This window comes from Daucus carota, chromosome 7 (assembly GCF_001625215.2).
Source record: "Daucus carota subsp. sativus chromosome 7, DH1 v3.0, whole genome shotgun sequence".
Classification (NCBI taxonomy): domain Eukaryota; kingdom Viridiplantae; phylum Streptophyta; class Magnoliopsida; order Apiales; family Apiaceae; genus Daucus; species Daucus carota.
In genome coordinates, this window is record NC_030387.2 from 11,976,415 (window position 1) to 12,047,852 (window position 71,438).

Sequence of the window (71,438 nt, forward strand, 5' to 3'; positions counted from 1 at the left end):
ATTTTTAAATCTACGTGTACTAAATTCGGATTAAATCTACTAAAATCCTGACACACACACACACACATATATATAGGGTCTTACTCCAGTACAAACTTCTTACTGTACAAACGTACAAACCAGTGATTATGGCAATAATATTTAGTGATTAGCAGATTTTAATATAATAAATACATATATACATCCATCACCACCGCCACCACAATCACCACCACCAACCACCACTGCGCCTCTCTCTCTCTCTCCACGAGTCACCACCAACCACCACTGCCCAGCGCCTCTTTCTCTTACCACCAACCACCACCACCACTGCCAGCGGCTCTCTCTCTCTGGTTGTTCGCTCACCGATCTGTGCTACACACACACATATTCACCATTGCTTTTTTCATCCCCCTCAATCGTGTCTCTCTGTCTCAATCGTGTTTCTAGCACTGCCCTCGCGCCGGCGTCGCGGCTGCTGACGGCCGCGCTGCACCACCACTCGGCTATGCTGCCCCGTAAATGCTCCCCTCCCTTTATCTCTCCATCAGACCCCCTGGTAGATTTAGTGATTTTGTTCAAGCATTTAGTGATTCTGTTTAAGTCATTTAGTGATTGTTTGTACGTTTGCACACTAAGGAGTTTGTATTTGAGCACTTGCCTATATATATATATATATATATATATATATATATATATATATATATATATATATATATATATATATATATATATATATATATTTATATTAGGGTTTGTCCATTTTTAAGTAATCGGAAGAAAATATAGGCAATTGAATAATATAATTTAATTAAAATTCAATCCATTAATACTAAAATACTAATAAAAATGATGTTAAAATTTAAATTATAAATAATAAATTATGAACTATATACCCGCCCATGCTTCGCACGGGTTAAAGGCTAGTATATAATTATATTCGAGAATACATCTTGAAGACTTGAACATATATGAACACATAAAATTCTTGTTTAATGTCTTCTAAAATAACCAGAAAAACTAAATAACCCTTGCATTCGAGTCATCCAGAATTCAAATCAAATTCAAAAAAAATTGTGAATAATCAATGGAGATAGAGTTCTATACAAATCATAAATCAATGTAGAGTACCCTCATTCATTATTAATTATTTCCATGCAAGTTTTCTTAATAGCTGTTACAACTTATTGTTTGTTACTGACAAAGATTACAAACTACTGAAATTTATATACGGAATTTAACTATAAATTAAGATTTATGTTTTCGATGTTCTAAATTCAATAGGAGTATGTTTTATAAATAATTTTTTTTTAATTTTTTAGTGTTTAAATATTACTAAATCTTATTACTTTCACTGAAATGAAAATTTTGACATTTATCATTTATAAATTTGTAAAACTATTTTAATTATATATATATATATTATATAAATTATATACACATATTTCAAGATGAGTCTTTCTTTTTATACATTAAAATTTTATTGTGTAAATGTCCTATTTTGTTTTTTGAAACGCGGAAACATATATTAATAAAGCCATAATTTGTCCTTAGAGCTTACACCAACCCGCTCCAAGGACCTTCCTTCCACATTAGATCAATGCATAATTAAGACATACTCTAGCGCATGAACTAGATGAATCTAACCCAATCAAAAGCTTAATACCTAAACAACTAAATTAAACTTAATATACTTAACAGGATCTAGATAATTAGACTGAAATAAAACCCTCCTCAACAAGATGAAGGGGCGTTCCTTTCCTCCCACATGCAGACTGAGCAAGATCAGTGGCGACCTCTCATTCCTGGATGATCCGCCCCAGCTACCAACCTTGAAGCATCCGCCACATCTTCATCTTCATCATCATCCGTGATCTCGATCACCCCTTCCCCCTGCACTTCTTCCTCATCAACTTGCCTATAGCCAGTCTTCATACTCATCTTCAGAAAGGTTCAAACTCCCCTTTAGTGGTTCCCAGTCCCATGTCCAAACTCTAGAGCTCTTTCACTTCCCAAAACAGCCTTCTGATCACCACCAGCCGGTACCTCTGCAGTGGCCCTATCTCAGCTAAGTAGCGAGCCAGTGCATTCTGAGATGCTTCCACTGGACGCAATATCAAAGTGAGATTAGGGTCGCTCTTCCTTTGGTTGAGTTGTTGTATCATGATTTGGATCGTGGAACCACATCCACTCATCCCATTCTTTGACAGCCTCATGGTTGTCAGTTTCCAGCTCCACAAAATACTCATTTTCCAGAAACGCACATGTTGTGCCATAAAATCTCCCTGGGCTTATTTTATAGCCCATCATAGTATTTGGGCTTTACTTGGGCTTACTAGAGTTATTTGGTGAATGGTATTGGGCTTCACCATGGCTGGGTGGACCACTGAAGGTGTACAAGAAGGTATACGGGCTTGCATTGGAAGCACGATGAAGGCTGCCATCAGAATGGGGTTGCACCTGAAGGCGCTTTAGGGGTTACTTCTGGTAGGGGTTACCGCTAAGTGCATCCTGGCTTGCAGCTGCAGGGCTGCAGTTAGGGGATGCCGCTGGCAGGGCTTCCGCCGCCTGGGCAGAACAGCAGGCAGACTCCAAGCAGGACTCTTCTTCCTTGTTTTTAGGAGGACGAATTGGAATTATATTGGGAGTATATCAGTTGTCATTTATTTGCAAATTAAGGGATAAATACGTGTATTATGGAGATAATTACAATCGGTGGAGATAATTCATGAATAGCTCGGATAATCATGCAAGATGAAGGCTTCAAGTGACCTACTTGGAGTGGGATACCGCTAGATAACTACAAGAGGAAGTTGTTTTATCCTAAACTAGAGGGGATAAGAACTTATCTCTTCGGAGTCCTAAATCGAGAACTACATGGGCTTGATCCCTATAAATAGGGTATATAGGCACCTTGCAAAGGGGATTCAGATTCATAAACTCACGAGTTCTAGACTCTAAAGAGAGGCACGTGTAACCTTTGTGACGTACATTTCCGGGCAATTGCAGGACGGAATTCCACAATTCCGGCCTCGTTGTTTGGTTCTTTGCAAGCTCAGCCCTTTAACACATTTGTTTTTCTTTAGTTTATGTTAGCGGTAGCACCTAAAAGCTAGCCGTATTTTACGTAGTTGTAATAGATATCCCTAGAATTGTGCTATACAGTTCTGGGGGTGTTGTATCAATTCCTCTCACAACACTTTTTGGCGCGAGAAGGAGGGGATTACTGATCTTAGAGAGGAGAGATGTTAGAAATTCCCGAAAACACTGAAAATCCCAAGACGCCGGAAGGCGCTCCGCAAGATAAAAGCGACGTTCCGAGCGGGAAATTAACACGCGAGGAGATGAAGGCAAAAATGAAGAAAATGAGTAGGAGGATTGCCTCCTTGGAAAGAAAGTCAGCAAGGTCGAAAAAGGCTAGCAAGGTGACTCCCACCAAGCTGGATTTTGATGGAGAAGGCGGCAGGAGGGAAGGTGGCAACCCTGAGAAAGAAGCTAACCCCGAGATGAATGATGGAGAACACTCACAGGCTGCTAGAGTGTTCGATCGCCTTGGAAGGAAACTGACTGAGCAGGACTTGTGGCACAGGCTTGGCAACAAGGCCCCTAACGGGGATCAACCTGAAGGCTCGCAACACAGGGCTCCTCCCAGCCAAAGACAGGAGAAGCCCGTGTCTGAAGCTCGGTCAAAGGATAAAAACCAAAGGCCATCAAAAGTTATCTCCATTCATGACGATGAGGAAAGCTCAGGGTCGCACTATGATGAGGAAGTAAGCAAGAAGAAAGATCAGCCCCTGGATGGTGACTATGAGGTTGCACTTGGTGATGGGGATGATAAGTGTAAGATGGAAGAGCTGCTGGAAGCCGTAAAGAAGGTGAAGGCCTATAAGAAGTCGAAAGCTGAGCTTACCGTCAAGTCACCATTTACTAAGAGGGTTAGGGAGTCACCCCTACCGCGTATCTATAGGGGGTTGGCGACCTGCGATTTAACGGAACCACGGATCCCGTGGAGTATCTTAGCCAGTTTGACACTGAGATGGAGGTCTACCAGATTCCAGACCTCACAAAATGTCACTTATTGGCCGCAACCCTTAGGGATGACGCTCACCATTGGTTCAAGAGGCTTCCCGCTAATTCTATCAGCTCTTGGAGGAAAATGAGCGAGCTGTTTATGGGACAATTCAGGGCTTCCGTTACTTATGCCCACCTGCCAACACTCTAGCTAATATTAAGCAGAAGGAACATGAGACATTAAGAGAATATTTCAAACGCTTCAACTCAGAGGTACCCCGAGTTAGGCCAACATCAAAGGAAACCCTGGAGAATTTCTTGATAGCGGGGGTAAGGCCTGGAACAGACTTTTGGAAGGAGTTTCAAGGGAGGGAGCCCGAAACTCTGGCTGACTTCTTTGCTAGGGCAGAACCCCATAAAGTGATTGAGGAATCTCTAGCTAAGTTGAAGAAGGAGTCGAAGTCTGAAAGCCGTAGCAGTTGCAAAAACAAGTGAGACAGGTCTTACAGCCCAGATAGGAGGAACACCTATAAGAGGAACCCCTACATAAGGCCTACTGGTGAGAAATCCTTGAGACGGCAAAACCTCACCCATTACTGTGAATACAACCAGCACACAGGGTTTTGACAAGTCAAGGCTGACGATGAGGAAGACAAGAGAGGGAAGGTACCATGAATACACGCCTCTGACAGCTCCCATAGATCATATTTTCGAGGTTGGAAACAAGGCGAGACTCTTCCAGAAGCCCTTTCGAAATGGACCCCCTGGAAAGAAAGACCAGGGGAAATATTGTTCTTTCCACGACTTGAATGGGTATGACACGGCGAAATGTGTGCATCTCAAGGACCACATAGAGGATCTCATTAGAACCGGATACTTGACAAAGTTTGTAGCCCAAGAGGCTAAAAAGTATAAGGAAAAAAAAGTTGAAAGGCCAAGTAACCAGGAAGCCAACCGTAGCACTCGGGCTGGCAGTGTCCGAATGATCATCGGGGGACCCTTCGTGGGAGGCCAGGGACGCAGTGCTATGAAGAGATATGTACGGGAAGCCCGAGGGCCGCCTTTAACCAATGTGTGCCATCTGTCTAAAAGGCCTCCCAAAATGTTCAAAGGGGAGACCATGGACATTACCTTTACTGAGGGAGATGCGCGCACGGTACACCATCCTCATAGCGATGCCCTGGTGGTAACAGCCGTGATTGGAAATGTTAATGTGCACAGGCTTCTCGTCGACAACGGAAGCTCTGTCAACATCCTGGCCTACAGTGCATACCAGAGAATGAAAATGGCCGACAAAGACACGATGGCTTGCTACAATGAATTGTATGGTTTCACAGGAAATGCTGTCCAAATTGTTGGAAGGGTAAGGCTCCCAATCACCCTTGGAGTAGAACCCCGGGCTACCACTCAAGTCTCAGAGTTCATGATAGTGAATGAGAACATCTCTTATAACGAGATCCTAGGCAGACCCATCCTAAGGGACATGCAGATCGTAACCTCAATCTACCACTTATCGATGAAGTTCCCGACCCCCAACGGGGTGAGCTGTGTGCGAGGATGTCAGGACGATTCCCGAGAATGCTATAGCAAGGCTTTGAGATCAGCAGTAAAGGCCTGTAAAGAGATCCAACTAATGGACGGAGACTTCCCGGAAAGCTGTTATAAGCAAGTGGACATAGAGGAGGAACCCGAAACTAAGGCTCAGGGAAAAGTCCTGATAAAGTTTGTGAAAGAAACCTGCAACATGGTGGTCATTGTACAGCACCCAGGGGAAGACCCATATCTGGAAGCCTCACATGCCGTGCATGGAGGGCTTACTATCATGGACACACCCCTGACGAAAAATATTGATACAGCTGAAACCCTGGTTGAGGGGATTATGGAAGATGTGACTGACAGTGATTCTGAGGGGGCTAGTCGAAAGCAGCCCCAAAATAAAAAGCAAGAAAATAAGTGCGAGGCACCTTGTGACTTCAACAGTGCTATGGTAACCTATCAACTTGGAGACCGGACACGACTTCCCGTTCATGAAATCCTGGGTACGCAACCCCAAGAGGGTGGCAACAAAGAGGTTACCCGTTGAGATCGACCTCGACCCAAGGATGCCGGAAACTCAGGTGAAGACTGAAGCAGCTAGGGATACCCTGTCCATCTTGGTGGATGAGTCTGACCCCTCTAAAGAATTAAAGATTGGGGAGCAATTGAGGCCGGACCTAAGGGAAACCCTGGCCGCATTCTTAAAGAATAATCTAGACGTCTTCGCTTGGAACCATTCGGATATGATCAGGATTGACCCAGAAGTCATGTGCCACCACCTCAATATTGACTCGGACAGAAAGGGAGTCAGACAGAAGAGAAGGCCACTTAGTGGGGAAAGGGCTACCGCTTTTCGGGAAGAGGTAGACCGACTACTGAAGGCATGCCTAGTGAAAGAAGCCTTCTACCCTACATGGCTAGCAAACCCGGTATTGGTGAAGAAACCCAATGGAAAGTGGATAACATGCATAGACTTCACTGATCTGAACAAGGCTTGCCCTAAGGACAGCTTCCCGCTTCTTCGAATTGACCAATTGGTGGATTCCACTGTGGGGCATGCACTGTTAAGCTTCATGGACGCTTACTTGGGCTACAATCAAATGCCCATGTTCGAGCCAGATCAGGAACACACCTCCTTCATCACTAACAGGGGGCTTTATTGCTATATCGGCATGTCGTTCGATTTGCTAAATGATGGGGCTCCATACCGAAGGCTGGTCAACAAGATGTTTAAGAACCAGATGGGAAAACAATGGAAGGTATATGTGGATGACATGCTGGTCAAATCAAAGGAAGTCTATGATCATGTGACACACTTATCAGAGATGTTCGACATACTAAGGGATTACAAGATGAAGTTGAATCCCCAAAAATGCGTATTCGGGGTTGAATCTGGCAAGTTCCTGGGCTTCATTGTCAATCACAGGGGAATCGAAGCTAACCCTACGAAGATCAAGGTCTTAATTGAAATGAGGTCGCCTAGAAATGTAAAAGAGGTGCAATGCCTTACAGGCCGGGTTGCCGCCCTAAACCGGTTCATCTCGAAGTCCTCAGACAAATGTAGAGAATTCTTTGCAGCCATAAAAAAGGGGCAAAAATTTGAATGGACGACAGAATGCGAGGCTGCCTTCCTAAAGCTAAAGGATCAACTTGGGAGCCCGCCACTGTTGGCAAAACCAAGGGAGGGTGAAGCCTTAATCCTTTACCTAGGGGTTTCTGAGTTCTCAATTAGCGTTGTCCTGATCAAGGAGGAAGAGCAAGCCCAGCAGCCAGTATATTATGTGAGCAAAAGACTACTCGATGCTGAAACCCGATACTCGAACATGGAGAAGTTAGCCTACGCATTAATCTTGGCTTCCCGTAAACTAAGGCCTTACTTCCAGGCTCACAAGATTGAAGTGCGAACATCCTTCCCTCTCAGACAAGTCTTACACAAGCCGAAAGCCTCAGGAAGGATCATGAAATGGGCAGTCGAGCTAGGCCAATTTGACATAGAGTACAAGCCAAGAACCGCCATCAAGGGGCAAGCGCTAGCTGACTTCATCTTGGAATTTCCACCCACTTTTGAAGTTGAAGGGATGGAATGCGTACCTGAACCTTAGTCTCCAATAGCCATACCCGTGGTGAAACTTGTACGTCGATGGGGTTATCAACGGAAATGGGGCCGGGGCTGGCATTGTCTTAGTCAGTCCAGAAGGCCATAAGCTGCAAAGCTCCATTCACTTCTATTTTAAAGCCACCAACAATGACGCGGAGTATGAAGCCCTAATGGCGGGGCTAAAGCTAGCCTTGGAGATGAGGGTGGAAAATATGAATGTTTACAGTGACTCAATGTTGGTAGTCTGGCACATTCGGGGAGGCTTCCAAGCTAGAGGTCCCCGTACCGATCTTTACATGCGGTATGCCCAAGAACTAATTGGGAAATTCAGGGAGATCAAGCTGGAGCAAATACCAAGGTCTGAGAACGCAGATGCAGATGCCCTTGCCAAGTTAGGCTCTCAGAGGGATGCACATATGCTTGGGGTGATCCCCCTCGAAATCAAATATTAGCCCAGCATCCCTAAAATTGAGATCCTGGATGTTGAGGTTGAAGAGTCTGACTTTTGGACAACCCCTATTCAGGAATATATAGCCAACGGAACCCTGCCTACAAACAAGGATGAGGCCAGAAAATTGCGATACAAGGCAGCCCAGTATGTGATTAATGATGGAATTCTTTACAAAAAAGGGTTCAACCGCCCCTCCTTAGGTGTGTTGCTGGGATAAGATGTGAGTACATTATGCGCGAGGTGCATAAGGGAATTTGTGGGAATTACTCGGAAGGTGCCTCCCTCGCCCACAAAATTCTTCGCCAGGGCTACTACTGGCCTACCCTCCACAAGGATGCTCATGCCTTCGCCAAGGCCTGTGACAGTTGCCAGAGGTTCTCTAATACAAATAAGAACCCAGCGGTACCCCTAAAGACCTTGACAAGCCTCTGGCCGTTTGTTGTTTGGGGTATAGATCTGATTGGAGAGTTACCCAAGGGAAAAGGAGGTGTGAAATATGCGGGTGTGGCTGTAGATTACTTCACTAAATGGGCTGAAGCTGAACCCCTGGCTTCCATCACTGCAAGGAAGCTGGTAGACTTCGTTTATCGAGCAATCGTCTGTCGATACGGGGTTCCCTACAAGATCATATTGGACAATGGGAAGCAGTTTGACAGCAATGAGATGATAAATTTTTGTGAACATCTTGGCATAGAGAAAGGGTTTTCCGCGGTGTGCCATCCCCAGAGTAACGGTCATACGGAGGCCGTAAACAAAATCATCAAGCACACCCTGAAAGCCAAACTAGAAGAGAAAAAGGGTTGTTGGCCAGAAGAACTTCCAATGGTGTTGTGGTCTTACAACACCACTCCAAGGTCTACCACCGGTGAAACCCCGTTCACCCTAACATACGGGTGTGAAGCCATGGTTCCCGTGGAAGTTGGAGCAGGGTCCTTTCGAAGGGATAACTATGACCTTGAGAATAACGAAGTCAACCACAGGCTCTACCTAGACCTGATTGAAGAAGTAAGGGATACGGCCCAGTTGAGGCTTGCTGCATATCAACAGAGGACCCCTAAATATTTGATAAGAAGGTGAGGGCTCGACCCCTCAAAACGGGAGACCTAGTTCTAAGGAAAATGATGCCTAACATGAGGGTTCCCGCTCATGGGGCCTTCGGTGCAAAATGGGAAGGCCCATATATCATCAAGACAGTGCTTTGGGAAGGTACTTACCACCTTACAGACATGGATAAGAGACTCATACCAAGGGCTTGGAACGCCCAACACTTAAAGAGGTATTATCAGTAGCTTCACCCGGGTAGTATTTCTGTAGGCTTCGGCTTTGGGGTCAAGACAATAAAGGCGGGTTTATTAGTTGTAATCGCTATGCTTTTAGGAAAATTATCAGGCTACTATTTGCTTTGTTTGCTAGGATGCTCGGGGGGTAGTGTCTTTACACCCCCCAAAATTATGCTATGTCAACTTGTTACCATGTGATTCAATAAAATTTCGCAGTTTTCCGTTATGAAGTTTTGTATATGCTTGCTCGCTTGCCATAATTGTTAATTGAATGCTTTATATATATATGCTTTAAAAAAGTATTTAGGGCTTCAATTGCATCTAGTTCTCCACCATAATTGTAATTATGCTAAAGAACTCGGGGGGGTAGTAGGCATATCATTAACATTACTTGGCTTAAAATTCAAAAATTGGAAATCGAAAACATTAAAACTCGGGAAACACAACTCAACAACTTGGCTGCACTGATTGGAAGGAAATCTTATCAAAGCTCTCAAGGTTTCAAGCTTTTAAAGCTTGCAAGGTTTTGGGCTCACAGTAGCCCTTCAAGGTTTAAAGCCTATCAAGGCTTTCAAGGCTAAAGCTTATCAAAGCTTTCAAGGTTTCAAGCTTTTAAAGCTTGCAAGGTTTTGGGCTTACAGTAGCCCTTCAAGGCTAAAGCTTATCAAAGCTTTCAAGGTTTCAAGCTTTTAAAGCTTGCAAGGTTTTGGGCTTACAGTAGCCGTTCAAGGCTAAAGCTTATCAAAGCTTTCAATGTTTCAAGCTTTTAAAGCTTGCAAGGTTTTGGGCTTACAGTAGCCCTTCAAGGCTAAAGCTTATCAAAGCTTTCAAGGTTTCAAGCTTTTAAAGCTTGCAAGGTTTTGGGCTTACAGTAGCCCTTCGAGGCTAAAGCTTATCAAAGCTTTTAAGGTTTCAAGCTTTTAAAGCTTACAAGGTTTTGGGCTTACAGTAGCCCTTCAAGGTTAAAAGCCTATCAAGGCTTCCAAGGATAAAGCTTATCAAAGCTTTCAAAGTTTCAAGCTTTTCAAGCTTACAAGGTTTTGGGCTTACAGTAGCCCTTCAAGGTTAAAAGCCTATCAAGGCTTTCAAGGCTAAAGCCTATCAAGGCTTTCAAGGCTAAAGCCTATCAAGGCTTTCAAGGCTAAAGCTTATCAAAGCTTTCAAGGTTTCAAGCTTTTCAAGCTTGCAAGGTTTTGGGCTTACCGTAGCCCTTCAAGGTTTACAGCCTATCAAGGCTTTCAAGGCTAAAGCTTATCAAAGCTTTCAAGGTTTCAAGCTTTTCAAGCTCGCAAGGCTGCTTTTGTTGGAGGTAGGGCTTATCAAAGCCCTCCAAGGTTGAAGGCCTATCAAGGCTTTCGGGTTCAAAGCCTATCAAGGCTCTCGAGGTTCATATTTGCAGAATCACTTCAAGGCTTACTTTGTGGAATCATCTGGAGGCTTGCACTCGGAGATCACTTTAAGGCTTACGCCCGAGGGTATCCTTCGAAGCTCACATTTGGGGCTCACATGTGGAGCCCCGAAGCCAAGCTTGCGCGTAAGATCGAGGTTACTTGTGCTTGGATGGATTATTACAAGGAAAGATTAAGTGTTTTTACGCTATCGGGGAGTTAACATAATTACATCTATATATACTCTCAAGGAAGGAAATGACCCCGAAGAATAAGGTCCCAAGGGTCGCAGCCCCCCAGAAATTGGACAATGTATACATTTTCAATACAAGGGTTACCCCCTCTATTCATTCTTTCTACCTGCATGGAAGGATTAGATGACAAATATAGCTATATGGGAAGAAGTACAAGCAGTGCACACGAAAAATATGAAGGAGTGAAAGCAGTTACATAAAATAAAGACATACTGCAAAGGAAATTCCTCCCCACACCAACAGGGGGAGGCCCTTACAGTATTAAAATATTTTGCAGAGCATTCCGAGGTGCCCGCACCCTCATCCAAAAATATTCAATTTGTGATGACAAGCGCCACGCATAATCTCATGATTAACAAAAAAAATAAAAGTTTGATTAAAGGACTGGGAGGGAAGGATCAAGAAACAGCTGGAGAGGAGGAGGCCTTGGGGACTTCATCGGTTGCCGGGGCGTCCGAAGAGATTGCGTTTGGGGAAGGAGCCACAGCTAGGGCTTCCACTTGGGCCACCACATGAGATTCCGAAAGGGGTGCCTCCTCAACCTTCTGTCGGTTCGCAGCCACAGCTTCTCCCTCAGAGGTACCCCCAAGAACTTCCTTGGCGCCGGTTTCGCTTTTCTCGGGGCTGGTGGCATCCTCGGCTTTTGCTCCTTCCAAGGAAAGGGTAGCGTCAGCTCCCAGTTTGGCCCAATCATTATCGGGGAAGAAGCGGTAGGCCGATTTCACGCAATCCTTTACCCCGGCGGCAACCCCCGCCTCAAAAATGGCGGCTTCCCGCTTCTTCCTCTTCTCCCGAGAGGAGGCCTCCGCGCCCTGCAAGGCCTTCACCTGATCCTCTAGCCTTTTTACCTGCTTCCCAAGGCCATCCACCTCTTCCTCTAAGGAGCGCCTCACCGCTCCCTCCTTCCTCCTCTCCTCAGCAATCCTTGCCTCCGCCTCCTTGAACTCCTGATTGGCCTTCCACAAGGCGTCTCGGTCCTTGGTGACGGTAGCAAGGCTCCCCTTAACTTGCTTCAGCTCCGCCCAAACTCCCTCATCGATCCGAGCAGCATCAGCAACCTGCTCGCTAATCTTAAGGTCCAGGAAAAGGCTCTTCGCCTTGGCCACCGCTTTGTCGTGGGCGGCCTCAGCTAAGGACAGCCTGTCCTATTCCCTGATAGCAGCCTTAGGAATCTGATCGCTGACCAGACGCTGAAAGAGTTGGGATTTCTGGGAAGAAGCAAGAGAAGGGCACCCCGAGCGGAAGCCAATTTGGTCCTCTTGGCAGAGCGGGAGTCAGAAGGAGTCCCGGTGTCCGAGACCTTGGCCTCCCTCCTTCGACCGCCTGAGGAGGCCTTCTTTTGTTCCAGGGAGGCAGCAGGTAGCTGTGAGATAGAAGGAGTGGAAACGGGAACCTTGGAGCCGGAGGCCTCCCCAAAGAGGTCCTCGTATTACTTTAGTCAGCATATTAAATTACTGTTAATGCTCTTTACATATATACTTAAGATACAAATGGAAAGGCTGTTGGGTATCAACCCAATAGGAATAGGATTCTGATTTGAGTTAGAAATTAGAATTGGATTAGGATTATGATTAGGTATATTAGAGTTAAATTCTGATTTGTCTAAGTTTGATGGCTATATATACATAGTCATATTGTTTGATAGGTATGCTTGAGTATTGGTAGGCTTGAGTATCCTAGCTTGGTGGATTGTATTATTGATAACGGTTTTGATTAATAATACAAGTTGGGACGTGGATTTTCTGCGTCATATAATTTTGTGTGTGTGCTTTGTATTAGAAGATTGATCTCGTATATTATTCCTAACAAGTGGTATCAGAGCCAGGTTCATGATGGATAAGATGGGAGGAAAATTCGAGATTGAATTGTTTGATGGCAGAAACAATTTTACTTTATGGCAGAGCACAGTGAAAGATTTGTTAATTCAACGAGGATTATATGCAACTCTCGAGGATAAGAAGCCCGCTGATGTGGATAATACAAAGTGGGAAGATATGAAATTGCGTGCTGCGTCGACTATCCGGTTGGCTCTTGCACCGGAAATCAAGTATGATGTTCTTGAGGAGAATAACCCTAAAAATTTGTGGGAGAAGTTGACAAAGACATATCACTCAAAGTCTTTGGCCAACAAGTTGTTTCTCAAGAAAGATTTGTTCGGACTTAGGATGGAAGAAAACGGAGATTTGAGAGATCATCTAAATCGTTTTAATGGGTTGATCAACCAGCTGAATAATTTGGATGAAAAATTACAGGATGAGGACAAAGCCATTCTTTTACTTGTTTCCCTACCAAATAAGTATAATAATGTGATTACCTCTTTAATGGTTGGAAAAACGAAGTTAACTTTGGATGAGACTACTGTTGTTATTCTTGAAGCTGAAAGATTGATGAAGCAAGGATCGGGTGATACATCGGACGGAAGTGCACTTATGATGGATGCATATAACAAGAAAAAGAAGTTTGATAAGAAACATAACCCTAATATCAAGTGCTTTTATTGTGAAGAATTGGGCCACCATCAATTCATATGTCCAAAAGCAAGAGAAGACTTAAAGGAGTTAAAGAAAATTCGAGAGAAGGGTAGTGCTTCGCTTGTTGAGACGGTTGATGATGCTCTTTTGGTTCAAGAAGACAAGGGATCAAAAGAAGAATGGGTACTTGACTCGGGATGTTCTCATCACATATGTGCTAGGAGGGAGTGGTTCTCGTCCTATAAGGATTGTGAGGGAAAGATGATAGCTTTACCAAATGGTAAAACGATAAAAGTTACCGGCGTTGGTGAGATAACGATGAAACTTCATAATGGTCGTATTCGAAAATTAGCTCAAGTAAGGTATGTACCGGAGCTAAATCGAAATCTAATTTCATTGGGTAAATTAGTTGATTTGGGATGTACTGTCATGATGAAGAACGGTTGTTTGGAGGTCACCAAACAAGAATTGGTGATACTCTAAGGTTGGAAGGATAAGAGAAATCTTTTTATGCTAGATGGAGAGGTTGTTACTCAAGGGGAGGCTTTGGCGGATGGACGTCAACGTCTTCATGGTGATCGTTAAAAAAAAAAAATAAAATTTGAAACCGTATTGGGTTGAAGGGGAGGATTGTTGGGTATCAACCCAATAGGAATAGGATTCTGATTTGAGTTAGAAATTAGAATTGGATTAGGATTATGATTAGGTATATTAGAGTTAGATTCTGATTTGTCTAAGTTTGATGGCTATATATACATAGTCATATTGTTTGATAGGTATGCTTGAGTATTGGTAGGCTTGAGTATCCTAGCTTGGTGGATTGTATTATTGATAACGGTTTTGATTAATAATACAAGTTGGGACGTGGATTTTCTGCGTCATATAATTTTGTGTGTGTGCTTTGTATTAGAAGATTGATCTCGTATATTATTCCTAACAAAGGCGCATGCAAGAGAGTTAATGCAGTATCAACCTTGCTCAATCTGTTCCATAATTTGTAAATGTTTTAAACTTTAACGTATGGACATGCCTTCGTTGCATTGTCAATCACATAATTCAAAATTCAAATAATGCAAGAGGTCCTGTGTTTGCTTGATCACACCTTTCCACTGCTCAATTGAAGATTCGTTTTGGTGAAAAGAAGTCGCTATGAATTCAGGCCAAGCTTCGCAACATCAGACACGAGTAGGCGATGGTATGAAAGTTTTTCCATTCTTTTCATTCTATTTCGAGTTTTGTTAAATTTTGTGGATGATGGGATAATTTTTGTCAAAAATACTATAATAAAGGGCGGAAACGACCTCTTAGTCCATCTTCGTCGACCTTCGGTGTAGGTACGTTGCTTTCCATCGTACTCCTCATCGACTCAGTGGATAATCTCAAGCATGCTCTTCTATTCTAACCGTTGTCTGTCTAATTAAAATTGTTTAGTGCTCAGACGGCGAGGCGAGGAATCTGGCCTTGATGCGTTTCTACGTGCGCGATGCATTAATACACAGGGTCAAGAAGGTTACGTTGGCATTTCTCGCCATTAGAATGCTACTAGCACCTCTGCTGCACAACAAACGCCTGGTATTAAGGCAATGAGTATTTGTCATGTGTTCTGCTAACTTGATGATTTTCCATCGTCTGACTGATGTAGGAGTTTTTTGTATTGTACAGGTTATAATTTGCTAGCGTCGGGGAATGGAGCTTATCACGGTCTGAATAAGAATTGTGATACAAACAAAGGTTAAATACTCATGATTGTGATTATGAATATGATGTATTCTAATATTTTACACAGCATTGATAGTTCTTCTTCATTGTTTGCTGAATTTGAGATTTCTAAACATTCATGACAGAAAATTGTCATACACCTTATGATGCAAGGAAATACAACAACTCCAACTCAAATTTAACATTCGAGAATATAATGAGTGATGGTCAGCACTCTGTTAATCAGCATGCAAATTCAGTTTATGGGGAGTATATTTCCTCAAATCCTCTTATTGGAAAAGGATACGAAAGACAAAAGAATAGCAGCGTTGAACAAAGCATGGCGCATTCAGGACTGCTGACTAACAAAAATAGTACTAAATTCCAAAAATTCAGTGCAAGTAAACATAGTAGGATACCTTCTTTTGTCCAGTTGAACACTCCTGGCACAGGTAATCCATTCACGTGACAACCTATTCTTTCAGCTTGCAGCGTAATAATCATGAGCATTGATTCTTGCAGGTCGTAGGGTGCCATTGAAAGAGATTGATTTAAACCAAACATCGAGTTTTTAGGTGCAAAGAGCTTCAAGCAGTGCAACTCATGCAACCAGTGAAATTTCAGGTTGACGTTTTATTTTCAAATGACCTAAATAGTGTAGCAACTCCGGAACATTGTCGCCTGTAGCCTGTAGACACGACAGAAGGAGTTGAAAAGAGTCTGGGAAACAGACGTTTATTTTATGCAACTCCAGTATCCATTGCTTTTTCCGTTGGGAGAAGACGGTTTTCATACTAAAATCCCTCTTATAAAAAATAAAAAGCAGATTAAAAGGACCGAAAATGAACAAAATCCCACTGATGGGGATACAGAGCCTGGACCCAAGCATCGTGACCATGTATCGATGATGGAGTATTATTCCTACAAGCTGATGATACATCCGGACGAAGGTTAATACACTGATTACTAAGCATTGTAACATGTATCTTGAGTACGTGTTAGAAATCAGTTGTGTTGTTTCATACCAGTGCACCTATTTACGCTAATATGTTTTTATCTTTCTATGTTATTACAAGGCTTGACACCTCATATGGGTGGTCGATTGTGGCAGCAATATGTGGTTGATGCCTTCATAACTATTGAGCAGTATAGGTTGGACTGGATAAGCGGGAATCAAACAACAATTCGGTCTGATCTATACAACTCTGTACGCGATGCAGTCAGAAAAGGTGATAATGACCCGAGTCAGGTTGGCAAGCGTGTTATACTCCCGGCCTCATTCACAGGATCATAACGATATATGTCGCAGTACTTCAAAGATGCATTGGCTTTGTGTCGTTCAATTGGACATCCTTCGTTGTTTCTCACAATGACGTGTAATACCAAATGGCCTGAGATAACTGATATGATGAAGCACTTACCAGGTGTAAAGGCTTCTGATGCACCTGATGTTATTGCTCGTGTCTTCAAACTTAAGCTCGATCAGCTAATAGAACTTATTAAAAAGAAGAATTATTTTGGTCGGTGTATCGGCTGTAAGTTTTTCTCAAATGTTATTATATACTTTTTAGAAAATTGTTCTCCTTTATTAGTGGTAATAGGTTTTTAAAGTGCTTTTTAAAATGATTCTTGCGACGAACCATGTGATAGTAATTATTTTTCTTTGTCTCCACAGTGATGCACGTCATTGAATTCCAAAAGCGTGGCTTGCCACACGCACACATGTTGGTGTGGTTACACCCAAATGACAAGCCAAAGAGTCCTGGCCAGATTGATCAGTTGGTAACGACTGAGATCCCGGATAAGGACACAGACCCGGAGTGTTATGAGGCTGTTAGGAATTATATGATTCATGGCCCTTGCGGAAAGGACTTCTCTTATTCGTCGTGTATGGCTAATGGGAAATGTACCCGTCATTTCCTCAAAAGGTATAATTTCCACTATATGGTTGAATATTAATAGTATCGTTGTGTGACGAACTTTATCGTTGTTATAAAAGTTATTCACTATATTTAATTTTTGTAGGTACAATAGCAATACTTATTTTGATGATTGCGGTTTTCCCGTTTATAAACGACGGAATACCGGAGCCAAGGTGAAGTGTAAAGGACATGACCTTGACAATCGTTTTGTTGTCCCATATAACCGAGATCTGTTGTTGAGATTCCAGTGTCATATCAATATTGAGATTTGTAATAACTCTCGGTCGTTGAAGTATTTATTCAAATATTGTTTAAAAGGACATGATACCGCGACAATGATGCTCCGAAAGTCGAAAGGAAATGGTAATGTGGTAAGTGCAGATAATAAATCTCGACAGATGAATGAGGTCAAGAATTATCTAGATGGTCACTACATTTGTGCTTCTGAAGCGTCTTGGAGAATTTTTGGGTTTGATATTCATTCTCGATGGCCGTCTGTTGATCGTCTTCCAATCCATTTACCCAATAATAAATATGTGAGCTTTAGAACTGGAGAGAGTCTCCAAGGGGTATGTGATAGGGCGGATTCAAGAAATTCTAAGCTTGAAGCTTGGTTTGTAGCGAATAAAATGTATCCTGAAGCCAGGCAGTACACGTACCAAGAATTCCCAAGTCATTTCACGTGGTTGCCGCGGGAATGCAGGTGGAAGCCGCGCCAAAGGGGAGAAGTGATTGGCAGAGTTTCAGAAGTCCATGCAACTGCAGGTGATTTGTTGTTTCTTCGCATGCTACTAATGAGGAGGAAGGGAGTGTTTTCTTTTGAAGACATAAGAACCATTGATGGCATCATGTATCCTACTTTTAAAGAGGCCTGTGGTGCTCTTGGTCTGCTGCACAATGATAAACAATGGCATGATGCCATGGAAGAGAATGCACACTCATCTTTGGCTCATTAGCTTCGTGAAATGTTTGTGAATATTTTATGTTACTGCTTTGTTACAGATCCTGGAAACCTTTGGCAGTTACACTGGCAGTCTATGGTAGATGATATTATACATAAGAAGCGGAAGGAGAGTGATGACAATTCTTTGCAACTATCTGAATTGGACATTCAAAATTATACCCTTGCTGGTAATAATATTTTTTGTATCAAAGTTATAAAGTATAAATTTATGAGCCTGTTTATCGTGGATTCTTAATAATGTTAGCTTATTCATTATACTTTAGTCTTATTGTATTTCACAACACGTGCAGAAATTGAGAAGCTTTTGAATGACGTCGGAAAGAGCTTAAGGGATTTCCCAACCATTCCTTTTCCTGGTGAAAAATACTTCCAGTCTGATGTTAATCGACTTATTGCTGAAGAAACAAATTATGATGTAGAGGAGATGTCTGCGTTACATGACTCTAATCTTGCAAAGCTGAATGTAGAACAGAGAAAGATTTACGATTCTGTAATTGCAAAGGCTGAAAATAATATAGGCGGCGCCTTTTTTGTGTACGGCAATGGAGGTTGTGGAAAGACGTTTTTGTGGCAGACCATTTATGCAAAGCTACGATCGCAACGTAAAATTGTGCTCCCCGTGGCTTCGTCTGGCATTGCTGTTGTGCTGCTTCCCGGAGGTAGGATTGCACATTCGAGGTTCCATATTCCACTTAAACTCGATAATTGTTCCACTGCAGGAATAAATCATGGGTCAGATCTTGCTGAATAAATACGTCAGACAAGCCTTATAATCTGGGATGAGGCTCCAATGCAGCATCGTCATGCCTTTGAGTGTGTTGACAGATCTTTGCGCGACATTATGTCTTCTGTTGATTCATAGAGAGCTAGAAAACCTTTTGGAGGTATTACTATTGTATTTGGTGGTGACTATCGACAGATTTTACCTGTGATTCGCAAGGCCACGAGGGCGCAGGTAGTCGGTGCTGCTTTCAATCGCTCTAAATTGTGGTACAGTTGTGATGTTTTTTCTACTTTGCCAAAACATGCGTTTGCGAGATGGCAATACTGCTGAAGAGAACAAAAGAATAAAAGAGTTTAGTGACTGGCAACTTGCTGTTGGAGATGGGAGATCACCTACCATATCTCCTGGTGAGGAGAACCATGAATCAAAAGTCGAGATACCTGATCAGTTTGTTGTCCGTAATGAAGGTAGGCATCCAATTGAGACGCTGTTTGATATTGTTTATAAGGATTTTGAAAGTAGTATGGACTCAAAGTCTGAGTTCGAGAGCAATCCTAACTCCTACAAATGTTTGGGTTGACGATATCAATGTGAGAGTTCTTGAAAAGATTCCGGGTACCTGTCACACCTATCTTAGCCAGGATTCAATGGAAGATTCTGTTTCTCCGCATAGCGATTTTGATGCTTCCTTTCCCATTGAATATCTAAATTCATTAGATATGCCATGCCTCCCCAAGCACGAACTGAAAGTCAAGGTTGGCGCGGTGGTTATGCTGATGCGCAACTTGAATCAAATTTTAGGGTTGTGCAATGGAACTAAGATGATAGTTACTGATTGTAAGAAAAATAGTATTAAGTGTGAGATTCTATGTGGTTCACAAATGGGAACCAGGCACCTTATACCAAGAATTGATATGATTCCAAGCGACACTAATCTTCCATTTGATTTTACGAGGACTCGGTTTCCACTACAGGTATGCTACGCCATGACGATTAATAAGAGTCAAGGTCAATCTCTTGATATGGTAGGACTATACTTGCCAAGGTCAGTGTTTTCACATGGCCAGTTGTACGTGGCAATCTCGCAGGTCACATCCTCGAGTGGACTTCACATATTGATTGATGATGACAATGGATCCAGCACCAACGTTACAGCGAATGTTGTCTTCGAGGAGGTTTTTTACAATCTTCGCAGCTTAAATGATTGATAAATAGTACCACGAAACTGTTCAAGCTTGATCTCATATATGTATTCCAGAAAATGTTGAACTGATGATTTTTGATAGTGCAAGGTTTTTAATGAAATAGAAACTGCAATTTCATGGTTATTGTAAATTGCCACAGTATTCTAAAAAAAAAAAATTCACAAGTTTCTGATCTGTAGTTTAATGATTCGAAGTAATGTTCATCTCTGCGTTAATACAAAGTTTGGGGATTTTTTGGTCAGAGGATTCAAACATAACTAAGTTCTTTGGAGTCGCTTGGGGGTTGGTATTGACAAATAACTATCATCCATTAACATACAATCACAACTGGAACTTCACCATTTTATTCAATCGTTCGACACACTTCATACTAAATCACACTGAGATAATACAACCAATCACACTGGAATCGATATTATGAATAAAGTTAACTATGCATAAAGTTGACACACAAAATGCTACATAAACTAGACATTAAGGATGAAATCGGTGAGTAGAGCACTTAGATGTTCATGTTCTGCACCTACTTCATTTGCAGCATCCTTAAGATCCTTTAATTTTTTGGTCCATTCTTCTACAAAAGTCTCGAATACTGCATACATCTCGGTTGTCTGAGCCTTTAGCAGTTTTGCGTGTCCATTTACAGATGCTCTTGAATCTTCTATGAACCTACCAACATCTCCTTTGTATTCTTCCGGTAGAGCAAAGGTTTCCTCTGTCGACGAACTCCCGCCATCTGCTCGCTTTCCATCTTTAATTATTGAATGTAATTCTCTGCGTATAACAAAAGTAAGATAGACAAAGTTTGTTTACAAAATGCCATGGTTAAGAAAGTTAATTACCCAGATTTTTCAGCAATGCCGAGCATACGAGAGTATAGTTCTGACTGCCTATCTTCCATGCTTTTGTACATCAAACCAAAATCTTCATTAGCTGTTATAACATCATTGTCCAGATCAGAGGAAATTAAATTCAGAGATTGCACTTTGCTGACAAGCACGTCCTGTAACTCCAAGTACCGCTTTCGCTTTGCACGCCTTGACGACATCCCCGTAGAATCTTGAATGCAAAATCAACACAACACTTTTACGGGACAAAAAGAATATAAGAACTACTTTATTTATAGAGTGCAATATGTTTATAGCCTTATCACTAAACTCGTGGAAGGACATGTCAATAAAACTGATTAGCAGTTTTAAAACTGATTAGCAGTTTAAAAACTGAATCTATTTTGATAGAAGGACATGTCTATAATGGTCGTCCATCTTTGATGCTGATTATTGTAAAAACTAAATATAAAAGTCTTTCCTGACTTAACTTTTAAAATTGTTATTACCAGTTCTTTTGTACACACAAGTATGGTAATTTTTGCCATTTTTTTGTTAAAATAGTTAAGAATGGGTTGTGAGTTAGAAAATCAGGCTAAAAATTTAATTTTTACTTCCAATCTGCCTCACTGAAAATCTACGGGGAATTTTTTTATAAAATCTCTATATGCCAACAATTTGAATATATGTTGTCAATTAAAAAATATTAGATTGGCCACTATAATATATTTTATATTTATGACAATATTAGCTGGACTATATTAAAAAAAATTAAAAGTCTTCCCTGACTTAATTTTTAAGTTTTTTTATTATCAGTTATTTTTTTTGCAAACTTACTTGGGAGTGCCCAGGGGTACATGGACTATCTAAAGATAAAGCTGAAGTTACCAAATGTCATATAAGAGAGTCATCCCCAATAATGATAGCGAGAAGTAGTGGTAGGATCACCCATTGTCACATCATCTGTAATGACTAAGCTTCAAAAGTGTCTAAAGAAAAACCTGTCATTTAAAGAAATACTCGAGTAATGCATAGTTAACCATCTTATAAAGAACCTATAATTGAATAAACAAAGAGATTCACCTCCAACATGCCCATGGTAGAGAGGAACACATCACTATTCACTACTCTCGGAATTAGCTCAAAGTTCATTACTGTAGGGTAATAATTTATCATGCGAAAAGCAAAGTATGAAAGTTCAAATTTCACATTAGGCCGCATTCATAGTAAAAAGTGACTCTAGCTCCCTGTATATGTGGTCAGGTACAATGCTATGAACAATTTTCAAACCAACACAAAAACAGAAATAGTGAAATTGGATCACCTTACCAAGGGCCCCTCTTGGCCATGAAGAACCCCTATGCACCCGTCTAGGGCAATAGTATAAGTTGAAGTGGTAATTTATTAATGAATAAAGGAAAAAAATCTGAATGGGAAGCCATCTACTATAACAACTGAAAGAACAAAATCCAACTCTATTTATGCACGCTTTCCCAAGCACCACTATGAAGGCATGTTGTCCTACTAGGTGTTCCATAAAATCTGTTGCTTGCTTAGTCGGAGATGGTCTTATAAAGCACGCAACCAGCATTAGGCCGATGATTACGTACGAAGTAAAATCCTATTACAGGTAACCAGTAATAAAGGTAACGAATCATTTTCGAATCCTACAAATGTGATTTAAAATTATTCCTAATAATCTATTTAACTATATATTTAATAATAATACATTTTTATTAATTTTATTCCTAAGCAATAATGTATAGTACATTCAAATTAATATTACAATTACTCGTTCTGCATCAGGCTTTTTATGGCAAGGATTCCGTGGTACTATCATGTGTACAAAGCTGTATGACAACTAATGCGTACAAAACTTTTGATCAAATAAGAGTTCATTATATTTTTATACATGATGATATCGTTTTTAAAGCTGAGGGTCCCTGATTATGATATAGTGACTTTATGCGCTTTTTGTAGGTTATATCAAGTTACTTGGTTGAAGAAAATTGGTTTCATTTATGATCAAAATAATTTCAGCAAAGTCTGTTCTTTTGACCTCTTACAATAATTTATAAATGGTGTTTCTCTACGCATGTAATGTTGAAGTGTAGTATTTTTTTTGTTTGCTGTTTTCATCTTGCAGTTGTGGATTGGTGATATTTAATTAGATTATATCTATGTCTTTAAATTGTATGATCTTTTCCTTCCACTACCTAAAAATATTTGTAAATCTAAGTATTATAAAGCATATACGTTGAAGAGATGGGAAGCACTGATACCAAAAAGTTGTTGGCCTTATGTTTCATCTTGACAGGGACATTTGGTATTTACAAGTAATAAATTGGTTTTAACAATAAATGTAATTATATGTTTAATTCCTTATGAAGTCCCTGTTTGCTGCATTTTCTAAAAAATGGGTTAGGAATGCCTATTGGCCCTATACTGTGGATTGGCTTGATTTACCGACCAGATGTGCAGTCTAAAAGGTGCATCCAGAGGATCAAGGCCCAATGCAGAATTACAGATACATAACTGAAGACAACATATTAGCTTAACACGACGATAGAGATAGCACGCCATGATAGGAATAGATACATTGACAATTCAACACCCTGAACTTTTCAAATTGTCATGTTCACGACTCCCCTTCGAAGATGCCTACTCTGTAATGTATCAGTGCATATGTAATCATATGTGTTAGTGTGCGTGCTATACAAGTGAATGTGAATAATCTCCTGTAGTAAGTGGCTATGAAGAGATAGAAGGAAAGGATGAGATAATAGGCAAGAAAAAAATGCACAAGAAAGAGACTTGAAAGTGAATAAAATTACGACAAGATTAAGGAAGATAAAATGATTTGACTAGTGGGTGATAGTTACTAGCTACGCAATGTTAGGATCTTGCGGTGGCAAGTTGTACCACGTATCATTAATTCCACTAAACATTATAGATGAGGTAGCAGAGATGATAATGCATTCGAGGGCCTCGTCACAAAAAAGGATGATACGCGTTTTCATCCGACGTATTACATAGGTAAGATAATATAAAAAAATGGCCTTCAACTTTCTAACGTGACATTTTAATTATTTATTAAAAATTTTATTTTTACTTATTTCCTAAATTTATACTAAAATTTCTTGTTTTAGGCTTTAATACCTTACTTATATCTTAATAGATAATCATATTAAGAATACATGTTATTTTAATTAATGGCTAAAATATGGCCATGCAATTAATGAATGTGAGAAAACATATATTTGTAATATATATGTGTGTGATATATAAAATGTATATGTAGCATATAATAAAAATTAGATAATAATATAAGTTAGTAAAAAAATAGATAATATAACTGCAAATATTCCTAAAGACCTGTGGTGAGGATCAGGATGGGGATAGTACCACCTCTTGCAGATCTCTTTTGTTTTACTAATTTTGTTATTATTGTTATAATTATTATATCAGGCTATTTGAATTTATGTCTACTGGGGGTTGATTCTAAATGGAGAGTATGTTAAAAAGGTTTTTCAGGAATCTGGTGCACTTGGCTGTTGTGTCTTTGCAATTTTGTGTTATTGATTTAAGTAATATTCACGTGTAGAACTGTAGATATATGAACTTTCCACCGTGTGTTACATAATTAAAACTTCTTACAACTTAACAAAAGTCTCAGAGTCGGCCAAAAAAATGATGGGAAAACATTCTGTTGAGTCTCAGAGTCGGCCAAAAAATGATAGGAAAACATTCTGTTGATCTGGATTGCTCTAATATTAAAAGGTTGATATTACGAAAAGTTGTGGTGTGTGGACATTGAAATTGGATATGACATGATAAGGATGTGTGACATGATCAAGGATCATGATAAAATTTTGTGGTGGAGCCCTATGATCATATATAGTTAAAGTTAGATATATTTGAAATTAGTTGGACTATTAGAATAGAAGATAAGCAAGGGCACTGAGTAAAGATCTAAGATTTAAGCTCATGCACAAATTTTTGTGATATTACTTATTAGGTGCATAAGATATTACCTTTGTTTATTTAGCTCGACCACATATTCTCAAAATTATCAATTTTTATATTGCTAAAATATTACTCCCTCCGTCTCAAAAAGAATGACCCTTTGACTTTTTCACGAATTTCAATGCGTCTGGAAGAGACACTTATAAAAAGTAGTTTAATATTTTTTTTATTTTGGTCAATATTGTAACTACTCTTACGAGCACTTGAGATGCGTGAAAAAGTCAAAGGGTCATTCTTTTTGGGACAGAGGGCATACTCCCCGTTATTTGTTGTCGCGCTGTCTGATGGTCTTTGTTGATTATTATTTATAGTAGTTCGACTTAATTAAGGTGACTCTACTGTTCCATTATGTAATATCGAGCAAGAGTTGCGTTTGCATTATGACTTCATCTGTACTATTTTTTGATTATTTGGTAGTTTATGATACTTGTGGTGCTGTATAATCTTGTGGTATAATTGACACCAAAATTGTTGCAGGTTAAGAGCTTTACTCACCAGATGGGAGATGGTTGGGGGCTGACTACTGATGGGAAATTTTTGTTTGGAACTGATGGAAGTTCGACATTGTATTAAATTGATCCGCTAAATATGAAAGGTTTTAGCAAAATATTAATTTAACTTTTTTATGCTTGGATTTGTGTGTGGGTGAGTGATAGGGAATGGGGGAGTGTTAAATAGATGGTGTATATATGTCCCGTTGGTTAATCCTTGTAGGAACAATCGGACCTTGGCCCTGCGTTTTATGATATTAATTAAAAGTTCGAACAGAATATTAACCTTAATCGCTACGGCGCAAGCGATTCAAATCCACGTCTTCTACTGTATTCCTTGATTCTCCTTGGACGAAGTGTGGCCTTCGATCTCCCAAGGTGTGCCTCTCCTTAAAGCTCCGAAAACCCAAAACCCTAGCTGTCTCCTTGAGAAAAACGTCTGCCTCTCTCTGACTCTAGGATTAATTCGTTTTGGTGTGTCTTTCAGCTTTAGGAGAACGAGAATATATATAGGCTACAGCAGGGATCATGGATCATTAGGTCAGGCCTTCCAATGACATTCCGGGCCAGGCCCAATGTCATTAAATATTAATTCTATCCACTAAAGAACTAATATTTGCACCACCTTTCCTAATTCCGTAAATTAATTATTTAATTCGGCTCCCATATTAATTGCTTATAAATTCCCCATGTTTAAGATATCGCATGTCCATTAATTAAATTAATTTCTGACAATTAATTTAATCAATATCTTTTATCCTTGATCATCCACTCAACCTTATAATTATGCAAGAACAAATCTGCCTGCAGGACTAAAGCATAATTATCTTTATGAGCTTTCAAGAGGACATCATCACCCGAATATATTTTTCGGACACGGTTTCCTTCTATAGTCAATATCCCACTCTGTATATAATGTCATTGCCCAATACATAAATTCGTAATTTAAAATAAATTACTTAATTTATGAGTCAAGGCATGTGCATTAAATACAAGTGTCAATCACTATATCCGGATTAAGAACTTAAGCATTAATAACATCATAGAATCTTAGTTCTTTATTGTCAGAATTAAAGAAACAATTATTCTACTATTTTGATCCCGTTCAATATACACAAAGTATATAAGTATTATTCAATAGTCAAGATAAACTATTTCCAAATAATACTTCAGCCGTTCTAGTGGTTTGTCTAACACCACCTCGACTGTGAACCTTTATTATATTATATAAGGAGTCTGACAATCTAATCTTCTGCTATCCCATTTGATACTAGATTGTCTACAATATATAATATACAGACAATGTGAAAACATGCATTCAAGATTCTCAAATAATTGTTATATACTTCAAACAAATATTTTAGTATAACCCTAACAATCTCCCACTTATACTCAAGATATTCTTTGAGTATATCAGTGTTTATTACAAGCAATCCACTACCAACTATAATAACTATCGCTTCCACGTGCTCCTGTCGCTTCCACGTGCTCCTGAAAAGCCTTAGCTGGTAAGCTCTTCGTGAAAGGATCTGCCCGGTTATCCTTCGATGCTATGTCAGCCACAATGATATCTCCTCGCTTAACGAACTGTCGTATGAGGTGATACTTACACTCTATGTGTTTCGCTGCCTTATGGGCCCGCGGTTCCTTGGTATTCGCCACAGCACCAGTGTTATCACAATAAATCGTGATTTGCTGTGGCAGATTAGGAACCACACCCAAATCCAGCAGGAAGTTTCGGAACCATATAGCCTCTTTGGCTGCCTCCGAGGCTGCCACATATTCGGCTTCCATGGTTGAGTCCGCGATGCATTTCTGCTTCACACTCCTCCATATTACGGCTCCACCTCCCAAAGTAAAAACACATCCCGAGGTGGACTTTCTCTTATCCTTATCTGTCTGGAAATCCGAATCGGTATATCCGAGAGGCACTAAATCAGAGGACTTGTAAACCAGCATATACTCCTTAGTCCTTCGCAGGTACTTGAGTATTGCTTTTACAGCACTCCGATGTTCTTGTCCTGGGTTTGACTGGTATCTGCTAACCATGCCCACGGCAAAGCAGATATCAGGCCTCGTACATAACATTGCATACATTAGGCTCCCACATGCCGAAGCATAAGGAACTGCCTTCATGTTCTCTATCTCCTTAGGTGTCGAAGGACACTGCCTCTTTGATAGAGTAACTCCATGTCTGAAGGGTAAATTACCCTTCTTGGAGTCCTGCATGTTAAAACGAGCTAATACGTCATCTATGTAGGGCTCTTGAGATAAAGCCAACATCCTTTTCTTGCGATCCCAAGGATGTATGCTGCTTCACCTAAGTCCTTCATTTCAAATTGTTTGAACAACCATGCTTTTATTGAAGACAACATCTTAACATTGTTTCCAATGAGTAAAATGTCATCAACATAAAGCACTAGAAAAACCACTGCATTTCCCTCACATCTCTTATACACGCATGCTTCGCTTGGACATTGATCAAATCCATATGACTGGACTGCCTGATCAAAGCGAATGTTCCAATACCTAGATGCTTGTTTAAGTCCATAAATAGACCTCTTCAGCTTACAAACAAGATGCTCTTGGCCTTCTTTAATGAATCCCTCTAGTTGCTGCATATAGATGGTTTCCTCAAGATTTCCATTAAGGAAAGCTGTCTTGACATCCATTTGCCAAATCTCATAATCGAGATGAGCTGCTATAGATAAAAGAATACGGATTGACTTAAGCATGACTACTGGCGAAAAGGTTTCCTCATAATCGATACCTACTTTCTGAGTATACCCTTTCGCAACAAGTCTTGCTTTCTAGGCTTTCACCTTTTTGTCTGATCCCCTCTTTTTCTTGTAGACCCACTTACATCCAATAGGTTTTACACCTTTGGGTGGTTCCACGAGCTCCCAGACCTGATTAGAATACATTGATTCCATCTCAGAATCCATTGCCTTTTGCCAAAGACTTGCATCTTTGTTTTGTATTGCCTCTTCGTATGTCCGGGGATCATCATCATGTTCACCAGAGACCAAGTCCGAAGACTCTCCCAAAAACATGAATCTGTCGGGCTGTCGAACAACCCTCCCACTACGACGAGGAACTGGTGCGGTATTAGTGACCGGTTGCACAGTCTGCTGTGGTTGTTCTACTTGTACTACAGGTTCATTATTCGTCCCTCCCACTAGTTCCTCTAAAACGATAGTACTCTTGGGTTTGTGATTCATTATATAGTCTTCCTCTAAGAATCTTGCATTGGTGCTAACAGTGACATCCCGATCCTTAGGACTATAAAATAAATAACCTTTTGTTCCCATGGGGTAGCCTACAAACAGCTTTACTTCTGTACGAGATTCTAGCTTAGTCGCGTTCTTGTTCAGCACATGTGCTGGACAACCCCATATCCGAATGTGTCTCAGACTCGGTTTGTCCCCGGTCCACAATTCTAAAGGGGTTTTAGGAACCGACTTAGAAGGTACTAAGTTCAGAAGATAAGCTGCTGTCTCTAAGGCATGTCCCCAAAAGGACTTGGGTAAATCGGAATAACTCATCATCGATCTAACACTCTCTAAAAGGAGTGCAACAATCTTAATGTTGTGTTTGTTTCTGGGGAATAATTTGGAAGGAGTGGAATGGGATTTGAATTATGTTATAGATAATTGTTTATAAACTCTATTTTTTCTCAGTTTCATTCCTTACACCTTGCACTAGAGATGACACTCCAAATTTATGCTCCATTCCTTCTTATACTCATTTTGTTTTTAAATTTCATTATAACATATTTGTACTTGATTAGTTTTTTTTTTCTCTTTTCAAAACTTCCTTTCTCTGTTATTTCATTTATTTTTAATCATTCCATTTATTTTACATTCTATCCTCACGGCCAAACACAACATTAATTTGTGCTCTAAAGGCATGGGAGTTCCTTTAAAAAGTTTAATTTTGTGCTAGCTTTGATTTAAAGCCGAGGTTTTGTGCTGATAATGTTTTCTAGATTACAAGTTATCTAAAGCCATGAGAGTTTCTTTAAAAAGTTTAATTTTGTGCTGGCTTTGATTTAAAGCTTATTTAGTCGAGTTTTTGTTCTAATAATGTTTTCCAGATTACAAGTAAAAAATACGCAGTTTCGTGGTGGTGATTAATCACTAAGCGATTCTTTTTCGGTAATGGGCACAAATCACAATATTCACATTTACTTATCAAACACTCTTATCATTTTAAAATAATAGTTCTTTTAATTTTTTTTTCCCACGTATTTTGAAGTGTAAAAAACATATTTTCTACACATTATCTTTCAAAATTTTATTTTTGAACTAAAATTATATATTAAAATTTAATTCAGAAAAATAAATATTTGAAAAATAATGCATATAAATGTGTTTTATATGTCAAATTACGTGTTTGTGATTATTATTGTCGATCAGAGAGAAGATTATTTTGTGTTTATTTTTGGTTATTAGAGAAGCTTTGCACTAAATCTGAAGAGCGACTAATAATTATTGCCAACACTCGGTGGGGAATCTGGTTTGCTAGAAACAAAAGCGTTTGGGAGAATAAGAAGCTAGCAGAGGACACAACAAGTAATATCAGTCATTCCGACTTTTTCTCGTTCCGATGCAATCTAGTTAGCTCACCAACTACTCTCCAGGATTATATCGAAAGTTCCGCCCGAAGATATCGCCTCTCTATCTCCATCAAAAAAGGTACAATCTTTACACACATACACACCATTTCTGTACACGAACGCAGCACATTTTTCAATTCACTCGATTACAGTCACTATTATTGTAAAATCTACTCGTTTTTTCGTGTAATTATCTGTTTTGATGCTTAATTCGCAGTTATATTTTGATTATTAGTTATGATTGTTTACAGTTTGGTATCGGGGTGTGGTTGTGTTTCTGGATGAAATTAAAAAACAAAACATAACCTTGTTTCACGCTTCTGCTCCACTCTTCTTTCCGGTGAAGACACATTCGATTCTTTGGTCCATGTTGAAAGGTGTGGTCCCCCCTTTCTCCTTCTCCATGTCTCTCTCCTTGCCCAGTGTTGCTTAATTCGACATCTATGTGTATATATGTGCGTGTAATTGATTTCACTGTTCTTCTTTTTGTAATTGGGGTTAGCATGTATATTATGTGTGTAATATGTGTCTACTACCTCCGTCCCAGCCAATAGTATACTATGGGAACGGCGACGCGACACGGATTTTAATGCTTCAATAAAGTATACTTCTGCAATTTATTTTTAAGATTTTCTTTTTTCTGTATAAAAATATAACATTCATATTTTCAAACATAAAAAGAAAATTTTAAAAAGAAGTTATAGAACTATATTTTATAAGAGTCTTAAAATGCGTGCCGAGCAGTGAAAAATAAACGTATACAATTGATTGGGACGGAGGGACTAGGGAGTATATGTTATCTCTTTAACTGTGAGATATGAGCATTGTGTCCATACTTCAGTTTTTGAATTTGAGATCTAAACATTAAAATTGAAACTCACTGCTTCATACAATTTTTTATTTTCCGAGGACTTGTGTGTGTGTTTGTGCTGCTATGTTGCTTCAACAATATTTTCAAGCTGCTTAGGGCACTGCAAAAAACAATTAATCAGAAACATTCTCAAATGACGATAACATAATGCAAAAATTTTAAAGTTTTAAAAATTGGCATACTATAATCTATGAAGTATGGGTGCGGCACCCACACTGCGCACCGGGTGCGGTGCGGGTGCGGCGGTGCGGCTGGGTGCGCACTGGATGCGCCGCGTGGCGTATCCCGTTGCACTTGCTCTGGGGATGCACGGAGGTGCGGGAAGGGCAGTTTCTGTAATTTTTAAGTCAATAAAATCGTTTGACTTTCATTAAAAACATACCCGTTATATCTTTTTGAGTTAAATGCAAAATGTGTACCTAAAGTATATCCTTCGTACACTTTGTGTACCTAAACTATCAATTAAGCATTTTGTGTATCTGAAGTATTCAAATGTGAGCAATGTGTGTACTGGCGTTAATTTTTGTTAACTTTCGTTAACTTTTGTGTCTGCGTTCCTTTCGCTTGTTTCCTCACTCCACATCCCATGTGCGGCTGTGCGTTCCTTTCGCTTGTTTCCTCACTCCACATCCCATGTGCGGCTGTTTGTTTATTAATCCCAGGGCGAAGGAAAAGATATATTAAAACAATAAAATAAAACGGGAGCTCCTAAGGAAAAATATACTTATTTAATGTGTATTCCTAGAATTATTGTTACGGGCAAATTTATAGGTTTTAATTAATTTAAAAATATTATTATAATTTTATATTTTAACATGCTCCTTCAATTTTTTATATATCTAAATTTATTTTTTCTAAAATATATTATCAATTATGTTTAACTACTTATAACACGTGTCAAAATTTATAATATTTATTATTTATCATATAATTTAAATATAAATATATTATGAAGATTAAATTATGTTAGAAAAATATTACTTATTAATTAAAATAATTTTTAAATAATTAATAAATGTGTTAAATTAATATATTTTTGATAAGTTTGTTCAATAAATTTTTTATTTAACATGAAAAAATTCTTAATAGTAAGGTTTATTACAAGACTACTAAATATTCACCTGAAGAGATTATTTTGATGAAAATGGTTGAATATTTTTTTGTTAGGTGTTTAAGTACGTTTTAATTATAATAAAAAACGTATTAAAATATATTATAAATTAAGGAGACCTTAGGTCAAATAACGATCGACTAAAATTTTAATATTTCGATTTTAACTGTATAACATAGACAAGAGCAAGAGATTGACTAAGATGATTATAATAATATAAAATATTAAATGTTTAAAATTTGTTGACCGCCTTCGATGCGTTGTTTAAATAGTTGGCTAAAATAATAAAAATTAAATTTCTTAAAATTGTAAGACATTTACTTGTATGAGACCGACTATATTTTAGAAGTAGTATGTCTCTCTCCATTCTAAAATAATAGTCATTCTGATTTTGTTCACGTGATTTTGTTTACAGTGCAAAAAACATAGTTTTTGTATATTATTTTCCAATTTTTCTTTTTTTAAAAAAAATATATATGCTAATAAAAATTATGTGTGGAAGTAATTTTTTTTTTAACAACTCAAATTAGAGGCAAAAACCAAAATGACTATTATTTTAAATCGTAACAAATAGAATATATCATTTTAATATGAAAATAGTTGATGTAGGAATTTTTTTATGATTGGACAAATATAAGTAATTTAATAATTTAAATAATAATTATTTATGTAATAAGTTCATCAATATTTTGTCCGTATATGCAAATTATTGTTCAAGATTCTCATAAATAGGAATTAAAATTATAACTTTTTTGAGTTAATTGCAGATGTATATAAATCTGAATTAAGAATATTAAAAAATAATTAGAGTGTATAAAGGTTATAATTATTTTTTAATTCTGATTATTTTTAAAGTATGTAAACTAATTAAATTTAAACTAAATAATTAATATTAGTTTTCATCATTAAGGAAATATAAATTAAATAAAATTTTAATATAAAATATTAAAATTTATAAAAGTTTTTTTACTAATTTATTTTAAGATTCACAAATTTTAATACCAGAAATAATATATGTATATGAATAATAAACAATTAAAATGAATGTGTATGAGTATGCCTTATTGTCTGCAGAGTCCTTTTATTACTGCTGCGCTAATTTAAAATTTATAAACTTGTTGTCAAGGCTCACCCAGCTGAGATAACAAGAATGTCGAGGCATTCTTTTAACGGAGCTAACACATTATGTATTTAACTCTATCTTTTCCCCCAAAATGACTCAACCCTAATTAGAAGAAGAGAGCATCGCGATTCAGCCCACCGCGACTCAGCCATCGCGATTCACGAATTCAGCCACCAACTGCCGCCATCTACAGGTATTTCACTCCTATTTCTTTTCTATGTATCATCTTCCTCTATCTCATCCTCTTTCTATCATCTTCCGCGATACAAATACATACATGATATTTGTATGTATATATGTGATTTCATTGTGTTTAGTTTGCTGCGAATTTGTTTACGTTTTTGTGGCCTCAGCTTGTATCTATTGTATATATGTATAAAGATGGGTTTTTCTTTGGCTTCTGAGATGTTGCTGGCTTATTTAATGGGTAGCACTATGCTGTGATTTGTGGCACTATGCTGTGATTTGTGTTGTGATTTAGTTATGTAATATATTACTTATTAAATATGCAATTTGCTGTTTTTGTGTTGGTGGGTTAGAGTGTTCGAACTTTTTTTGGTGGCTTGTTCATGGAGCTTCAGCTCCAAATATTCAGAAAATAGCTTTGAAGCTATTAGGCCAACCAAGCTCCTCTTCTTGTTGTGAAAGAAATTGGAGTACTTATTCCTTTATTCATTCGGTTAGAAGGAATAAGATACTACCTTCTCGGGTAGAAGACTTAGTTTATGTGCACAACAATCTTCGACTCCTTTCTAGGAAGAGTCCCCAATACTTGCTAGGAGAGACAAGGTTGTGGGATGTTGGGGGTGACCACTTTGATCCATTAGATGGTGCCGAGGAGCTTGAGATAGCGAGTCTCTCTCTTGATGAGTCGGAGATGGAAGCTGTGATAATCCAAGATGATTGAATATTATGTCTTTTATTTATTAACTATGATAAACTTGTAGATTTGACTATTTTGTTGGATTTGAATGTTATTCCACTGTTTTGTTAATTAGCTATATATCTAAATATATAAAATATATATTTTAAATAATTTTTTTTTTGCCGTATCCCCCCGCACCCGAATCCCCTTTTTTTTTTTTGCCGAATTCCCGTATCCCCGCACCACGTATCCCCACACCCGCACCCGCACTCATGCTTCATAGACTATAATTGACATTATATTAGTAACTGCTGTTGAAATTATCAAACAAAGTTTTAAAGTAGAAAAATGCAGACTAATCATTTAGTACAATAGTTCACAGTGGACTAGATCTGATGCATCAACTTAGTACACAAAGTTGTGGGGAACTGACATTAGTTATAGCAAGCAACTATATACAGAGTAGGTGGCTCCATAGAGTAGTTACCACTGTCTTCTTTAGCTAGAGACCTCAATCTAGCTATGAATTATTGGTGAAGATCTCCAGAGAAATAAGCTTTTTCTTATGTTTTTCATCAATCCCTTGAAAAACTTCCTGCACATTAAAACAATTGTTAACTTAAATGAGTAAAACCAAATAGAAAACATAATTGTTACGATGAGCAGCCATTTATCTCTTTATCAATATATCACAAATATGACTACAAAAGTTGACTCAACTGTTCCCGCCAACAGTAAGAAATGGTCCAGAGTAGTGGATCTGACTCTTTCTTGGAACATAACCCGAAGTCTCGTTTCTGTAGTGGACCAATTCGTTAACATACCGCCGAGCCATTTTTTATTAACATAATGACACCGAGCCCTTATTGCAGCACATGCTACTAGGTCAGCTGCTTTATTTTTCGTGCCAACGATTAAGAATTGTTTTCCCCTACTTGCTGCATCAAAAACCAAATCACAAGCTTCTGATAAAAAACGAGCGGTTCCAGTAAGATTTATAATATGAATACCTTTACGCTTTGCAGAAATATAAGGGGCCATTTTAGGATTCCATTTCCTAGTATCATATCCAAAATGAACTCCGGCCTTCATCATCTCTTCCAGATCGATGTTCCAATATCTTTTTGTCATTTTTCCCCACACCCTCCTCTTTTTTTTAAAAAAAAAGACAAGGGTATTCTAAAAGGGTTAAATGGCGTTTTGGTCACTCAACTGACCGGAAACTTTCAATTGGGTCATCCAACTCAAAAAGCTGTCAGTCACATCAGTATACTCTTAAAAATTTTCATTCAGGTCACTGGCCGTTACACTCCGTTAAAAATTTGACGGAAAGCTGACTAAACGTACTGACTTGGCTTAAATAAATCCACCGTGGCATGTACAGTCAGCTGAAGTGGCATTTTGGTCACTCAACTGACTACAAACTTGCAATCGGGTCATCAAACTCAAAAAACTTTCATTTAGGTCACTTATCATAATATCCGTTAAAAATTGAAAAAAGAAAGAATTAAAAGCTATCATGCAACACCTTTTTTCTCTCTTAAAATTTCGAAACTTATTAATAAATGAAACAAATACACACACAAAAAAATCAATAATTTCACCCATAAAAACTTAATCTTTGTTTATCTTTTATCGTTTTATATAACTTAAGGCCATTTTGGAAAAACTTCATACTTATAAATCTATTGTCATTTTATAAATCTTTTGGTCATTGTAGAAAAGTCCATAAAAAATTTAATGAGTTTTTCCAAAATGGCCTCAAGATATATACAACGATAAGTAATAAACAAAGATTAAGTTTTTGTGGGTGAAGCTATTGATTTTATTTGTGTGTATTTGTTTCATTGTTGATAAGTTTCGGAATTTTCAAGAGAGAAAAAAAAAGGTGCTGCATAATAGCTTTTAATTATTATTTTTTCAACTTTTAACGAATATTATGATAAGTGACCTAAATGAAAGTTTTTTTGAGTTTGATGACCCGATTGCAAGTTTGTAGTCAGTTGAGTGACCAAAATGCCACTTTAGCTGACTGTACACGCCACGGTGGATTTATTTAAGCCAAGTCACTACGCTTAGTCAGCTTTCCGTCAAATTTTTAACGGAGTTTAACGGCCAGTGACCTGAATGAAAATTTTTAAGAGTATAATGATGTGACTGATAGCTTTTTGAGTTGGATGACCCAATTGAAAGTTTCCGGTCAGTTGAGTGACCAAAACGCCATTTAACCCTATTCTAAAATAAAAATTGTTCTGATGGAACCTTCTCTTAGCAACATCCAAAATGATATTTAAGTATTTAAATCGGTATATAAGTGTAATATAGACTTACATTTCCTGGTATCCACATAAAAGTTCATTCTTTTCATGCTAGATGTGTTTAGCTATGTCATGACGAATGAAAAACTAGACAATTTAAGGCACATGCATGTCGACAAATTAATAATTTTTTTATTAAGAGAAGATAATACAAGGCCAGGATTTTGCACGAGAAGGCTTGTGCACGAGATACAAGGCCTGGATTTTATATATCAATAACTCTTGTAGATTATAAAATTGTTTTGGCAACTTAACCCTAACATGATTGTTAAAATCTTATCACTTATTTTGTTACCCTGCATACTCTGCAGAATTTAGCTTTTGCACCATGAAGATAGTTTTATATTTTAGACCACCTGTCTATTGGTTTCTGCATTTTAGGAACACAAACCCAAAACAAAGAGTTGCTCAGGAAAAATATTTTTGTTCAGGATGTTGCTTTTACCTCATACTAAAAGCCTTCTATATCATGGCTGAAATGACAACAATTTCTAATTTTGCAACCAGTGGAGGTAAATGAAGGACATATTTCTGCTTTTGTGAAGTTTGCAACATCTATGGCCATTAATTTATCACCAGATATAAAGCTGTGAAAAACCAAATACATATCAGAGAGCAACATCACTTATGAAAGTACAAACTTCACAAATTGACCAACAATCAAAACAGATACAATTTTCAAAGGGAAAACTACAACACCATCTTTGAAAGATCATTTTTTTTATTTTGTCATTCATGTGAAGAACATTAGTTATTATCCAATACTATAAACAACAAAATTACATTCTACAGGAAGCTTGCAGAGTAAAAGACAATAATCTGCACACATTACTAAATTCATCTTATGCAAGGATGCACAAAAGATACAGAATTAAAACACATACGAGTAGACATACCAATGCCAAGGTGTGTATTCAAGCTAGCAAATCTTGCTTTCCCTTCCAAATTTTTATTTTCTCTGCATTTGATACGAGTTGTATCGGATGGAAAACAAAATTAGAGAAACTACATACAAAGTTCTGCTTGCTAACAAACACATGATTAAAAAAACTATATGGGTAATCAACCTCAAAGGAAAGCCTTAGAACTGATTAATTTGAGTAGCAGAGCTTTGAACAGCCATGAATGAAGTTAGTGTTATTACTAGCAATATGCCCGTGCTTCACACACGGAAATAATAGATGTGACTAATTTTTCATTTTCTTGAAAACATGCTTAATTATATTGTTCGGCTTGTTCGTCTGATGAAAAGAAATAATATAGTCTGTGTAGTATTTGCAGGTATCATGATATATGAATTGTGTTTTCATCACAAAATCCTCGCATTCGAAGAAAGCAAAAAGAATGGTATCCACAATTAACATAACTTCATTCATTATACTACATTTTTCTAATTTATTTAATCATCACATTTTTATCATATTTTGCAACTAGGGGTCAAGATTTGATGATCTCCGTCTCCAAACCCTCTCGGAATGCGTATTTCCCCCCGCTTTTTCTCTCTAAAATCTTCACCTCACTTTCTCTCTCTACCACTCCTATATCATAATACCACCAAACCTTTCTCTTTATCTTCTTCAGGTACTGCAGCGCACACATGTCTGTTTTTTTTATTTGATTTTTTTCCTTTCACAATAATAAGTAAATGATACTTTTGATTTTAATTCAATGTTATTATTTGTTTCCAATGCTTTGCCTGTACATATATTGATTACTTAGTTTTTTGATAAGTTTTGAATTCATGCTATTATATGAATGTTGTTGTGTTCTGTTTGGGATGATATGTTTATAAATGTGACTAATTATCGATACAAGCAAGTTTGTGTGTTTGATTATCTTATTATTATTGATGTTTCGTTTCAGCTATGGAATCCGAATCCACTTGTATTTTAGTACTTGCTGGAAAATCAGCTGCCGACAAGGAACTGGCTAATTATATGAAAGCTAGCAATATCCCCAAACTCCCTGACATTCGGGATGTTTCGCTGCTTTTACATGAAGAGTCTCTGAATGAAGAATCCTTTCGAATAAATTCATATATGAACTCTCTTTCAACTACCTGCTTCGGACGGTTTCTTATTTGGTCTCCGCGTTTGCCTTCAACTCATGATGTTGTTTCAAAGTAAGTAATGATTTCTGTGTATAATCTGTAGTTCAATATCTATTACTGTGGCTGTTGAATTCTTTTTTTGACCAGAAATTTTGAAGAGCTTCCTGTTGGCTCAGTATGTGTTGCTGATGTTCAATATAAAGGCCGAGGTGTGGAGTAAATTGCATGTACTTGGATTAAAGAAATGATATGTCATATGTGTGTTACTTATAGTTGTCCTTATTTTGCAGGCCGCTCGATGAATGTTTGGGAATCTCCAAAAGGTTGTCTTATGTTTTCATTTACAATACAAATGGAAGATGGTAGAATTGTTCCACTTGTACAGTATGTCGTGAGTCTTGCTATGACAGAGGCTATAAATGATGTCTGCACTAAAGATGTAAGTTTCTCTTTTATCATTTTGTTTGAAGTTCAATGTAGCTCTAATAAATTTGAGTGAAACATCCACTAACTGATTGGCCCTCTTTTTTTCCTTGTACCCTAAGTTATAAATTATTAAATTTATATGCAACTTCTGATAAGCACGAATGGCATGCATCAGTTCATGTATATAGTGACAATTTACAGGTAGGAACTATGTTACTCAGACTCGGGTACAAAGTGTCGGATATGATACATATCCGAGTGTCGACTCGAAAAATCTGAAAATTTGAGACACGGGAACATTGTCCTATTTTTGGACACGTGTAGGACACATCATAATATATTACTTCCTTTGTACTTCTCATTTCTTTACACTTTTTTTCCACTGCTTGACACGCATTTCTATTTTAAGGTGCATATAAAGTATAGGTTTACAACTTTTTGTTTAAAATTTGCTTGTTCTGTATAAAAATTTAAACATTAAACTTCTATTCAGAAGAAAAAAAATTAAAATTTTCTATCAAAAGTTGGTCAAAATGTCCACATTTCAGTATGACATGAAAAAAGTTTGTGTCCAAGTCCAAGTGTCGGACATGAGTACGGGAACCTAAGCAAAAGAGTCATAGTAATATAGGGTAGGAATGCAGGAGAGGAAGCTAGTCAATTAAATTGTAACACCATTAATTTTTAAACATAGTGACTTTGATATGTGCATGTGTGATGTGTGTGTGAATTTCTTGTTTAATCAATTAAACTTTTTTATGTAGTGTAAATTGTCAATTTTCTTGTTGCTCTTTTCCTCAAATTGGTTAACTTTTTGAGTCGGAGTAGTTACAAATGGTCCAGCCTTAAAAGCTGTCACTCTGAAGTTAGAATCTATTTCTGCGATTGCACAATTGTCCTGACAAGATCGTACAACTTAGTATTAAGTCCCTGATGCATGAAGCTAAAGAGTTCTAAGAGCATCTTCAGCAGTACCCTAGTGAGGTTCCTTAAATATATAATAAACAATTCAATTTCTAAAAAATGAGGACTCTATATTGAATGACAACTCCAACAATAATCCCTATTTGTGTTCCCTATTATTATTATTCTATTAAATTCAAAATCTATTAACGAAAAGATCATGGAAAAAATGTGGGAAAGAGTGCGCAAAATGTGAGAGGTGAATATTTGATCATTAAAAACTAAATGAGGAATGGGTTGGCCATTACCTATTTATGAGGAATAAAAAGTGGATCCTTAATACTTAGGAAATGACTAGGACTTTGTTGGAGTGGATTTTTGTAGCACATTCCTTAAAATTATAGTTTACGGCTATCATATAGCTAATCTGTTGTAGATGCTCTAAATTGATGCCAAAGTACGACGCTGATATTATGTATTTGGGGTTATATAACTTTTCAGGGTGTTCCATATCTTGATGTCAGAATAAAGTGGCCCAATGATTTGTACTTGGATGGTCTTAAAGTGGGAGGCATCCTGTGCACATCGACTTATAGATCAAAGAAGTTTAATGTTAGTGCTGGTAAATTTCTTTCCATCAAAGTTTGCAAACATAGACAAACTAATGTTCCCATACTTGGATGGATTAGGTTGGCTACTGGAAGTAAAAGGGGAAACCTATGATATAATGGTCTCAATTTTTTTGGCACCCTTGCGTTTTTTTATTACTTATTAGACGTACAGAGTTTGTGAGAGTACTGTTATAGATGTGAAGAGCTTCAACTGAATTTACCAACTCAGTTTTCGATGTCTCACAGGATTAGGTTTGAATGTTGATAATGAGAAACCGACTACATCCTTAAATGCCATCCTTAAAAAGTTGACTACAGTTTCTTACCAACTGCAGCGGGAAGATATTGTTTCCGCCTTCTTCAATAAGTTTGAGATTTTTTTTGATCTTTTTGCAACTCAAGGTTAGTTACAAAATTAGTGCCTTTGCTTTCAAAAAAATTGCAACATTCTCATTTCAAGTCTTTCATGTCCCCGTATTGTCTACTTAAAAATCATCGTCATTTGTTTCCAAGAATTTAATATATTTGTTTTTAACGAACTCTATTGCTTTGTGTATTAATTAAAATATCCGTTAAAAGTAGTAGATCTTTCCTAATGTAAATTTAATCAATTACACAGCAGTGGAATGATGATATGTGTATATCCTATATTTTTATTGAGAACTAATCATTTGTATCATCAAATGATGTGCCTGTTATTATAATATATGCATAGACTTGTGGGAAAGTCCCTTCTTGTATACTAAATTAGGCTGTAGGAAGGACTCTAGTAAAAGAGCTCTTTGCTAGAGATCCGACATAGTCGCATGAATCTGTGTTATTATAAAGTCATAGGCTCTTTTTTGATATAATGGTCAAATAATCAAATAGTTTAGATTTTATTATATTGTTATTCTGGATGCTGAATGCCGCAGAAATTAATAATCTCGTTTGCAATCTTTCAGGATTCAAACCTCTTGAAGAGCTATACTACAAGACATGGCTACATAGGTATAAACTAGTATACAATCTATTTTTGAGTTCATCAAGTTGCTTGCTTCATTTGTATGCAGGCTTTTTATTTTTCAAAGCAGCAGAAACACCATTTAATTGTATTTGTCGTGTAAGTTTGGCTAATATAAGATTATGAGTAGTCAGTACTCAGTAGTAATATGCTTATACATTTTGTTACATGACATATTATAGGCTTAATGACCTTTTGGCCCATAAATTTAATGAACATTTACTCATCAAGCCGTAAAGTCTAAATCTATACCTTTTAGCCCCCAAGTTACGGGATTTGTACCTATTGACCCTTATACTACGATAGATGTGTATAATGGTATATATCTTAGGGACAGAAAAGACAATCGCAAGGTAATGTAGGATTCTTTAGAAGGAGAGATACGCCTAGGTGGCTTGATGGATACACGGTCATAAACTTTAAGGGTCAAAAGGATATTAAGCCCATATTATAGTACAAATGTTAAGTCTATGCTAGGCATTCTCCTATAAGGTACTAAAAGATAGACATATATGCATAATGCATCAAATACTTACTCTTATGGAATGAAACATCACATTTTTTTTCCTTTTTTTTAATCACTTTGGCAAACATACAGATATATCAAATTTGTTTTCTAAATGTATAATTGAGGTTCATGATAATACTTTGGTGAATGCATGCAGTGGTCAGAGGGTCATTGTAGAGGAAAAGAATGATGACAAGGACCATGGAAGACAAAGTATGGTTACCATTCAGGTGAGTTATATACATCAAATGTACAACTATGGAATAACATACCAGAGATTGTTGTCTGAATGGCACCCAGACACATTTGATTGAACGAGGGAGTGCAACCTAATTCTTAGTTTCGTTGTTTATATCGTTAGATAAAAGTTATTCCACTTTAGGTGATTTTGAAACGACAATCTGGGGGAACATGGTAAAATGTTATCTTGCACACATGTACGTACTAGAAAGTAAGAGGAGCATGTGTCAGGAATCAATGAATTAATGAATATCTGACTTGTATTTTCTGATTTTATGATGTTCTAGAGTTTTTCTATAAGTTTGAGAGTAAATCAAGAATTGAAAGAGGAGATTATAGTTTGATCAAGGCTTGAAACAAGTAGGAAACAGGTACAGATTGATAGATGATAGGGTGGAAATTTAACAGAGATAAAAACCCTAGAGAGAGAAACAGAATTCTGTTATAGGAATCACGTTGATGTACTTTCAGGAGACTTTACCTTTTCCATATAAGATTTTGTATAAGCCAATACTCCTTTTCTTTAGGAGCAAGTCGCATCATGTAGATGCAACTTTCCTCATTTGTTATATTCCCAATTATATAGGGTTCCTTGGAGAAGATATTAATAACCTAATGGCCTCTTTTAATCTTTTATTATGGGCTGATACCTGTTATAATTTCGAGTCATATTTATTATTAACTTTTATCTGTGTTGCCTGATATTTACAATATGAATTAGTGTCACTGGAATCCAACCTTTTCTTTCTTTCTTCTAGGGTTTGACATCTTCAGGATATCTATTAGCGATAGGTGATGATAATCAGATGTGTGAGCTTCACCCAGATGGCAATAGGTATCATATTGTAATATTTTTTTGATACATTACTTGTGTAATAGCTTGCATGTCTGTTGCTAACTTTATAATATGTTTGTGATGTTTGCTTAATATTGAGGATAATAGTTGTGTTAAGTGTCTTAATAATTATTAGATTTATAAGCTAGAAGCTATTAGTTTACTGAGTAGGAAAGATAATATAAAAGTTACTGATGTTACTCATCATGTGACATAGTATATACAGATTAATTCAGATATCTTTTTACCTTGGGCGACGAGAGTTTGGCACGCATTTTAATTAGCATTAGTAGTTCTGGCTATCCCAATTGATTTGTAAAAGCCAACTCAATCTCTTCTAAAAACTGAATGGATTATAAACATCTTTAATGAATTTGAAGTATTTACTTCTAAAAAGTAGTTGATTACTTGTACAGGGGAGGGTTCTGATACAAACTTTTTTTGTTCAACACATATATAACTTGAGTTCAACATTTTTTTAAGATATTTTGTTGAACATCGATTAAAATTGTGTTGGAGAAGTACATAAACTAATTTTTCAATGTAAGAACTAAGTTAAACGTATTATATAACTAATGATAATTAGTGTTTTACACCTGATGTTGAACCCTAGTTACAAATGTGTTGAATGAGCAATTTATTTATGCGTTTTTTTTTTAATTATAAATTGTGATGTTTTTTCAAGAATTTTTAACATGGATACATGTTATAACTAAGGATCAATACGATGGGAGAATAAAAAAAAGTTTGTAAGTTTATAACTTAAAAAAGTTTTTATTTGATCCTATCCCTACTTGTATATATGTATCTCCATCTTCTTTACATCATTCTAAATATATAATGGGGCTTTTTTACTATGTTTATGCAGTTTTGACTTCTTCAAAGGCCTTATCAGAAGAAAATTAGCGTAAGCAAGATTCAGTGGCATATACCAACAACTTCATTTTGTTTATCAGTGTATAATCCTTCTTTATCTGTTATACATGGTCAAAATCTTTTCTGCTCTGAAGTCTATACCATATTTTATTGAGTTTTGGTCAAGCACATCATTTTACAATTCAAATTTTTATCTGATTGAAATTTAAATGTTTACAATTTCTTGTTCAGCTGCAACTAAAGTTGTATATCTTCCGTACGCTATTTAATAATGATCTACATGATTTGTATTTCAGTTCGAAGTATGTGTCTTTATCATTGTGAACTTGTGTAGAAAGGTTTTTTCTTTTTCATCTTTAATCATAATGATACTTTGTTTGTGATCCAATACGCTAATATGGTGAACCACCAAATGCGGCCTTATGGTTGGATAGGAACATAGTATATGTGGCCTTTGTTTTTCTGACTACGAAAGGCCCCAAAGGTTGTTGCACTGAAATTGAGCACCCCACGTAAAATTACATATATTATGATGAAACTTTCATCATGAAAGTGTATAAATTAAATCTTGTAAAAGTACTCTCATTTCACAATTCTTCCATTTTCACGCATTAGTTATTTCAGACTACTTAAATATATATTCAAAAATTCTCATGGAGGAGCACAACTCATGCACACCTTGTTACAAGCATAATTAAGACCAGATTACTCGAATCAAAATCAAATGACTCTAGAAATCTGTTCAACACCCACAAGATTAAAAACAAACCGGATGTTCATATTTATCAAAGATTGCTCAGACATTCACGGAAACACAGTACAGTTAACACACATTCACGCCAACACAAAGTCGATTTCCTAAATGACGGACAGATGGTACTCTAGTTGGGAATTTTGCGATACATGGTGAAAACAGAGTGCAAGATCAACAAGATGAGAACAATGGCAGCAAACAAGGATACTAGAATGGCGCCTGCTGAGTGTTGGCAGAATTTATCATATATATTGCAGATTTTGGTCCAACGAGTATGAGAATTTCCACGAAATCCAACGTAAGCGACTCCTCCAGCAGTTCCTGCTGCTGATGCTACAATTGCCAGCATTACCTGCATTTTTTCACCCAAACTTTTAGTTTCAAAACAATATATCCATTGTGCTCGAATAGTATAGTATAATACCCATGCATATATTTACGCATTTATAAGTTAGACGTTTGAGAAATTAGAAGGCATGCTCACCACATCCATGGCAACAATATATAAAGCCAAAATTTTTGTGTAGCCTGGGTTTGACACTGCAGAGATGCTGAGCAAGGTGGTTATGATGCTGTACAGGCCGGTTGTGGAGAGTGCTGCTACAAAGTATCTGCAGTGTTTTACATTTTTAATTGATCAGTAAAAATAACTATAGTATAAAATAGTGATTGTTATAAGAAATACACGAGGACCGTCTATATTTTAATCGGTGGAGATTTAATTAAAATTATTTATGTCATTAATATATGCTTCTAGCACAAGTGCACAACTTAACATAAAATTGTTTCGCAACTGAGATGTGGACGTGCGTTTTGTAGAAAAGCATGCAAGGCAATGAACTTACACAAAGGCCGGCGTATCCGTAAATCTGGTCGTGTTAGGCACCGAACCAAATGGCGGAAACGGAACCAACTCCTTCTGTTTGCTGGTAACCATCACCACCACAGCTGTGAGCGAGCCGAGAAACAACAACACCCTCAAAGCCACCTCCACCACCGCCGACTGCTTGCTCGTGGTGGCCGTAGCACGAGGCGGCGAGTTCTTGTGCTCTGATGGCGCAACACTACTAGTCATATACGACGCCATGATAATAGATGATACTCAGCTTAATGAAAATAGGTGGCTAGAGAAACTGGATATATATATAGTACTACTAGTAGAAGATGCGTGTGTACGTTGGCTTATGATTGGTTTATGATTTCAAAGGGTTGAATAATGCTACTCCTACTTATAGGCGCCGGGGAGATGGGGGATGGGAGATGTGAATGGACGACTTCTTGTTATCATGTTATGTAAACGCCCAACACAACACGCTATTATCCTCCATGTCATATGAATACACCGTATGAATATAGTTATTGGTCTGCTCCCAATTTTGAGGAGAGATTCATATTTTCACGCTTTCTATTTTTGTGCATGTTTTATTACTCCCTCCGTCCCAAAATAGTTGTGACATTTCTATTTTTGTTAGTCAAATTGACTAAATTTTGACCAAAGATTATAAGTCAATCACATGTCATTTTAAAAAACTGAAAATTAAATTTTAAAGTAGATTAAAAGTTATTTCCAGTGACATATTTTTTTTATTTTGTCAATTGATATAAATTTCAGTCAAACTTTAGTCAATTTGACCGGCACAAAACCAAATATGACAACTATTTTGAGACGGAGGGGTTAAATCTATTCTCACTCTTCGAAAGAACTTAGTAATTATTATTATGTACTCCCTCCTTCCCATTTTAATTGTCCAGTTTGACTTTTAAATGGTCAAATTGACCGAACTTTGACTGAAATTTACACATATAATACAATTCTAAAAATTAAAAAAATTATATCTTTATAAAGTACATACAATATATTATAAAATGTAACTTTTACTTTTTTAAAATAATAACAAATTTGTTCTATATACTTGGTCAAAAATTAGTCAATTTGACCGTTGAAAGTCAAAACAGGACAATTAAAATGGGAAGGAGGGAGTATTGTATATAGCTCAAGCTTATTATCATTTAATCCAGCCTATCAATATAGCTAAAAAATTTGAATCTAAATACATATAATTAATGTAAAATGATATAGAGGTACGTCGATGAAAAAAAGAGAGGTCGATCTCTTGATTAGCTACTTGCCTAGCGTAGAATCAATGGTTTATGAATTTGATTGTGCAAACATTTTTAATGTTGAATTATATTGCTAAGTCAATCAAATAATTAATAAAATGATATAGAATTATAGTTGTCCACCTTAATTTAATTGGAGTATCTCGATTCTCATGAAGTTTTTAAACAACAGTTTCCATTTATTTAAACAGTTGAAATTAGCATTAGCATGCACGTACAAATGTCAAGGATTAATTTAATTTATCATAAAATTAAGAACTTATAGTATTCGTGAATAAATGAAATATTGATACTTGACTTTCAACAAAAAGATTTGGCACGAGACGGTTATCAACCGCCACAATAACATGTAGATGCTGCTATTTGGACACTGATTGTAGATGTTTTATACATCCAGTTGCATGCACGGGACGTGCGTTACACGACGTTGACATTGCAACGTGGCAACCTCTTGATCACATATCACAAATCTATCATGATTGATATGAGTTGAAAGTTGGGCGTTGTTTGTTAGTGGTTTAGAAAATTATTATCACATTGAATCGACATTTCTTCGCAATTAATATTCCCTCCGTCCCAAAAAGAGTGAGCTGGTTTGACTTTCACGGAGATTAAGAAAAATGTAGTAAGTTTAGTTGAAAAGTGGATAAAGTGGTGGGACCTATCAATATTTAATAATAGATTTGAGATAGTGAAGGAAGATAGTGGGTGTAATAGTGTTTATATTATTATAGAAAAGAGATAGTGGAAGAAAGTAGTGGATGTAATAGTGAAAAGTAGTGTTCAAAAATAGTAAGTATTGTAGGTTATTTTTTTGGGACGTCCCAAAAAGGAATAAGGGTCACATAAAATGGGACAGAGGGAGTATAAAATTGGACAAACTGACACTCTTAAGTTAAAAAAGTTAATTCTCTATTTTATTATTGCACTGACGGAAATTTTTAACTTTTTTTTTTACGAACAATAAGATTTTATTGAACATAAAACATAAGAACACAGCCGAGACAAACCCCCAAACTGACAACTACAACCTGATTGTGAAACAAAAATCGAGCTAAACAGATAGCCGCTTTGTTTTCAGATTGCTTAACAAATAGAATATAAATATTCTTGATAATAAAAATGATTACAAAAGTTTCTCGAGCAATCCAATCGACACCAACATCACTGAAAATAGTAGAATCACAAATGACCTGCGCACATAAAAAAACCGGTGATAGAACAGTGTTGTTGGGGGTACAGATGCCCTATATATTGAACAATCCTTTGTTGTGCGAGGTGAGCTCTCACGATATGTACCACAATTCCAGATTTGAAGCGGGTTGCCCAGATCTCTTAATAGACTGTAGAAATCATTCTTAACGCAACATGACAACGAATCAAAAACGCAATAAGACATACACCCGAAAATTGGGGACAATCAACAACTCAAAAAGATGGGTACGGTAACAAGATCACAACCAAAAGGATTTAGATCTCGATGTATTGAAAACTATTATCATAGAAATTAAAGATTTAGAATTGGAAGAAACGGGATGAGTGGATGGATGGGATGAATGTGGATCTTGATGGAAGAAGGGGGCGGTGATGGATGGATGATAGTTATGAATGGCGGCCAACTCTCATTAGGGTTTTTTTAACAGACGGCCGAAGTGATCGAAATTTTTAATTAATCTACTTAGCGAAGAAATTTTCCAGTCAAATAATTGTTTTATTTAAAACTTGCATAGAGATCTTTCAGTTTGTCATTATAAAAAATTTATCAGAAAAATTTTTTTATGGTCTAACTACTCTGATCTCTGAAAATCTGTTCCATCATTATCTCAACGGGTTAATGCTTTATTTAGTCATTGTACGGGACCAAAACTTAAAACTTGTGATCACGAGATTAAGCTTAAAAAATATTTCAGCTCCGTTAAATGGTCTTTGACTTTAATGGATACGTTAATTTTAACGAAATTGCATAGTTCTTTTTGTTTAAAAACCCTGAAACCAACTCCTAGAGGCCAGATCCTAAACATATGCATACACACTTCTCTCTATCCCACGATCTCTCTTGATCTCAAACAGGACAATGATGGATGCTCAACGAGCTTTGCTAGATGAACTCATAGATGCTGATATTGCCCTTCTTTCATTTCCTCCCCCTCTTCCCGCAATAGTGACGGCATATCATATATTTCTCTTCTGCAATTCAAAGTATATAAATTCCGATTTCATGAGACACATAAACTAATTGGAAAATGATTGGCAGTTTTACATATCTATACCATAGTTACATAGGACTGGGTTCGATTCGAAACGGGGAACGAAATCGGGTACGTGGAACATTAGTTTTAGTGAATCTGGTACGATGGAACGTATGGGTACGATTGGTCCTTTTAAAAAGAATTCTATAATCATATATATAAATTCCATTATAATATACAATTTTAGTTGATAATTTATACATTTATAATTTTTTATAAAGAAAAAGATATTGAATAACAAATAAAAGTACACATTTATTGATAAAATAAATTACTTATCATATGACATAGACATGGATCTATTGTTCAAAACAAGAATGAAGTGTGTTCTTGCGGGTCGTCACTTCCGGCGATCTGGGTCGCGACCCTGAACGTTTCCGTTCGCGTTTCCGACCGTATCGGGTACGAACGATCTAGATCGCGGTACGTGGCAGCGTACCCGTTTCCTTGTATCTATGATCTATACTCCCCATTATTTATAGTCAATAGAATCATTGTTACTTTGATTAGGTCTCCTTGCCTAAATCTTCGTGCATTTGTATGTTTCAGGTGCATGCATTTCATATATCTTGAGAATCCAAGCACCAGCAATAGTAATCAACAGATCATCTGGACTCATTTGGCGGCATAATTAACACCAGATTACTTGAATCAAAATTAAAATGATTTGTAATGACCCTGTTTGACTAATCTTATACTTCATAAATAAGTCATTTATTTTTTTAAAAGTACGCAAATGTATATTTATATGGAAATAAGTAAAAATCAGTTCAACGTCCACAAGATTAAAAACAAACCGGATGTTTATATTTATCAAAGATTAATAATTGCTCAGACATTCACGGAAACATACTACAGATAACACACATTCACGCCAGCACAAAGTCGATTTCATAAATGACGGTCGTACTCTAGTTGGGAATTTTGCGATACATGGTGAAAACAGAGTGCAAGATCAACAAGATGAGAACAATGGCAGCAAACAATGATACTAGAATGGCGCCTGCTGAGTGTTGACAGAATGTATCATATATATTGCAGATTTTGGTCCAACGGGTATGAGAATTTCCGCGAAATCCTACGTAAGCAATTCCTCCGGCAGTTCCTGCTGCTGATGCTACAATTGCCAGCATCACCTGCATTTTTCACCCAAACTTCTAATTAGTATCGAAAACTATAGTATGATTCTGAAGTATATACGTACACAATTATGAATTACAAATTTGAGGTGAAGGGCAGGCTTACCACATCCATGGCAACAATATATAAAGCCAAAACTTTGGAGTAGCCTCGTTTTGACAATGCGGAGATGCTAAGCAAGGTGGTTATGATGCTGTAAAGACCGGCTGTGGAGAGGGCTGCTACAAAGTATCTGCAGTGTTTTACATTTTTACTTGATCAGTAAAAGATTACTATATATAAAATACTTGAGATATATTCGATAGTTCCGAGATGTCGGCTGACAATTTTAATTAGTGATTGTTATAAGAAAATACACGTCTATATTTCAATTGGTAGAGAATTAATTAAATTATTTATGTCATCCGTGCTCCATAACAAATGTTACAATTTTGACCAAAGTGATACCGGAAGTATGTGATACCAACCTCATCGTGGCTATCTAATTGTCGTGAAGGATCTAAATGCATGTTACAACTTTGAGTTATTAGATAATGCAGACATATATATATATATATATATATATCATATTATATAACATATAAATAAAAGGATAAATTTATCAGAACTTTGCGACGATATCTGAATCACCGGATGATTTAGCTATGTGCATATACAAAGAGTCAAGTATAGGAGTAGGTGTGCTGCGCCAAAATACACAAAACTAAGTTGTGTTTGGTTCGGGTGAATGAAATGAAATGAGTAAGAGGGATGACTTAAAAAAAAAGAGTGAGTGCGAATTTTGTATGATAAGATTTAGGTTGGAAATAGATATGATAAGAAATGAAGCATTCCTTCCAAAAATGGAGAGGGTTTGAGCTCTAGTTTAGGGGGATGGCAATGAAATGGTGAAAGAAATGAAATTATTATACATTCAACTAAATAGTTCAATTATCATTCCATTCCCTTCATTTTCATTCACCCCAACAAAACACAACTTAAAAACTACTCCCTCGTATTTAGATAAGAGAAGTTAAAGAAAAATTGATATCTGTATCATCTATACATTTCATTTCTGATATTTTTATTAAAATATTAATTAAAATTTTTATGGTGTTGAAGATTGTCTAACACGAAGAGAGCATTCTGGATATACTTCAATCGCATTATACACGAGAAATTAGGTAACTCGAGTATCAATGTTTCTAATGAACATATACATGCAGCAGCTAGGTCCTAATATATGCTCCTAGCACAACTCAACATCAAAACTGTTTTGTAGAAAAGCATGCAAGGCAATGAACTTACACAAAGGCCGGGGTATCGGTAAATCTGGAAGTGTTAGGCACCAATCCAAACGGCGGAAACGGAACCAACTCCTTCTGTTTGCTGGTAACCATCACCACCACAGCCGTTAACGAGCCGAGAAACAACAACACCCTCAAAGCCACCTCCACCACCGCCGATTGCTTGCTCGTGGTGGCCGTAGCACGAGACGGCGAGTTCTTGTCCTCTGATGGCGCAACACTACCAGTCATATACGATGCCATGATAATACTAGATGATACTCAGCTTAATGAAATAGGTGGCTAGAGAAATTGGATATATACTAAGAGAAGATGCGTGTGTACGTTGGCTTATGATTGGTTAATGATTTCAAAGAGTTGAAAAATGGTACTCCATTTATAGGCGCAAGGGAGATGGGGGATGGGAGATGTGAATGCTTCGACTTGCTGTTAGGTAAAAGGCCAACACTACACGCTATCATCCATATCATATGAATACAAAGTATGAATATAGTTATTGCCTTATTGCTCTGCTGCTATTTTTTAGGAGAGATTCATATTTTCACGCTTTCTATTTCTGTGCATGTTTAATTAAATCTATTCCCACTCTTCTTTAATACTTATCGTCTTATCACAAGTGAGAGGGCTTACCTGGGCTTAAGCCAGGATTATTGCAATTATATATAGTGTGCCCGTTTGGCAACAAATATTTTTGGTTTTTCTCGATAAAAAACCGTTTTCTACTTTTATAGATCAGTTTATGTAAAAAGTCAGAAATATTTATAAAAAATTGAGATCGCTAACTTTTGTTTCAGGATTTTTACTCCTTTTCTAAATAGTTTACGCACTTATAATCTTAATTCACTTCTCGATTCTAGTCCACTTTTTTATTTTAAGCGAGAAACACATTTTTTAAGTTTATCCAAACGTTCCCGTTATGTATTGTATATATCTCAAGCTTATGAGTATCATTTAATCTGGCCTATCAATATAGCTAAAAAAATTTGAATCTAAATACATAGCATATAAATGTGGGTGTTTGGAAGAGTCACTTCTGAGCTTAAAAGATGGAAAAGTCTATTTCTGCTTATTTCATGTCCGTTTGGCTACTTTTGAGAAGTGTTTACTTGAAGCAAAAAAATCACAGATATAAAAGCTTGCAAACCTAGCTTTTTGGGGGCTCAACTTCTTATAACAGAAAATGAACTCATAGCTGGTCATAGCTTCCTCTCGCATTGCATTGCCTTTTCCCCTCTCCTCTCTCTCTCTCGATTGTGTTTCCTTCTCCCCTCGGCCGCTCTTCTTTATTTTATTGTATATGCTTTTATTAATTTTTTCATGTAATAAAGTGTTTTTACATTTTGAATCTGTAAAACATTTCATGTATTTAATAATAAAAGATCTTGTATTGTTATAGTTTATTTCAAAATAAAATAATTTATATATAATAAAATTACAAAATTATACTAACTTATAAAGTTAGGTTATCCAAACACTTAAAAGACTTTTAAGTCACGATACTTCTTGTAATTTATAAGTTCAAACCAACGTCTCAATTTTAATCCACTTCTTTACTTTAATCAATAAATCATTTCTTTTGAGTTCAGCAAAACGACCCCAATGTAAATATAGAGGTGGTGGATGAAAAAAACTAAAAAGAGGTGTCTCTCGATTAGCTGCTTGCCTCGGGGAGAATCTGTTGGAAATTCAGACCTGAAAATTAGAATAAAATAATATATTTTTGGGGTTCCGGTGATGTCAAGAACAAGCTCTCTACCGTGCTTTTTCTAATGGTGATGCACACCACAGTATATTGGCAACATTAACATCCCTTCATCCTAAAAAAACTGCCCAATTATTACAATATTAAATACATTAATGTCCATTCAATAGGTTAATCTTACAATTAATTTATATTTTGTAACTCCAAAATAATCAATTCATTCTTTATATATTACTATTTGACAAATTAAGTCAAATCCAACGGAATCAATGATTTATGAATTTGATGATATGGATGATCGGCTCGCAAAAATTCAGTAGTAGCTTGTCAAACTCATCCTAATTCGATTTCCTTAATCGTCTTTGTTTTACAATATCGTATTGATGATTTGCGTCTCATATATTTTGATAATAATTTACTGAGGCAGAATAAATTAATTGATTTAACGAGAGATGATTTATCATTCATAAAGTCATTTACTTTCATACGACATGAATAATTTAATACATCACAGCACGGTTGTAGAGTTCAAGTGATCAAGAATTTATTCTCTGTCGTTTTAGATTTTTAATACATGAAAAAAAATGGTTTATAAATTATATATAATCCATTATCTAAGGCATGGAATATCCAAGTATTATTTTAGGAGGACTATCCATGAATAAAGTCAAACATATAATCAAGAAATGAAGAAAACATATAATCAAGGAATGAAGAAATGTCAGAGTGTCTTGGTGCCACCTAAGCTATCGTGTGTACGTTAATATTTAATTTTATCAACTCCCACCATTCTAAAATAATAATCGCTTTGACTTTGTGTACGTAGTTTGAGGTGTAAAAAAAACATACGGCTATACATTATTTTTGAATTTTTTTTCTGAATAAAAGTTTAACATCCCTATTTTTATTCAAAAAAAAAAATTTGAAAAATAATATTTAGAAATATGTTTTTTATGCACCTCAAAATACGTGCAAAAAATGCAAAAAAAATCAAAGCGACTATTATTTTGGAATGGAGGGATTATAGATTAGACTTTGAATTATGTATAAACACGCACCAAACAATATTTGTATATAAAACTTGACAAAATAACACAAAAATAGACCTAATTGTTCATTTTTCATGTTGAATTACATTACCAAGTCAAAGAATTAATAATATGTTATAGAATTAAAGTCGTTCGCCTTAATTTTATTAGAGTATCTCGATTCTGATAAAGTTTTAAACAAGAGTATCCATTTAGTTAAATATTTGAAATTAGCATTACCATGCACGTACAAGGTCAAGTTAATTTAAGTTGTCATAAATCAAGAGCATATAATATTCGTGAATAAATGAAATATTGAAACTTGACTTTCAACAAAAAGATTCGGCACGAGGCGGTTATCAACCGCCACAATAATAATATCATTGCTATTTGGACACTGATCGATCTTTTATGCATCCAGTTGCATACACGAGACGTGCGTTACGCAACGTTCACACTGCAACGTGGCAACCTCTTGATCACATGTGACAAATATTATACTACCTCCGTTGCTTAGTCGTTTTGACTTTTTGCACGTATTTTGAACGGTTATAAAAACGTTTCTCAACATATTATTTTTTAATATTTTTTTTGAATAATATAAATATTAAACTTTTATTAAAATAAATTTGAAAAATAATACGTAAATGTGTGTTTTTTATACACCTCAAATTACGTTCACAAAGTCAAAGCGACTAACATTTAACAACGGTGAGAGTATATCGATATGAGTTGAAAGTTGGGCGTTGTTTGCGAGTGGTTTGGAAAAGTATCATCACATCGAATCGACTTGTTCGCTATTAATAAAAATTGGACAACTGAATCTCTCAAGTTAAAATATAGCTGGTGTATACATTTAAGTTGTGTTTGATGAGCTTATCCTCTGTCGTCCCAGGTCCTGGGTTCGATCCTGGCTCACCCCGAGATTTCTGAGAACAGATACTCACTTGTAAGGCTATAAGCCATATTTGTCAAAAAAAAAAAAAAAAAAAAAAAAGTTGTGTTTGAGACTTATGACTGCACCAGATTAACCGTGATTATTTAATTTGATCCATCAATATTTTATCATGGGGAATAAGTAAGTTAGACAAAAATTTCATTGTTTTGTATTGTATATTCGGATTATTGGATAGGCACTAGACCTTTCAGAATACAACACATTACGTAGAATCTAAATTATATATTTACTGAGCATAAACTAATTTATATAAGATTTTTGTGGGATTCGTATCTTAGATCGTGGCCAATTTTAAATATGCTGCAAATTTCGTTTACTATTTGGAAAATAAATGCCCCAAATAATAATGCAAAAATGTCAAACCGTGTTACTTTCCAACTGGTTTAATACACGAAGATATCACAGCTGGGAATGCGAAATACAGGCAAATGACAGAAAATTCTTCCCTTTCATTTTAATTAATTTTATATTTATAGATGATATTTGATAATTTATAAAATAGATATTAATTTATCCGGTAGTTAAAATTGGTACTGGTTTTCTAATTTTAAACATATCAACTCCACTTGGTCAGCTGGTTAAAAAGAGGACATTGTTTATGTTAAGAGAGTCTTATGAAATATAGTTCAATAACTTTTTTTTTCTTTAACAAAAGTTTAAACGTCAAATACTTATCCAGGAAAAAAAATATTATGAAACTAAATTTTATAAAAATGTGAAAAATGCATGCCAAAAATAACGTGAAGAACCTGATGAGGAGGGAGTACCTTCAACTGATAACTCTCTTGACCGCTATAAAGTCTCGATCGCAAATCGAAACCTGTATTAAAATTTGATAATTTCTTTATCGTAATAATTAGTGGGCCTGTTTCTTTCTAAGGTACTGTTTGACTTTGCTGTTGCAGACAGCAACAGCAGCTTTTTGCTGAAAAACAGGTGAAAAACTGTTTGATAAATCTAAAAGCAGCTTTTCTGAACAGGAGTTTTTGGCTGAAAAGCTGCTTTTAGAAAAAGCAGGTCCTCCTATACTTTTGGAAAAAACTGCTTTTCAACTTTTGCAGGAAGCTGTTACAGATTTCAATATCAAATCTCACCAAAAATATTAATTTTATTATATTATAACTCAAAATAAGCACATATCAAAAAAATTACCAAACAGATATCTGATTTTTACAACACTATTTTTACCCGCACATTTTCTGACAGCACAGCAATTTGTAACAGCACTTCCAAACAGACCCTAAGAAACAGAATCTACTTCTAACCTCTCCTTTTAACCCGTATGTGTAAATAAGTAGAATGACTTTTAAAAAGTTGAAAATGCTAATTTTTGTCTTAGAATTTTTGCTTCTTTTCCAAACATTTTATTAACTTATTTAGTTCTTAATTCTAGTGCAATTCTTTACTTTAAGCAAGATATCATTTTTTTAAACTTGTCCAAACGGCCCCAATATATTTTAGAAAAATTCTATAGTATTGGTATAAAATTTGCATAAAATGACATTTTTCACTACATACATATCTTTTTATATTTTGTGAACATAATATAGTTATTATTGATTTATGCAAAAAAAAGTTCAATAATTTCCCGTTTGCCTTTATCACGTTTGCCGATACATATTTTTGATTGTTAATATCTTTAATTTCGTATTAATATTAAATATAAAATTTTCACCGTATTAAAATACTCATGATTACGAATCCAACAAGATCACTTATGATTATATTTAGTGTTATAGATTAGACATAAATTAGTAATATGTCTCATGTTATGAATAGTCCCGACATATCAAACGAGCAAAGTAAATAGAAACGGAGGGAGTACCATGTAGAGAATTGAAATGGGCAAAGTTTGTTCCATTTACTTAACATCATATTGAACAACTCGGATGGGTCCAAAAACTCAGCCCAGATGACAAGGCCCGAACTTTGATTTATCAATTACTTCCCTAATGCTGTTGGGCCATTCTTCTGAGCTTCAAGTAATGAGCCCTCTGGATTGATAGGAGAGACCACCTGCTAGTTTCGCACGTTTAAGAAGTTTTTAAATGATTGCGTTTTTTATCCCTGTCTATATTTATTATATTAACTTTTTATTAGGAACGAATTCGGGGACTTATGTATCTACTGATCTAAAAATAATACTCCCTCCTCCGTCCCTCCCATTTTTTATCATTTGGGTTGGGCACGGAGGTTAAGAAATATGTATAAAGTAGTTGGAAAAAAGAAGAAAAAGTGGGTGAAGTGGTAGGACCCATTGATTTTTAATGTATAAAAAGGAGATAATGGAGTAAAAGTAGTGTGAAAAGAGAAGAAAAGTGGAGAAGTGGCGGGACCCATTGACTATTTTTGGTAAGTTTTGAAATGTAAAGAATTGGATGAGACACCCAAAAAAAGAAAGTGCAAAGAAATGGGAGGGACGGAGGGAATAACATTTATAAATAAAACTGAACCGTTATATATATATGAGTCATATACTTCTCTAAAATATTATTTTAAGTAGTCTTTAGTTATTTAATATGTATATCTTTTATTTGACATTAAAAATTATGAACATTTGTGAATTTTTTTTAAAATATTAATTAAGTCTTATATATCCATTTTCGGGTCTGACACTGCTTTTTATAGTTTCAGATAGATAACATGCCGGAAATATTAAATAAGAAAAGATAATTCTTAGAGATTATTAAAAAAACATATATTAAAATAAGAGAAGTTTAGCTATTGAGGATGTTTTTTTTTTTTTGAATAACATAAATCGGGATGAGGGATATAAGCGAAGCTGACCGAAGACGTTGCACTGAATCCTCGGCCCTCCATGGATTTAATGATGGAAAACAACAGCAAACACATTTAGAGTAAGAGGTACGTTATATATACGCATTTATTGTAGATTCACTATCAAGAAAGGAAGACGTGGAACGAACGCTGTGTACACCTTGGCTTTTCAGCATCGACCGGGGCTTTTTTCATAAATATACAAGTTTGGTTTTTGCTAAAATACTGTAACTTTTTAAAATAAATTATATAAATATTATGTTTCAAAAAATATTTGTAAATATCTATAATTGCTAGCAGCCATATATGTAATCAAAAACGCAATTTGGAAAAAATTTGGTGAAAATTAACCTTAATTGCGCAATAAATTACAAATTTTTGCAAATGACAAAAATGAGTATCCCTAAGAGACCAATACTAATATCACAAAAACAATCACGAAATTAACTAAAAGCAACCGTAAAATCAACCAAAAACAACCAATTAAAAGTTGTTTGATAATTAAAAGTGTCATAGTGAAACGCCTTCGTGGAAAGACACGATGAGGGGAGTTGGGTATTTCGGGTGTCCTAAAAGACTGGTTCGAATTTGACGGGCTGGGGTTGACAAGAGCTTTGATAGGGTTGGGGACAGTGGGAAAGAGAGAGCAGGGAAAAGGGGGAGAGTCTGAGGAGGGAAAGAAAGAAAATGAGGGAAAGAAAGAAAATGAGAGGAGGGAAAGAAAGAAAATGAAATGTGAAGATGGTATTTTTTTTCAATTTAATTGCTTATATGTTTTAAAAGATGGTAAATTTGCAAGATTCTAAACAAGGAGTAATATATCTGCAAATAAATATTCAAAAGTTGGTATATTTGTAAAATTTTCTATTAAAATTTATAACTTAAAATTATTTTTAATAGAACTATTCAACAAAATATTTTGAAAGAGAAAGTAACAAGTATTTTTAAACACATTTTTTATAAAAAATCATATCCGGAGGGAATGAAAGGATGATTTTTAAAAATATTTGCGAAAATACTTTCTACTACTAAAAGTAATTATATGCAACTCCTTTTTACACAATTTGCAACCTAAAGCAACTTTTTTCGTTTGGGAAAAAATTGACGGTATGTTTGACTGCATTGTATGTTAATTTTGATTAAATCTAGTTGTATTAGTGCAACATGGCAAGCCTGAAAAAAAAAAGATAAATACATTTATAAACTTTAAAAAGTTAAAAATATTTTTACAAAAAATTAAAAATGCGTATATTTTTGAAAAAACACCTTAGTATAAATGTCTAAATAAATACCACTAACTAACAATACTTAATTTTGCTTAACCACCTAACCACCATGTTTTAAAGAAGCAAATGGACTATACCAAATCGAATTATTGAGATTTTTAATATTTTCGGTTGAGGAGTTTGGAAAAGGCATTTACAGAACTCAGGGTCCATTCACCTAATTGAAGTAAAGGATATGTTGACTGCTGCTTGCAACTTCTTCGGTCTTCAACTTCTATCCTCTAGTTTCAGTTGTGAATTTTTTTAATTATTTTTTGAACCATAGTTTTGAACAAAATTTAGATCATAAGTTTTTGTTAATTAAAAATATTTCAGTAAATAATAACTAGAAATATTCTTTTATATACTTTAAATCAAGTTGAAAAAAAAATAAATAAAAATACTCCATCGGTTCCTTTATATTAGTCGTTTTGACTTTTTACACGTATTTTGAGGTGTAACAAAAACGTATTTGCCACATTATTTTTCAAAATTTCTTTTTTTGAATAAAAATATAGATGTTAAATTTTATTCAAAAAAAAAATTTTGAAAAATAATACGTAGAAGTATGTTTTTTATACACCTCAAAATTACGTGTATAAGTCAAAGCGACTAATATTTAGGAACGGAAGTATAAAAGAGAACGGAAAAAATAAGATCAATACACTGTGCCGGTCTAGTTTTCTTGTCCAAATCTGGTGTGCTGTTTTATGCCAAGGCAGCCAAGTAGATTGACGGGAGTAATTGAGCAAAGCTACCTTCGGAGTGCCGCTTAAAACTAGCGTGTTACCGGAAAAAGTGTTGTTACATAAATAAGATGATCTTTATTTTCTTTTTTTTAATATTATTTTTTGAAATAAAATATAATAAATATATTAGAGTGTATGTCACGTGTGAAAAACTTGTGTAGAATTGAATACGATAAAAAGGGCTGTTCCTATGGAGGTTAGTATATCGAACTGTGAGGCCATAAAATCAGGTACCTTCAACGAGAGGACACAATATAATGGTCGCATTTTGTTGGGTGCAGTAAATGATTGATGGTTGCAATTAGTGCAGGCCAAACGGGCGGTCCGGGCCGGGTCGGGCCGAATTTTCATCGGGCCGGGCTACAGATATATGATTCGTAACCAGCCTGTCTAATTACGCGGGCCGGTCCGGTTTCGGACCGATTCGTAACGAATCAACTCGTGAACCGATTCGCGGGTTCACGAGTTGAAACGGTTCATTTTTATTTTATTTTATAATTTATTTTTTATGTTTTTTAATCAAATATTTGTTTTAAATAATCATTTTATTTTATAAATAAAAGAAGTCAAGAGAAAAGAAGTCAGGAAAAAATAAAATAAAGCATGAAACAAAGGGTCCTGGAACTCGCAGGCGGGCGGGCTGAATGATTCGTTCGATTCGCATGATTCGTTCGATTCGTGTAATAATTCGTCTGATTCAAATTGCACAAGTTTCTTACTATTTACAAACTTTGAAAGTGATTTTTATTAAATAATTATTCAAACTAACGCTGGGCATTTGAATATATAAAACTCGATATTTACCTTCCTCCTCGATTCATATTTACATGTACATTAAATTATAGAACATTATTTAATATTATAAAATAGGTCCTTAGACTTTTTAAATTATTTTGATGTATGAATTAATTTTTAGAATTATTATTAAATTGTTATTTTAATATAAACTCTAATTTTATAACTCTAATGACTTTGTAGATGTTAATATATTTATTTAATATTAAATAAAAGTAGGAAGATAAAAAGTTAAAGAAAATATTAAAAAATTTAACGTTTGACTGATTCGTTGACCGGCTCGTTCGATGATTCGTTCGGCTCGTTCGTTCGATGATTCGTTTGGGTCAGATTCTTTTGATTCGCGGGCCGGTTCCGGGCCGGTTCCGAGTTCCTACCTAATGATTCGTATTCGATTCGTAAAATTTAACGAGTCGGGCCGGGCCGAATCAAACCCGCCACGAGTCGAATTTTAACGAATTTTTATCCGGTCCGGTTCCGAACGAGCGGTTCGAACCCGCTCATTTGGCCACCTCTAGTTGCAATTGGGAAAATAACTTGTGGCTGCTGAAGTAACACGATCTTAAGTCTAAACAACTCATCAATGCACACTGCCGAATGACGAGTACTACAGTATGTAGGAAATGGTAAAATAAACGGGATATTTATCAAGTTGGTGACTCGTTTCGTCCAAATGTATCAATTGAGTGACTGATTCCTAAATTGATTCAAATGAGCCACTCATTAGAAAAATTTGTATCAAAAATATCATTCTTTCGTTAGTCGAAATTTTGAAAGTACTATATATTGAGTTTCGCACATTTTTTATGAATGGTATTACATCTAAATGAAAGATTCCGAGTTCTAGTATTTTAGATAATATTTTTAGATTTTTAAAAATTTATCTCCTATTTATTTTTATTTAAATCAAATAAAACAATCAAAAAATTAAAAATAAATAGTTGATAAAATTTTAAAAATCTAAAAATATTAGTAAAAATAGTAGGACTCTGAATCTTTCATTTGGATGTAATACCATTCATAAAAAATGTGTGAAACTCAATATATAATATTTTCAAAATTTCGACTAACGATAGAGTAATATTTTTGATATAAATATTTCTAATGAGTGTCTAATTTGAATCAATTTGGAAATCAATCACTTAATTGATACATTTGGACGAAACGAGTCACCAACTTGATATTTATCCCTAAAATAAACTGTAACGGATTGAGAGGCTAAGTCAACCCTGGATCCATACAATCTTCCTAAACTTCCAGAATATTTCAAGCGGTTACTACTTATTAGAGCATCTCCAACGGTGTTGGCTATAATCGTTGGCTAAATTGGACCTGTAAGACATTATGTAAAATTTGCTGAACCTGTAAGACATTTTGCTTCAATGGTATTAGCTATACTGGTTGGCTATAATTTAAAAATAGTATGTTATTAATATTTTAGATTGTTAAAATAGAATATATCAGTTTAATATGGTAATAAATGATGTGTAATCTTCCTACAGATTTCTTACAGACCTGTAGAGGTTCGACAAATATAGTCATCCATAAGAGGTTGGCTAAAATTATAGACAACAGATTAGTGTGGTTGGAGTGCTATTTTTTCAGGACGTTAGCTATATTTTTTAATTTTGGAATGCCAACTATTTTTTAGCCAAAAGCTTTGCATGGTTGGAGATGCTCTTAGTCACTCATTTAAGTTGAATGCTCTGCCAAATCGTCATCCATCAGTGGAGCTTGCGGCATTTATTGAGGTCTGTTAGACATGGGCAGGGTCAGGTAAGATATTGGGGTATCCTATACGGATTTTGAAAACGGTGTTTTTATTTTTCAAGATGGTGAAGAAAATATTTACATACATTCAAATTATATATTAGCATGATCAAAAATATTGTTTTAAGATTAATAACACAATTTTTAAATGCATGAATTTATCATTATATAGTAATGATGTCCTAGGCGTTCGCTACCCAAGGGCCGCCCTGTCATGGGGTCCAGACTTCCAACTAGGGGTGTGCATGGTGCGGTTTGGTGCGGTTTCGGACATTAATCGTAACCACACCAATTAAAACGGTTTTTCGGTTGCGGTTAATTATTGGTCGGTTGCGGGTTTTTTCGGTTTTTCTACTTTTGTCCATAATAATTTTTTAAAGAAATATATAAAGTTTTCATAAACATGTACAGTATGTTCGGTTACTCCTGTTTCCATACATGAGGATATAGGAAACATTACATACTTTCATCTAAAAAAATTTAATACACAATAAAAACTAAAGCATGCATATTTCAACAAGAAATTAGATGATGCCAAGTCAATATAATTATCCAATTAACTAATCATAAAATTCAAATAAAAAGTCTTAAAAAGGTACATAAATAAAAAGAGTAAAATATGTTTCATAATAAATTTTAATTAGCAGATTAACAACATAAATATTTCTGCTCTGTGGCAAACTATAATAGTCCTAGTTTTCGAGTAAGCGCTCCTCCAAATATTTGGGGTGCCCTTTCAGTTATTTAAGTGACTCAACAAGTGATGGTCTCTGGACAGGAAGTCTCGATATAAAATAAGACGTGAAGTGTAAAAATGACTGAGGTGCTTTATTACTATTATTAATATATATATATCTATATGTATATGTATATGTATATGTATATGTATATGTATATGTATATGTATGTGTATGTATGTATATATTTCGGTTCGGTTAATTTTGGTGCGGTATTAGCATAAAACCGAAAATAAAACCGCACCATTAATTTCGGTTTTATTTTCGGTTTGGTTTTTCTTGGTGTGGTTTTTCGGTTTTTTCAGGATTTTTTTGCAGTTTCGGTTTTTTCTGCTTACCCCTACTTCCAACTTCCAGACCGGAACATTGTTATGTTCAGAGAAAAAAATGTTGGACAATTTTTTGTTCATGAACTCCTACATATTAAAAATTAGGAAATATTATATTTTGATCAATTTTTTAATTTTCAGAAAAATTTGCAGAAATTTATATTGAAGTTGTATGATTTATGTGGTGAGGGGGATTAAATTTACTTTTAAAATAAAAATGTTGCTCTGAAATTAACATTTTTTTTCGCTGAACACATGCCATTACATAAACATATATATATATATATATATATATATATATATATATATATATATATATATAGGAATGGAATCTAATTTTTTGACCAAAAACGTGAAAGAAATCTATTAATATATATTGATAGGGATTGGGTAATTAAGTATCACGGCCCGATCCAATAAAGGCCCGAGCAACCGGTTTAATCGTATGAAATCCTGCTCTGGCCCAATAACGGTCCGAACAAGATACGTATGGATAATAAGATGGATTTAGACGGGCTCGAGGCCCATGTAAAGGTCCAGCTGCGAGGAGAAATCCCACGACACGACTAACTCTCGTGGATAAACGTCCCGGAGTTCTGGGTAAGCATTAACACCCGAAGATAAGAATTTTATCTTATCTATTGCTCCGAAGCATACTTCAATAAGAAGTCTGGTACATGAAATCATACTTCCATCCGACTTCTGACTTCGAAGTCCTATATAAAGGGCTCTACCCCTCTTAACTAGAACTACGTTTTGGACTTGATTCTTCTCCACGCAGAAGATACGTAGGTATCTCGCACCGAGACCAATCCAAAGCACGATTCGCTCACACCCTACATTTTCTGTTCCACAACATTTGGCGCCGTCTGTGGGACAAGACAACAACCATGACGAACCCAACCGGACCACGTTCTGCAATCCATGTTCCGTGCAGTCGAACCACCACCGGAGTCTCGACCGAATCAATCCCCATAACTACCTCCCTCCTGCTCGGTACGACCATTGCTCAAACCACTGCTCCCCTGACTTTTGGCTCGCTGCCCCCTATGACTCGAGTAATTGCAACCATTACCGACGCCGGCACGCATTACTCAACTGTCACAACAACCACTCGTGGAGGCACGGGTGATGACTATGTGCACGTAACTGATTACGACTCCTCCGAATCGGAGCAAGAGCATGATACCCCCCCTCGAAGGAGAAGAGATACCGACCATACTCGACACCGTCGACGCCGCCATAGGCAAGAGACTAATGAGCCCCGAGGGGCGACAAACCAAACTTATGAGGATCGAATCCGTGCTTATGAGGAGGAAATTGCACGATTGAAAAGGGACCAGGCAAGGTTACCAACCTCGGAACCAAGGGAAGAAATCCCTCATCAAACCAGCATGAACCAGATTCACTTGCTACCAGCGGGCGATCCCGATAACCCTGTTCCGCCCTTCACCCAAGAGACTATGGATGCAAGGATCTCCAGAAAATTCAAGCTCTCAACCATCAAAGCCTATGATGGCACGGGTGATCCCGCCAACCACGTTCGGACCTTTATGAATGCTCTGTTACTCCAACCCGTCACGGAAGCAATCAAGTGCCGTGCTTTTCCTCAAACCTTGAGCGGGATGGCTCAGCACTGGTATAGTCGCTTACCTCCAAACTCTATTTCTTGTTTTGCTGACTTGAGCAGGGCCTTCATAGGACAATTCGTTGGAAGCAAAACACACGCCAAAAGCTCTGCCTCGTTAATGAATTTACACCAGGGTAAAAACGAGTCACTCCAAGAGTATATGAATCATTTTACCAAAGAAGCCTTGAAGGTCCCAGACCTAGATCAGAAGGTAGCTACCGACGACAACTTTCGCCGATCATTAGCCAAGAGGGCCCCTGATAATATGAATGATTTACAAGAGAGAGCCGGGAAGTATATTAAGGCCAAGGAAAGGCCGAGGAAATCCCAGAACAATCAGGGATCGAATACCAATTTCAAGAAGCGCGGGAATGACACGGAGTATAACGCTGAGAATAAATACTCCAAGAAGGACGATGATGAAAAGTCGCCTGCTAAAAAGAAATTAGGGCCAAGGTTTAGTGAATATGCTAGACTCAATGCCCCGAGGAGTCAAATCCTGATGGAGATTGAGAAGGACGAAAGTGTAAGATGGTCGAAGCCTATAAGAACCGATCCGGAGAAACGAAACAAAGATTTATATTGTCGATTCCATAAGGACATAGGGCATAAGACCAATGATTGCCGACAGTTGAAGGATGAAATCGAATTCTTGATCCGAAGAGGCAAGTTGTCTAAATTTACAAAAGATGGAGATAAAAATCATCGAGACAATGACAATCGCGGAAGAGACAACATCACCCAGCCTCGAGGGCCTGTGATTAATGTAATCTCCGGAGGACCGACAGCTGCGGGTACTTCCAGTAATTCAAGGAAGGCTTATGTAAGAGAAGTAATGAGTATAATTGGAGAACCCCCGAAACGGGCTAAAATTGATTATTCTTTGGCATTCGAGAATGTCGATCTTGAGAAGGTAAAATTCCCCCATGACGATCCATTAGTGATTACACCAGTAATTGGAAACTCTTCTGTAAAAAGAGTACTCGTTGATAATGGAGCCTCGGTGGATATCTTGTTTTATGATGCATATGAGAAGATGGGGTACTCTGATGCTCAACTGACACCATCAGATATGCCTATATATGGTTTCAATAACGTAGAAACAAAGATCGAGGGCATGATTCAACTCCCTGTAACTATGGGCACCGAGCCTAGACATGCCACGTGTATGCTGAACTTCTTGGTTGTTAAAGCCTCGTCAACATATAATGCTATCCTTGGAAGGACTGGGATACACGCTTTTAAAGCAATACCGTCTACGTACCACTTGAAGATAAAGTTCCCGACTAGGAATGGGGTCGGAGAAGAGATAGGAGATCAGAAAATGGCACGAAGCTGCTATGTTGGAGCATTGAAATCTGGAGGAGCAGGGGGCAAGTATTACCCATAGAAGACCTAGATGTCCGAGAAGAAGAAGATAGAAGAGGCAAACCTTCCGAGGACTTGGTTCCCATCCCATTGTATACCGAGGAACCTCAAAAGGCTACGTATGTTGGAGCACTACTTCCTAAAGATTTGAAGCAAAAACTTGTAGAATTCCTAAGGAACAATCGAGATGTTTTTGCTTGGACAGCGGCTGACATGCCAGGTATTGATCCCTTATTTATGACCCATAAATTGAATGTGAACCCCGAGAGGAAGCCTATCAAGCAGAAGAAGAGGAACTTCGCCCCTGAAAGGCAAGAAGCCATTAAACAGGAGGTTGATAAGTTGTTGGAAGTAGGGTTTATTGAGGAAATTCAGTTTCCGGAATGGTTAGCCAACCCTGTCATGGTCAAGAAAGCTAATGGAAAGTGGAGGATGTGTGTGGACTTCACTGACTTGAATGACGCCTGCCCAAAGGATTGTTTCCCTCTTCCAAGGATAGATACACTAATAGACGCCACCGCTGGTCATGAGATGCTAAGCATCATGGACGGGTTCAGTGGATATAATCAGATCCGGATGGACAAGGATGACGTACCCAAGGTATCATTCATCACCGACTTTGGTGTATTATGTTACTTGGTTATGGCATTTGGGCTCAAGAATGCAGGAGCCATATACCAACGTCTGGCAAACAAGATGTTTAAACATCTGATAGGTAAGACTATGGAAGTATACGTCGATGATATGCTGGAAAAAAGCTTGAATAAAGTGGATCACCTAGAACACTTGAAAGAGGCTTTTGAAGTCCTGAGGACGCATAAGATGATGTTAAACCCGGCCAAGTGTGCCTTTGGGGTTGGTTCCGGGGAGTTCCTGGGTCTAATGGTCTCCAAGCGTGGTATTGAGGCTAACCCTGACAAAATAAAAGCTATCCTCGACATGGAACCACCCAAGAGTGTAAGAGATGTACAGAAGTTAACAGGGAGGATTGCAGCCTTGGGAAGATTTGTATCCAAGTCAGGGGACAAGTGTTTGCCCTTCTTCAAAGCATTAAAGAAGGTCAAGAACTTCGAGTGGACGAAGGAGAGCCAAGTGGCTTTTGAAGAACTGAAAAAGTACCTGGCAGAACCACCTCTCCTATCGAAGCCTATTGATGGTGAGGTCTTGTACGTATACTTGGCTGTTTCAGAACAAGCATTGAGTGTTGTACTAGTTCGAGAAGAGTTAAAAATTCAGAAACCAGTATATTATGTGAGCAAGGTTCTGCACGGGGCAGAGCTCAATTATTTGGTGATTGAAAAGTTTGCTTTGGCCATGATTACAGCCTCGAGAAAGTTGAGGCCATATTTTCAGTCTCACAAAATAGAAGTTTTGACAGACCAACCTCTTCGTAATGTCATACATAGCCCGAAGGCTAGTGGAAGACTAATTAAGTGGGCAATTGAGCTCTGGGAATTTGACATTCGATACAAGCCTCGAACAACAATTAAGGCTCAGGCTCTTGCTGACTTCCTTGTTGAATGTACCATTAGCAACCAGGAAGTCGGGGGGCAGGAAGACAAGGTAGAAGAGCCCACCAGGGAAGAGAAACCTAAAGAATACTTGCTGCTATTTTTTGACGGGGCTTCAAAAACAAAAGGTAGTGGTGCAGGACTGGTGCTCCAAAGCCCTGATGGCTTTACTGTGGAATATGCTATTAAGCTAGACTTCCTAACCACTAATAATGAAGCTGAGTATGAAGCACTGATAGCTGGGCTTGGTTTGGCTAGAACCTTGAGGGTAAAGAACTTGAAAGTCTGTGGCGACTCAAAACTTGTAGTCTTCCAAGTGAATGGTGAGTTCGAAGCTTGTGAGGAAGCTATGTCAAAGTATCTAAGGATTGTGAAGACCCAGATGGAACTATTTGAAGAATGCCTAGTAGAACATGTACCAAGGGAGAAAAACACTAAGGCTGATGCTTTGTCGCAATTCGCATCCTCTGATCACGAGGTGTGTTCAGGAAGCGTTTATTATCAGGTTTTGAGAACCCCGAGCATCGAAGCAAAATTATTCACTCCCATTAATACAGGGGCAACCTGGATGGATGAGATTAAGTTGTATCTGGAAAATGGTCACCTACCGCCGAATGCTGATGAAGCGCGAAAGTTACAAGTAAGGGCCCTCAAGTATGTGCTCATTGAGGGGATCCTATATAGGAAATCGTTTGTTATTCCTTACTTGAGATGTTTAAGGCCGGATGAGGCTAGGGAAGCCCTTAGAGAAGTTCATGAAGGCGTATGTGGCCAACACCTTGGAGGAAGGGCACTGGCCCATAAAATTACCCGTCTTGGATTTTATTGGCCAGATATGCTTAAGCATGCCCAAGATTATGTGAAAAGGTGTGATCGCTGCCAAAGGTTCGCACCAGTAGTACGGCAACCCCCTGAGATGTTGACATCCATTAATACCCCCATCTCGTTTGCAATGTGGGGAATGGACATCCTTGGACCGTTTCCACTCGCTAGTGCGGAAAGGAAATTTTTGTTGGTAACAATTGATTATTTTACTAAGTGGATTGAGGCCAAACCCCTGGCCAAGATAACCACCAAACAAGTTGCTCAGTTTGTATGGGAGAGCATTATCTGCAGGTATGGAATACCACGAATCATGGTCACGGACAATGGGGCTCAGTTTAACAATGCTGAGTGTAAAAGTTATTGTGAAGATTACTCGATTGAGTTACGCTTCACCTCAGTTGCCCACCCTCAAGCTAACGGACAAGCTGAGGTGGCTAACAGGATAATCCTCGATGGACTAAAAAAAAGAGTTGAGAAGGCCCAGGGGTCATGGGCCGAGGAACTACTACCAATACTTTGGGCGTATCGAACGACTTGTAAAGTCTCTACTGGAGCAACCCCTTTCCAATTGGCCTATGGAGCTGAGGCAGTTGTGCCCCTTGAAATCACACACACTTCCTCAAGGGTCCAGCAGTATGAACCCGAAGCCAATGAAGAAGGCATGAGACTTGCACTCGATATGATTGATGAAATCCGTGATGAAGCTCATGCTAAGATTGTGGAAAACCTGAAACGAGCTTCCTACTACTACAACCTACGAGTTAAAGAACGATACTTTCGAGAAGGAGACCTGGTACTCAGAAAGATTGAAGCTTCTGGGGTAGGTCCCAAAGGCAAGATGGCTCCAAATTGGGAAGGCCCCTATCAAGTTAAGGCCGTTACAGGCCATGGCTCATACAAGCTTCAGACCCTCGAAGGAATTGAAGTTCCCAGGAGTTGGCATGCGACCAACTTAAAGATATATTATATTTGATATCTACACTATGATGTTAGGAGCTAGTAGTTATCACCGAAATAAGGTCATGTAGACCATTGCCATGTAGTTAATTTCGAAAGTAGTTTATTTCTTTTACTATGATATTAATGAAAGTCCGCAGGATTCTTCATTTTGGTGTTTCCAGGTTACCCATTATTTCTTTGTGAAGAAAAAACCTGAATATGAATACGAGCTTTGAGGCTAAGAAAAGATACCAAGTAAATGCTAAGTTAAAATATGACGAGTAAAAGTCGACCAACCCTGAAGGGTCATCATAATCATTAGAAAACGATTATGAAAATCCTAAGTTATGGACTCATCATAATCATTAGAAAATGATTGTGAAAATCCTAAGTTATGGACTCGACGTAATCATTAGAAAATGATTATGAGAATCCCAAGCTGAAAGCTCAGTATAATTATTAGAAGGCGATTTGGAGTTCGAAAATTCTAAGTAAGAATTACTCTTGGTTGATCCCGATTCATGGATTAAAATTAAAGTCCCGAGGATTATTCTAAGAATTGAATTAGCAAATTCAACTAAAATCTTACGAGAGTTAATCTAAAAATATTCTAAGTAAAGAATATTAAATGCACGATATGCAGAAGATAAAATATGAAACAAAAGTTGACTTAGATAAATAAGTTAATAAAAGTTAACCCCGGAGGGTTCAAATATTCGAATAATTAATTACAAAATAAACCACGCAGGGCGGAAAGAAAGCCTAGTCTAGGGGAGCCCATCATCAAAGAAGTCATCTTGGACCTTCTCCTGCTCCTGGGCCTCCTTTTCCCGGGCTTCTTGGTCCTGGGCTTCGGCATCTTGGGCTTGGGCTTCTTGGGCCTTCGCCCCGAGATCCTCCACAGCCTTACTGGGATCCTCGATCATGAGTTCCTCAGAAGGGATCTCCTCACCTTGAGAGTCATCTGCGTGCGAATCCCCGAGGTTCTCGACTTCCATGGGGGAAGATGTCTCCTCCCCTTGAAGTTTCGGAACCGGAAAGCGCTCCAAGGTGACCCCCTCGATTTGGGTCCCGAGTTCCTCTATGATCCGTTCCCAGCAAGACTTGAAGGTCTCCGGGAAACTAGCATCGTACTCGGCGACGAGGAGATCTTCGAATTCTTTCGACGCCTTGTAGTCAGCAATGGCCTCCTTCTTGACCCTGGCCAACTCCGCCTCCAGGGTGCGGACTTTCTCCTGCTCGGCCACGAGCTCCGCCTCCACTTTCCGAAATTGCTCAAAATTGGAAGTCGAAGCTTCGAAGTAACGATCGCGATCGCGCTCCGCGATCGCCTTCTCAGCCCTGACCGCCTTCAAATTGTGGACGGCAGCCTGGAGGTAGGTGTTGACCTGCACAGTGAAAACATGGTTAAAAAGAGAAAATTTTTTAAGTAAAAGAATGCTCAGAAATAAGAAAGCATATAGAAATCGGGCTCACCGTAGCCACGGCTTGGGCCCCCAGGAGCTCAATCTGGAGGTCTTCGGACGATTCGACCACATGGGCCCGGTCCCGAGGGATGACCACATTCTTGGACCATTCTGCGGCGGCCCGAGAATCGCCCACAACGGTGTCCTTATTTAATAGGCCCCATTGGACCACGTAAGGACCTTTGTCCTCTTCAACGGCGGTGGGCCGAAGAGATAGAAAGGCTGGAACCTTCTCCACCAGCCCAGTACCCCCTTCTTTCCTGGGCCGCTTGGTGCGAGAAATTTCCGCCGGCACGGCCTTTTCTGCAGCGGTCTCCCACTTCTTAAAAATACTTCCCAAAGCGGCTTGGGCTGC

The 71,438-nt window shown here is 37.0% G+C and overlaps 8 protein-coding genes across 14 annotated transcripts; 5 read left to right on the forward strand and 3 right to left on the reverse strand.

The window, feature by feature from the left end:
- The first annotated feature begins 16,466 nt into the window (after nt 1–16,466).
- On the forward strand, nt 16,467–18,803 carry LOC108194705 (uncharacterized). The gene is made up of 5 exons (XM_017361655.1): nt 16,467–16,701; nt 16,842–17,094; nt 17,192–17,973; nt 18,091–18,219; nt 18,343–18,803. Exons 1-5 carry the CDS (start codon nt 16,467–16,469, stop codon nt 18,801–18,803), a joined length of 1,860 nt encoding a protein of 619 aa, XP_017217144.1.
- Nucleotides 18,804–19,077: 274 nt separating this feature from the next.
- LOC108194706 (uncharacterized) lies at nt 19,078–19,984 on the forward strand. The gene is made up of 2 exons (XM_017361656.1): nt 19,078–19,243; nt 19,299–19,984. The coding sequence occupies exons 1-2, from the start codon at nt 19,078–19,080 to the stop codon at nt 19,982–19,984; spliced, it is 852 nt and encodes a 283-aa protein (XP_017217145.1).
- A 13,055-nt stretch (nt 19,985–33,039) lies between these two features.
- Nucleotides 33,040–43,985, forward strand: LOC108196570 (biotin--protein ligase 1, chloroplastic). 7 transcript variants are annotated; one of them, XM_017363905.2, is made up of 12 exons: nt 33,042–33,241; nt 37,504–37,578; nt 37,666–37,812; nt 38,095–38,353; nt 38,429–38,490; nt 38,572–38,720; nt 40,112–40,232; nt 40,468–40,623; nt 41,166–41,211; nt 41,890–41,962; nt 42,731–42,807; nt 43,676–43,985. In XM_017363905.2, the coding sequence occupies exons 3-12, from the start codon at nt 37,707–37,709 to the stop codon at nt 43,716–43,718; spliced, it is 1,092 nt and encodes a 363-aa protein (XP_017219394.2). In that variant the 5' UTR covers nt 33,042–33,241; nt 37,504–37,578; nt 37,666–37,706; the 3' UTR covers nt 43,719–43,985. The 7 variants fall into 7 exon arrangements, with proteins under 7 accessions (XP_017219400.2, XP_017219399.2, XP_063937464.1 ...); XM_017363906.2 differs by having other exon boundaries at nt 37,513–37,578; XM_017363911.2 differs by lacking the exon at nt 40,468–40,623 and having other exon boundaries at nt 33,040–33,241.
- LOC135147897 (small ribosomal subunit protein uS2c-like) lies at nt 34,489–35,044 on the reverse strand. Its single transcript, XM_064081935.1, has 2 exons — nt 34,738–35,044; nt 34,489–34,508 (listed from the first exon to the last, which is right to left on the reverse strand). The coding sequence occupies exons 1-2, from the start codon at nt 35,042–35,044 to the stop codon at nt 34,489–34,491; spliced, it is 327 nt and encodes a 108-aa protein (XP_063938005.1).
- Nucleotides 43,986–44,440: 455 nt separating the features above from the next.
- On the reverse strand, nt 44,441–45,643 carry LOC108196571 (CASP-like protein 1). Its single transcript, XM_017363912.2, has 3 exons — nt 45,283–45,643; nt 44,922–45,048; nt 44,441–44,789 (listed from the first exon to the last, which is right to left on the reverse strand). Exons 1-3 carry the CDS (start codon nt 45,522–45,524, stop codon nt 44,565–44,567), a joined length of 594 nt encoding a protein of 197 aa, XP_017219401.1. The 5' UTR covers nt 45,525–45,643; the 3' UTR covers nt 44,441–44,564.
- A 3,949-nt stretch (nt 45,644–49,592) lies between these two features.
- Nucleotides 49,593–51,584, reverse strand: LOC108194173 (CASP-like protein 1). The gene is made up of 3 exons (XM_017361086.2): nt 51,235–51,584; nt 50,053–50,179; nt 49,593–49,943 (listed from the first exon to the last, which is right to left on the reverse strand). The coding sequence occupies exons 1-3, from the start codon at nt 51,474–51,476 to the stop codon at nt 49,719–49,721; spliced, it is 594 nt and encodes a 197-aa protein (XP_017216575.1). The 5' UTR covers nt 51,477–51,584; the 3' UTR covers nt 49,593–49,718.
- Nucleotides 51,585–64,234: 12,650 nt separating this feature from the next.
- On the forward strand, nt 64,235–66,364 carry LOC108194707 (uncharacterized). The gene has a single exon (XM_017361657.2). The coding sequence runs from the start codon at nt 64,235–64,237 to the stop codon at nt 66,362–66,364; it is 2,130 nt and encodes a 709-aa protein (XP_017217146.2).
- A 191-nt stretch (nt 66,365–66,555) lies between these two features.
- LOC135147898 (uncharacterized) lies at nt 66,556–69,651 on the forward strand. Its single transcript, XM_064081936.1, has one exon. It carries the CDS (start codon nt 66,556–66,558, stop codon nt 69,649–69,651), a length of 3,096 nt encoding a protein of 1,031 aa, XP_063938006.1.
- The last annotated feature ends 1,787 nt before the right edge of the window (nt 69,652–71,438 follow it).

Coding starts and splice junctions, on each gene's coding strand:
- LOC108194707 (XM_017361657.2), top strand. CDS start 64,235: ATGACGAACCCAACCGGACCACGTTCTGCAATCCATGTTCCGTGCAGT.
- LOC135147898 (XM_064081936.1), top strand. CDS start 66,556: ATGCCAGGTATTGATCCCTTATTTATGACCCATAAATTGAATGTGAAC.
- LOC108196570 (XM_017363905.2), top strand. CDS start 37,707: ATGCGTATTTCCCCCCGCTTTTTCTCTCTAAAATCTTCACCTCACTTT. Junction 38,354..38,428: donor ACTCATGATGTTGTTTCAAA/GTAAGTAATGAT, acceptor TTTTTTGACCAG/AAATTTTGAAGAGCTTCCTG. Junction 41,212..41,889: donor TACAAGACATGGCTACATAG/GTATAAACTAGT, acceptor GAATGCATGCAG/TGGTCAGAGGGTCATTGTAG.
- LOC135147897 (XM_064081935.1), bottom strand. CDS start 35,044: ATGACAAAAAGATATTGGAACATCGATCTGGAAGAGATGATGAAGGCC. Junction 34,509..34,737: donor TAATAAAAAATGGCTCGGCG/GTATGTTAACGA, acceptor TTTAATGTGCAG/GAAGTTTTTCAAGGGATTGA.
- LOC108194706 (XM_017361656.1), top strand. CDS start 19,078: ATGCGTTTGCGAGATGGCAATACTGCTGAAGAGAACAAAAGAATAAAA. Junction 19,244..19,298: donor GTTTGTTGTCCGTAATGAAG/GTAGGCATCCAA, acceptor TTTTGAAAGTAG/TATGGACTCAAAGTCTGAGT.
- LOC108194705 (XM_017361655.1), top strand. CDS start 16,467: ATGTCGCAGTACTTCAAAGATGCATTGGCTTTGTGTCGTTCAATTGGA. Junction 16,702..16,841: donor TTTTGGTCGGTGTATCGGCT/GTAAGTTTTTCT, acceptor TTGTCTCCACAG/TGATGCACGTCATTGAATTC. Junction 17,974..18,090: donor AGAGGCCTGTGGTGCTCTTG/GTCTGCTGCACA, acceptor GCTTTGTTACAG/ATCCTGGAAACCTTTGGCAG.
- LOC108196571 (XM_017363912.2), bottom strand. CDS start 45,524: ATGGCGTCGTATATGACTAGTAGTGTTGCGCCATCAGAGCACAAGAAC. Junction 45,049..45,282: donor ACGGATACGCCGGCCTTTGT/GTAAGTTCATTG, acceptor AAAACACTGCAG/ATACTTTGTAGCAGCACTCT. Junction 44,790..44,921: donor ATATTGTTGCCATGGATGTG/GTGAGCATGCCT, acceptor GAAAAAATGCAG/GTAATGCTGGCAATTGTAGC.
- LOC108194173 (XM_017361086.2), bottom strand. CDS start 51,476: ATGGCATCGTATATGACTGGTAGTGTTGCGCCATCAGAGGACAAGAAC. Junction 50,180..51,234: donor ACCGATACCCCGGCCTTTGT/GTAAGTTCATTG, acceptor AAAACACTGCAG/ATACTTTGTAGCAGCCCTCT. Junction 49,944..50,052: donor ATATTGTTGCCATGGATGTG/GTAAGCCTGCCC, acceptor TGAAAAATGCAG/GTGATGCTGGCAATTGTAGC.